The sequence below is a fragment of the Eucalyptus grandis genome, chromosome 8, assembly GCF_016545825.1.
Source record: "Eucalyptus grandis isolate ANBG69807.140 chromosome 8, ASM1654582v1, whole genome shotgun sequence".
Lineage (NCBI taxonomy): Eukaryota > Viridiplantae > Streptophyta > Magnoliopsida > Myrtales > Myrtaceae > Eucalyptus > Eucalyptus grandis.
Window position 1 is genome coordinate 23,935,798 of NC_052619.1, and position 71,848 is coordinate 24,007,645.

At 38.3% G+C, this 71,848-nt stretch overlaps 6 protein-coding genes across 6 annotated transcripts in view; 4 read left to right on the forward strand and 2 right to left on the reverse strand.

Annotated features, from left to right (window-relative positions):
* Positions 1-3,966: 3,966 nt before the first annotated feature.
* LOC104416764 (salicylic acid-binding protein 2) lies at positions 3,967-5,524 on the forward strand. The gene is made up of 3 exons (XM_010028111.3): positions 3,967-4,344; positions 4,846-4,977; positions 5,104-5,524. Exons 1-3 carry the CDS (start codon positions 3,967-3,969, stop codon positions 5,389-5,391), a joined length of 798 nt encoding a protein of 265 aa, XP_010026413.2. The 3' UTR covers positions 5,392-5,524.
* A 1,602-nt stretch (positions 5,525-7,126) lies between these two features.
* LOC104416765 (probable esterase PIR7A) lies at positions 7,127-10,750 on the forward strand. The gene is made up of 4 exons (XM_010028112.3): positions 7,127-7,155; positions 7,336-7,708; positions 9,159-9,290; positions 10,418-10,750. Exons 1-4 carry the CDS (start codon positions 7,127-7,129, stop codon positions 10,712-10,714), a joined length of 831 nt encoding a protein of 276 aa, XP_010026414.2. The 3' UTR covers positions 10,715-10,750.
* Positions 10,751-12,709: 1,959 nt separating this feature from the next.
* LOC104416766 (probable esterase PIR7A) lies at positions 12,710-16,460 on the forward strand. Its single transcript, XM_010028114.2, has 3 exons — positions 12,710-13,116; positions 15,384-15,515; positions 16,170-16,460. The coding sequence occupies exons 1-3, from the start codon at positions 12,739-12,741 to the stop codon at positions 16,458-16,460; spliced, it is 801 nt and encodes a 266-aa protein (XP_010026416.2). The 5' UTR covers positions 12,710-12,738.
* A 7,125-nt stretch (positions 16,461-23,585) lies between these two features.
* On the reverse strand, positions 23,586-25,656 carry LOC104416767 (probable esterase PIR7A). Its single transcript, XM_010028115.3, has 3 exons — positions 25,279-25,656; positions 24,013-24,144; positions 23,586-23,876 (listed from the first exon to the last, which is right to left on the reverse strand). Exons 1-3 carry the CDS (start codon positions 25,654-25,656, stop codon positions 23,586-23,588), a joined length of 801 nt encoding a protein of 266 aa, XP_010026417.1.
* A 3,983-nt stretch (positions 25,657-29,639) lies between these two features.
* On the reverse strand, positions 29,640-33,514 carry LOC120287073 (probable esterase PIR7A). Its single transcript, XM_039299751.1, has 3 exons — positions 33,140-33,514; positions 30,593-30,709; positions 29,640-29,930 (listed from the first exon to the last, which is right to left on the reverse strand). The coding sequence occupies exons 1-3, from the start codon at positions 33,512-33,514 to the stop codon at positions 29,640-29,642; spliced, it is 783 nt and encodes a 260-aa protein (XP_039155685.1).
* A 35,990-nt stretch (positions 33,515-69,504) lies between these two features.
* The window catches only part of LOC104416769 (probable esterase PIR7A), a 5,061-nt gene continuing 2,717 nt past the window's right edge, over positions 69,505-71,848 (forward strand). The window contains exon 1 of the mRNA XM_010028117.2: positions 69,505-69,741. Coding sequence (XP_010026419.2) covers positions 69,505-69,741 — 237 coding nt within the window. The remainder of the gene's footprint in view (positions 69,742-71,848) is intronic.

Sequence of the window (71,848 nt, forward strand, 5' to 3'; positions counted from 1 at the left end):
CTGTATTGGTGACTTTAATGAAATTCTATTTAATTGGGAAAAGCAAGGAGGCAGGCCAGCAGATTGTAATCGGTTAGCTTCGCTCCGATCTATTTTAAATGACTGTTCTTTAATGCCTATTGAAGCAAATGGGTGTGCATTTACGTGGATTAATAATCGTCAAGGGGAGGATTTAATCAAGGAATGTCTTGATCATGCTATTTGCTCCCTGGATTGGAGAATCTTGTTTCCTCAGGCTGAGGTTTAGGCTTTACCTGCTGTTGGTTCAGATCATAGCCCTCTTATTTTGAATACTCTACCAGTCTGTGGATCTAGACAGCATTACTTTATGTATGAATCTTATTGGGACCAGGATGTAGAATGCCGGGAAGTTATTAATTCTTCTTGGAATGCTGTTCGTTCAAGGCCAGTCTCTCTACACACTAAGATTCGAGCTGTCTCGGCTTCTTTACAGTCGTGGAGTCGCTCTAAATTTTCGAATAATCAACTCAGGGTTAATGCTCTGTAGCTACAACTGCAAAACCTTACTAATCAACATCAAGGTTTTTATGATCTTGCCGAGGCAACTAACTTGAAGAAAGAATTGCAGACAGTGTGAAGTCATGAAGAACAATATTGGGCTATTCATTCCAGGCTTAATTGGCTTAAATGGGGTGATAAGAATACCTGGTTTTTTCATGCTACAACAATTCAGCGTCGTCAACGAAATCGCATTACTATGCTAAAGGACGATGACGATATTTGGGTGAGGGATCCTACACGACTAAAGGAGATGGCAACGGGGTACTTTTCACGTCTCTATCGTTCTGTTGGTAGGCGTGACTATGCGCCAATACTCAATCAGTGTACTCCTTTAGTAACTCATGACATGAATACTAGTTTAACTGCACCTCTTACTTTTGAAGAGGTGCAGCAGGCTACTTTTCAACTAGGAGCATCCAAGGCTCCGGGCCCCGATGGCCTCAATGGCTTATTCTATCAGACACACTGGGATATTATTAAATCTGATCTCTTTGTAGCAGTTAGTAACTTTTTTACTACTAGTGTTATGCCCACAGATCTAAACAAGACTCTGATTGCTTTGATTCCAAAAGTTCCTCATCTAGAAAGTCTGGAGCAATATCGCCCAATCGGTTTGTGTAATTATGCTTATAAGGTAATTTCTAAAGTTATTGCCAATCGGTTAAAACCTCTCCTACCGAGCCTTATCTCTGAGGAACAGTCTGCATTTGTGGGGGGCAGGCAGATTCAGGACAACATTCTACTTGTCCAGGAATTTTTACACCAGCTGCGAGTGAAGAAAGGAAGGAGTACCTATAAAGCAGTCTTGAAAGTAGACATGAGAAAAGCGTACGACAGGGTGGAATGGGATTTTCTTCAGGATTATCTTCTTAGATTGGGCTTTCACTCTTTATGGGTTGGGTGGATTATGCAATGTATCTCAACTCAATCATCCTGTGTTAAACTGAATGGACAGCATCTTCGCTATTTCCACCCTACCGAGGGTCTTAGACAGGGGTGATCCTCTCTCCCCTATCTTTTTATTCTATTGGCAAACCTTTTATCTACCCTTATTAAGAAAGCTGTTGAAATGGAACACATTAAGGGACTTAAACTAAACAGGTGGTGCCCTACTTTATCGCACCTGTTTTTTGCAAATGATGCCATTTTCTTTCTTGATGGTACTGTAAATGAATGTCAGAATCTCTCGAATATTTTACAACAGTATTGTTTAGCAACAGGGTAGGAAATAAATCGAAATAAATCTGGCATCTACTTTGGAAAAGACTGCCCGGTTCTTTTGCAACAGAATTTGGCTTATGAGCTGCGTGTTCCTATTCTGACTAAATCTGGGAGATATTTAGGAATACCATCTGATTGGGGACGTTCAAAGAAGGACATATTCTCGTGGTTAATGGGAAGGGTTCATTCAAAGTTGAAAAGTTGGAAATCTAATCTGATTTCAAAGGGTGGGAAGGAGATTCTTCTGAAAACTGTTATCCAGGCTATCCCTCAATACGCAATGTCTATTTTCAAGATTCCTGTGTCTATTTACAGATCTATAGAGAAAAGTATAGCCAGATTTTGGTGGCAGAATAACATCAATAAAACAGGAATTCATTGGCGACAGTGGGATGTTTTAAAGACAAGCAAAGCTGTTGGTGGTTTAGGTTTTAGAGACCTTCAGACTTTTAATAAAGCAATGTTGTCGAAGCAGGTTTGGCGTTTGTTCAGTCAACCTTTATCTCTCTGCAGTAAGGTTTTTAAGGGTCTCTATTTCCATTCTAGAACTATTTTTAATGCAGATAGAGGCTCTCGACCCTCATGGGGCTGGCAGAGTCTTCTGCTAGGTTGGGATGCCATCCTACCCAACTTACGTTGGTCTGTAGGTGACGGGAAATCTATTAGAATTCGTGGTGATAAATGGCTCCCATTTGGTATCCTAGGTGGCCCTTTAGCTCGTGAAGAACCTGTTTGGGTGGCTGATCTTATTGATTCGTCCACCAATTCCTGGAATGTCAATCTCCTACATAGGTTCTTTGACATTCAGGTAATTGAACATATTACTGCTATCCCTTTGCGACCAAATTCCGCCACAAATAAGCTTGTTTGGACCGCTACCAAAGATGGCGCTTTTACAGTTAAATCTGCTTATCACACTTTCAATGCAACTGCACAACATCAGATTATAGGTACGACTTCCTCTTCTTATCAGCACCCAGGTTGGTTATGGAAAAAAATCTGGAAGATGCACTCTCCCCCAAAGATTAGAGTGTTTTTATGGTCGCTTTGTCAGAATGCTTTAGCTACACGGTTCAATCTATATCAGCGACATATAATTGATAACCCCTGCTGTCTTCTCTATGATCGGAATCACCCATAAACTCTATAGCATTTGTTCCTATTATGTCCATGGACTACAAATGTCTGGTCACATCCCAGCTTAAACATCAAGATTTCACCTATGCAGATTTCTAGAATAGATGATTGGATTGTACAGCAAGTTCAGGGTCGAAATTCCTTACCTGCCTTGGCAACTCTGGACTCTGTTTTATGGCAGATCTGGCATGCTCGAAACGGCTACATCTTCCGGCGTGAGAAGCTTCGACCATCTCGGGTAGCAGAGGATGCTTTGGCTGGCGCTCACATGGCTCACCTTACAGCGTCCTCTCTAACCAGTAAAGGCCGCTCGCTCCAGTGCAGGGGATCTCTTTGGTAGCCTCCCGATCCGGGCAAATTGAAAATAAATGTAGATGGATCGCACATATTAGAATCCACAGAAGGAACTATGGCGTGTGTATGTAGGGATCATCAAGGACGACTTACCGATGGTTTTTCGAAGCATTTTCCTGCAACTTTTGCACTACAAGCCGAGATCCAAGCAGTATCCTTAACTCTACAGCATCTGCAACGCCGTGGATTAACAGCAGCCCCGATCCTTCTAGAATCAGATAGCCGCCTTGTGGTCGACATACTCCATCGCCGCTGCAAGCCGCCATGGGAGGATCGGCCTCTTTTCCTCGAAGCCGCCTACTTGCTTTCACTTTTCCCTAATCTGTCGCTAGGGCACTGTCGCAGGGAAGCGAACGTCGCTGCTGATTGGGCCGCCAAGGCCCACGACGGCTCTTCTCTTTTTCAGAATTGGGTTGTGTTTCCCCCGTTTTACTTAGTTGATCTAATTTGCGCGGACGCTTTAGCTGTTGGTTGTACTGGATTTACTTCTTCTATATAGTTTATCGTTTCTGACCAAAAAAAAAAAAAAAAAAATCATCCGATTAGGACTTCCGTCATCGCAAGGAGCAAATTTATTGACTTCCATAAAAGGAAAATAAAATCACACTGAAACGAGTCAAATTAACTAGGGACCCACTATACAACAATCATTAAAACTCCAACTTAACAAACACAAATCCTATATCAACCAAAGCGAATCTGACAAAAGCCCGAACAGACAACTCACCAGGTATGGAGGGAAAAGAAACAGAGAGAGAGAAGCATTTTGTGCTGGTCCACGGGGCTTGCCATGGAGCTTGGTGCTGGTACAAAGTGGCCACCCTCCTCGAGTCCTCAGGCCACAAGGTCACTGCCCTAGATATGGCCGCTTCAGGGGTCCATCCGAAGCAGCCTCGAGAGCTGAACTCCATCGTGGAATATGTTGACCCGCTGTTCGAATTCTTCGAGGGTCTTCCGCAGGGAGAGAAGGTGATCCTGGTGGGGCATAGCTTGGGTGGGATCGTGATTTCAATGGCCATGGAGAAATTTCCTGAGAAAATTGCAGTTGCTGTGTTTGTAGCTGCATTCATGTATGGTCCTAAGCTCAGCGTTACCTCTGTCATTGAGGAGGTAGGTACTTCTTTCTACTTTGGAGAGTGAATTTAGGATAAAAAACATGTTTCGATCGTAGTTTCAATTCTGATCCCGAAGGATTTGTGTATATCAACAAACACACTTCGCATTTAGCCTCCACTAATCGCTCTGTTGACCATATCGGTTTTAATTCAGTGTAAGACGAATGGGTTCGGAATTTCAGTCGACATACATGATCTAGATTTTCCAATTAAGAGCCATGTGATCGATTTGGGAAAAAATCTGTCATGGAGAGGCAATTATCAAGTCATCATCAGGACAAGAGAAACAGGGTAGTCCCGAAAGGTTCTCTCTTCCAAACATAGAAGAAAATCCATTGCACATCCATCATTACGAGAGTAACACTTGTCATAATCATAAGCAGCAATTAATCCTTTTTATGATCTTCATGAGAAACATAATTTTTATTTTTATTTTTGGAATAAGATAATTCTGCAGTTCATTGCAGTGATATGTGTACTGCTTGCATATTCTCAGAATGCTCGCAGATTGGATTCATACATGGACACAGAATATGCTTTTGATGATGGCCCTGAAAAGCCTCCGACCACTTTGCTGTTTGGATACAATTTTGTGGCCTCTAAGCTGTATCAACTCTCTCCACCCGAGGTAAGTACATTCGACGATTTTATCAATTAAGATTCTCGTAATTTTGTTTATCGACATCAAACAAAATTTCCCATATGATAAACGAGCTCAGAATCAAGTTCTTTTATTAGCAATCATTTTATGTAGGATTTGACATTGGCCTCGTACTTGATGAGACCTGTCCGTTTGTTTCCGGATGAATCCCGACTGAAGGCAGAAGAAACGGTCACAGCGGCAAAGTACGGTTCGGTTCGTCGAGTTTACATTGTGTGCAACGAAGACCTTGTGATAAAAGAAGAGCTGCAGAGATGGATGATCGAACACAATCCTGCGGACGAAGTGTGTGCGATCTCTAATTCAGATCACATGGTCATGTTCTCTAAACCGCTGGAGTTTTGTTCTACTCTTAAACAGATTGCAGAGAATCATTCCTGAGGGTTGTAAGTGTATTCTTGTCAATACGACTATAACTCAGTTAGAGGCATGCGCTTCTATAGATTTTTAAGCTGTTTTGACAAGTTAATGTTTACAGATTGGTGTCTAAACTTCTGTCTAGTGTGCCAACCATTTCCGTACTTTCAATTGGTTCTATAAAATCCTTGTACTATTTTGGTACGTTCAATGTGGTCGTTCCTTCAGTTAGTATAAACGGATTTTGCTAGTATCCATTTTAGATAGACGATTTAATCTTTGCCTCATCAATGGAATCGGCATTTCGTTCTCTCTTTTATTAGCAGGTTTAAAAAATAGCGTATATGTGTTGAGGTCTACTAGCCATTATTCATCGGTTCTTGATTTCCATTAAACTCCGATATCTCATACATTTGTTGGGGTGTCCATCAACATAAGATCAGTCCAAGAACCAGTCACTCGACGGCAGAGGATCATCTATCGCCACTGTCTCTTCTTCGAGTTGCCATACCAAAACAAAAGCCACAACCTCTCAAAGTCCATTTCCATGGCAGACCCCCAAACTACGTCTTGCCCATAAGTTGCAGACTCACCCTTGTCCCAACAAGCCGCCATTGGAACTCTCTTTTGTTGCCATTTGATCACCTTTACTCTCACCTATCCCAAACAGGGTGGAAACATTACAGCAGATGTTGGTAGTTTGTTTATAAAACAAATGAAGAGATGCCTTGTCTCACATCGAAAAAGATGTGAGTGCGCACGTGGACGAGATTTGGCACTAACCGATGATCATATTTTCTTTTATTGAAAATTAACTATAAAGTCTTGTTGAAATAATGCGATTGTTCACGAAAAGTTACGATTATTTTTTATTTTTTATTTATTTAATTCTGAATTTTTTTAAAGTCTTTTCAACGTAACTTTTGAGATGTAATTGTTCATTTTGCAACATTTCCCGAAGGATTGCCTTTGTTCTTTTTGCAACATTTCCCGAAGAATTTCTTTAAGTCTTTTCAACGTTTGTTTTGAGATCAAACTTACATCTTCTTTCATTTTCCTCTTCTTTCGAAAGATTATACAACCATTGTTTTCAATTGTTTTTCATGAGACTCATTGGAGAAATATTAGAATTGCTTCATTTGAGACTTTGTAGTATACTGGAGGAAATTTACCGGTTACCATTAGCAACTTCGTGGAGCAAATAAATCCTTAAAGAAAGTAATATCACGGCTCAAAGTCCGACTTGATTACTCTAAAGATTTGACTTCATTGTTCTGTCCAATTCGATGCCATATTTTCCCAACAGTAGAAGTATGAAACTTTCTCTTTACAACTGCATATTTGATAGACATAATCAGTCATGACGCACTGAATTGTTTGGGTTCAAAGTGATTATACCTTGTACATAGCCCCTGCCCCTGCCCCTGCCCTGGCCTGGCAAAACTAGATTGAAGTATGTTAAGAAAATCTGACCGCATCAATTTAAATTGGCAGAATGTGCAAAAATGTTGTACCTTCATCTGAGAGATCATTGAGAGAGCCCAAATCCAAGGTCATAGCAATATTTCCAGTTGAACCTATCTTTACTCTATCGAGCAATTATATAATTGGTCAAACATTTCGGAACTCTTACAAACCAGACCTTACACAAGTATATTCTTATCAATCAAACAGTTGCTTTCACTTCTGAATGAACGGCCTAGATTCAACTGACAAAGTTTTAATCGTTATTCTCATGATTGGAGATTCTTTCAGGCGTATGGACATCCTCTTGTCTTTATTCCTTTTGTCAGTACGCTTTGGCTTGAGCAATAATTGCCATTAATTTTATATCGTCCTCTCTTGAGGCCAAACTGAGATTAAAGATGATGCCCAAAGACCGACTTTCATCGCTTTCCAAGACCTAATAATATATAATCTCCAAAACTGAGAGCAAAATCCAATCTTTCTAACATGGAGGACAAACAGACTCAGAGAGAGAGAGAGAGAGAGACACTTCGTGTTGGTCCACGGGGCTTGCCACGGAGCTTGGTGCTGGTACAGAGTGGCCACCCTCCTCAAGTCCTCAGGCCACAAGGTGACTGCCTTGGACATGGCCGCTTCAGGTGTCAATCCAAAGCAAGCTCGAGATTTGAATTCGATCGTGGAATACGTGGAGCCTCTCTTCGAATTCTTGGAGGGTCTGCATCAGGAAGAGAAGGTGATTTTGGTGGGGCATAGCATGGGAGGGCTTGTCCTGTCGATGGCCATGGAGAGATTTCCCGAGAAAGTAGATGTTGCGATTTTTGCTGCTGCTTTCATGCCTGGTCCTGAGCTGAGTATCCGGTCCATCCGTGAAGAGGTATGGGCGAACCGATAAATGGTCCAACTGTTTTTTGGGTGCATGAAATAATTTCTCAAAAAGTCCTCATCATCAAAGTGATTCTTCATCTGTTCATCCACGCATGCGTGACGATGAGTGATGAATCGCCGCTACTATTTCGACCAAAAAGAGAGAAAGACTTCCTGCTAACAAAGTCAACGTAGGCTTCGACCCCAAAAAAAAAAAGAAAAAAAAGTCAACGTAGGTAATTGTCAATACTAACTTTTAAGGGAAAGTTTCTTCCAGATTAGCCTTTTCAATTTTAGCATTGTATATGATCTGTTGCTAGCGCAAGCTCTATGTTCCCATTGAGACATGCTTTCAGCGGATGCTTTCCAAAACTCATCACTTTCACGGAGAGGTCCCTATCGTTGCGTGAAGATGCATGCCCAGATTAAACAATATGATAGGTTGAATGCAATATAATCAATGTGATGTAATAAACTTGTATTGATTGCTTGAATATCATTCACCCATTTAAATATCCATAAATCCGTCATTACCCATTTATCGGTTTGCAAAGAAGTCTTTCTATGTATGTGCTATGGTTACAAACATGAAGTACAAAAGAAAGGTTTTAGAGACAGCATCATTTTAAAAGACAAATAGAATGAGCATAATCAACAAATTTGCGAAAAGTCACGCAATCTGACCATGATTTGGCCGAGAGGCCGGCCACTTATCGAAGTTTCTAGCAAAATGGGGGAGAGGCCGGTCACTTACTGAAAATTTGGATGTTGTATCTTATTGCACAAAAAATATCCTTTCTCGAAGTTTTTACCAAAATCAGATGCCTAAGACCAGCCTTTGTTTCCACTTTTTGCTGGTGAAAAATTTGCCAGGTAAATTACCAAAAAAAAATCATAAACTTACTTTATGGATATCAATTCAGTTTTAAACTTATCAATGTGACAAATTAAATCTTAAACTTTTAGACAATTTGCCAATACAGTCATTTTGGCCAATTTTGGTCAAAAATCGCTTATATGAACATTGGTTGTCTCACGTGATAGAGTTGATATTGACAGGAACAATAATCATAATATTTTACAAAGATTTCTGAATTTTTTATTTTTATCTTGTTATTTCTTTTTCCTTTTTTTAGATTGTGGCCAGTAAGGCTTGCAGGCTCACAATGAAGAAAAAAAGGAAAAGAAAGAAATATAGAAATAATTACTCAAATTAAATTTAAAATAGGGATCCTCTAAATTTAGAGTAGTGTAGTAATTTATCTCCTCAGAAGATGATAATAGTTTTATTAGGTCTTCAATGGCCGAGATGTATTCTTCTTCTTTTTTTTTTCCTTTTTTCACTTTGTTTATTAGTGAAAAAAAAGAAAAAAAGGACCTATGCAATGGTATCGAAAATGCTTTTGCGCGAGATTATCGGACGACTCTTCTGATTCACATTACCTTGCAAATCCATATAGAATGAGCGCAGATTCGAAAATCGCATGGACATGGCATACGCTTTTGATGATGGCCCTTCACGACCTCCCACTTCCATGTTATTCGGATTTGATGTTCTCTCTTCCAAGCTCTATCAACTCTCCCCACCTGAGGTTGGTGCCGATCTTCTTCTTCTGTCTTTGTACGTTCTTTTTTTCCCCCTGTGTTTCTCTACAAAAGGCCCTTAATTGCATCAGCACTTAGCAAATGTATAGGCGACATGAAAAATGTATATATGAAAATGTTGCCTGGATTATGGTTTGTTATAGTTCGAGGTAAGGAATTGGGCATGGTTAATAGAGTTGGCAAAATGGGTTAATCATGCACTTTTTTAGTTGAATATGATGTGCTGAGATGTATATAGTTAAAAAGAAAAAGAAAAAATGATCGATACCATGAAAGGCTTCAAATTGTTATACCGGTGACAAAATTTTTATCTATTAGTTTTCATTAAATTTAATATCAAATTAATGAGTTGGATATCATGTGACAATTGATGGGTCTAAATGAAATTCTAAAAAAGACATATGTTAACTATGGTGAAATGGGTCTTATAAGAATCTAATTTCACGTGGGTGTTGTTAGGTGGTTTTTGGTCTTTCTTGGACCAAAAGTTAACTTTAAGAGCGAGATTTTTTTCTCATATTTATAAATTTATCATTAATATTTATTATAATTGACGTGGATATCCCCTACAAGTGTAAATGATTTTAGAATAAACCCAATTTCAATCTACTTTTAACAATACAAAAAGGACAGCATGATTTGACGAAACTCCGCCTCAGCAAAGTACATTGGGGATGTACCCGTGCAGCATGGGACCATGGGTGTCCACCACTTTTGATCAACTTAAGGTTGTGGTTAGTTTTGAGGAATTCATGATAATAGAACATTTTGTAATTATACTTCCTTTGAAATTACAAATACCGTGTAATGTGTTCACTATTGGTAATCAAATAGAGTAGGCTCAGTATTCAATAGCTTCAATTAGGCCACAAATCCTAGATTTATTTAGGAATATGTTTATCTTGTTTCAATTTGTATGTGATTGAGTCATTCTGATCGCCAAATATGGCAGTCCAAAACATAAAAAGAATATTATTTAGAATGATAAAATTAGATAGCGGTTCTCAAGAGAGTTGTCGACGGTCATGATAAAAGTAATACACAATATTATTTACATCAAAGCTAAAGTAATGTTTTGACTTTTCTCTTGATGAGTTATTGCAAAATGTCGTAGGACTTGACTTTGGCGTCCTACTTAGTGAGGCCATTTCGTCTGTACCCTGATGAAGCCAGGATGGAGGAGGAAGCAGCAGCAGCAGTGACAAAGGGCAAATACGGCACTGTTCGCCGGGTCTACATCGTGTGCGACCAGGACCTTGCCATAAAGGAAGACGTACATAGATGGATGGTGGAGATGAACCCGCCAGATGAAGTGAAGGTGATCTCTGGCTCAGATCACATGGTCATGTTCTCTAAGCCACATGAGCTTTGTGATGCTCTTGGAGAGATTGCTGAATGTTATTGCTCTTGAGATCCGTGGCCATGCAAGTTCTCTCATCACCATGAAAATAAGGGGGATTCGCTCAAGACATTTAGAGATTTGATCCATTATCGACATCTAAATCTTTTACTATTTTATTTAATTATCCATCGCATGAAAATTAGGGGTCGATTCTGACCCTTAAATTAAAGTTACGTTAGGCATTTAGCATTCCATTGCATTGCATTTGGATAATAATAGCATTTAGAATTACGTTATTTGCATCAAGAATGTTGCATGGGCAAAATGGTTGTGTTTAGGATGATTGAATTACAAGATAAGGTAATCCGCAATTATTAATCTTCGACCAGAATTTAGACTTTACAATGGTGCAGATTCGAATTCAAGATTTATTCAAGATATGATCAATATTCGGTCAATTAAGGTTAAGATGGACGTTCGCGTTCAAAGATCATGACCGATGGAAGAGATCTAAGTGTGGAGATTTTTGTAACAATATCATGGCATATAATGAGATTCATCAGCGGACTCTACCAAGTGTCGATTTCCTAAGAATCCTCCATGATTAGTGGGATTTCTTTGGCTATTAAGAGAAGCACCAATCACAAAGCAAAATCAAAGCCAGCAAAGAGCAAAAAATATTTGACATGACTGTATAAGTTAATTTCTACGTGTAAGTGCTTGGCTAACGGTACCATCAGTCAAGAAAAGAGACGGTCAAACATCAGCCAAGCGTTTTCCATCTTCAAAGTGGGAGACTTGGTTAACAGGTTTTTTGTTTTCATTATATGTGAATGCATTTTCCATATAAAAACTATTTTCTTGTCTTATTTAAAGAAACAAATCAAAGTGATAATATTCAAATAATAAGAAATATATGAAGAACTCAATTCCAACTTTAAAAATTGTGTATGTAATTTTCCAGCCAAAGAAAATCAAATTGAGAATCGTTTGAATTTGCAATAAGGAAATTAAAATAGTGTATGCAATAAGGAAATTTAAAATAGTGTATGTAATTATTTATATTTCGGTATCAAATTTAATTTTTATTTCGTCATATTTAAGAAAAATAATTATGTGTGTCCTCTCATATTTTTTGTCTCTCAATTTGAGTTTGCAATAAGGAAACATAGAAATAATTTGAAAAAGAACATCCTGTCAAAATTGAAACCGGTCGAGTAGGTTTACTGGTTTCCTCCAAAACATTTTGTGGCTGGCCTTTGACCGTCTCATTGTCATTCCGTAGAGGACGGTCAGACTAGCAGCATTCTTCTTTTTATGTGCCGACGACCAAGCATATTGTCCTTTCCCCTTCGGAAGTGCCTTGACTTGAACTTGAAGTTGGAAATAGCAAATTGTCTTGACTAGAGCATACCCTGAATTACTCCCTCGATATGTGCTACTGTTGTCTTATTTTATTTGATAAAGAGTGACGCACTGATAGACTGCTCATGAAAAGTATCCTCTCTTGAAAAACACAAAGCATCTTAAGATGAAATTATTTTGCTAATGAGGTAAAGCAAGCCAAACCCTTTTTTTTCCCTTCAAATAAACTGGTTTGGTGTTTGTAAAACAAGAAAATTTGATCATAATAAGTTGTAAATAACTGGTGACATGGATGTTCGAATGCAAAGATTCTCCTATATTTAGTTTGATTATAATTTAAATTAAATAAATGCTAATCGTGCATCTTTTTATTGTTTCAATCCGTTTCATATATATTGGATTCCAATACGGTTGTTTGTTTGTATAAATTTTGAAAAGTCAGTGATACTTGCCATTATTTTTAGTGTTTGATCTGACATCAGAACAAGCAATGTTGTTTTGTCTGATCATCCAAGACAAGCATTGAATGAGATATTAGTTGAAAGTACAAAAGGGAAATTCAACTGTGCTAAAGAACGAGGGTAATGTTGGGTACCCCTAGACTAAGCTATGATCTTGACCTAGAGAGTAGGAAAAAGGAACAGAAAACCTGTAATATTCTCCAAGCTCATAAAAACTCCAACATTAAGCAAAGCTAATCAGAGGCCTAAGCTGACTCACTACTGCACATGGAGAACAAGGAAACTCGGAGAGAGAAACACTTTGTGCTTGTCCACGGGGCTTGTCATGGAGCTTGGTGCTGGTACAGAGTGGTCACCCTCCTCAAGTCCTCTGACTACAAGGTCACTGCGTTAGACATGGCCACGTCAGGGGTCCATCCAAAGCAAGCTCAAGAATTGAATTCGATTGTGGAATATGTCGAGCCCCTCTTCGAATTCTTGGAGGGTCTTCCTCAAGAAAAGAAGGTGATTCTGGTAGGGCACAGCATGGGAGGGCTTTGCCTGTCGATGGCCATGGAGAGATTTCCTGAGAAAGTAGATGTTGCTGTTTTTGCTGCTGCTATCATGCCGGGTCCTGAGCTCAGTTTTCACTCCATCCGTGAACAGGTATGTGTGACTCTCTCTCAATCTCTCTCTCTCTCTCTGAGCAAGTCTATTTCTTCTGTGTACCATCCTATAAGACATGTAAATACTTTCTAGAGCTAACTGGCGGTTCTGGAAAGGTTCTTGACAATGTCTCATAACTGAAACGAAGGCCCCTGGAGGCAAGAACATATCCAGTTCATGATTCGTGACTAGTACTTGGTTAATAATTTTCAGTGTCGATCAGATAGTTTTTAACGCTGATTTGCTGCAAATTTGTCCGAAAAATTATAATAAGAACCTGGTGTATGTACCTCAAATCCATATGAAACATCGAGTCCACTGGGCTTCATGGGAAATGTTCTTAAGGGCATCCAGGCTACAAGAGACAGGAGTGGATTAAAACAGTGCAAATAGCGATATTCTCGAGCTACTGAATCTCGTTAGCGATTTGCCACTACCTACGGAGTATTATTTTAATGAGGAAGATGGTGCACGATCCCCAAGATGGTGCTGTCAAAATAAATAAAATACAATAAAGGAATCGTCCTACTTGCATCATCAATTAAAAATTAAATATAAAGATTATAATTATTGATTTTAGCTTAATATGATTACCTTTCAAAAAAAAAAAAAACTAGATTCAATTGTGAGCAATTAACCTACTTCCATCTGATCCGAGGTGATCCACTTTCTCCATATCCTAATAATAATTTAATTAATGAGCTTACAATTGGGCAATCATTATTGGTCCCTTCAACGTGGGGTTCCTACGAATCCTAAAGTAATAGTATGATCAGTTATGACATGCATTAAACACGTACTTAGCTGTCATTTCGAAGGGCCCTTAGTCTTATTGATCTTTTGAATATGATTTACCTATTTAAATGTAAATATCCATAATTCTGTCATTTTTATTTGTCGATTTTAAAAGAAGTCTTTGAGTAAATGTACGTGATGTCTAAAGATCAAGACCGAGGGATTACAAACTTAGGAAGGGTTTTTTTAGACAGCATTACTCAGAAAAGACAAATAGAATGAACTATTTCATCAAAGGGCAAGTATATAGTTTCGTGGGAGAGGCCAAGGAAAAAAACTAATTGATGGATTTACCTATGTAGGAAATAAGCAGCCAGTTCAAATTTGGAATTACTAAGCAATCAACGTATGGTTTAGCCATAAATATAGTCCACCAAATTTGGGGAGAGACCAGCAACTAACTAAATATTGGATGTTGTATTTTTTTCTTTGCGGGGGGAATTGATACTATAAGTGTTCATAACTTTCATATGACACTTATTTTGGTGTCATAACTATTGAAAAATGAAACATGTTACTTTTGTACCATAATTTCCAATCGATTACTTGAGTGCAATTATTTTTAAAAATGTTCACCACAAGTGCCATAAATTTAAATGCCACTTCGATGTTACTAAAAAGTTATGGTACCAAAGTGAAAGTTTTTTTTATTTGTTTTATAAGTTAGGACATTATATGATCGGTTGAAAATTATAGCACCAATATGGGTAATATGTGAAAAATTATGGTACTTGTGATGACCTTTCTCCCATCTTATTGCATTGAAAACATCCTCTATAGAAGGTTCTACCAAAATCAGAGGCCTAAGACCTCCTCAGCCTTTATTTCTACCTTCCACCGGGAGAAAAATTGCACGTAGTGCTAAGAAAAAAGTACGTACGTACGTTTGATGCACTGAGTTCAGCCGAACGTCCATTCGATTTCAAGAATTATGCAACTTTTCAAATTAATTTCAGAATAGAAATCCTCTAAAGTTTTTTTTTTGACGGAAAACACACTAATATATTGATTATAAAGGAAGATTACATCCTGCAGCCAAAGCGTCCGCGTACAGTAAATCCAACAGTTCAAGTGGAAGAAAAGAGGGTAAAATTTTGGCCCGGGTGAGCTAACTGGGCTTTGGCAGCCCAGTCAGCCAATAGGTTAGCTGATCGACGACAGTGCTGCATTTTGAGGAATGATGATTAGAGTGTTGGGTATTCTTTCTTTAACTTTCCTCATAAGATGACAATAAGCTTATGGATTCTTCAATGGCTGCAATGGATTCTCCTTATCTTATTCTATTTTCCTCCCTTTCCCATTTTCGTTATCAGTAAAAAAAAAGGCCTATGCAATGTAGGCGTTACTCGACGTGCCTCTAGAATACATAGACAGTTCTTTTCTATTTTCGACATTGATTGATTGCGAACGCTTTTGCAAGAGATTAAAGGACGACTCTTTTGATGAGCATTACCCTTTGCAAATCCATGTAGCGTGCTCGCGCATTGAAATTTAGCATGGGCTCGGCATACGCATTTGATGATGGCCCCGCGCGACCTCCCACCGCCCTGTTTTTGGGACATGATCTACTCTCTTCCAAGTTGTATCAACTATCCCCACCTGAGGTTGGTGCCCAGACCTCCTTTTTCTTTCTGAGTTTCTCTACAGTCTACAGAAGTCACTGAATTGCACCGTCACTTAGCAAATTTATAGGCGACATAAAATATGTCTGTACGAAGATCATGCCTAGATTGTGGTTCGCTGTGGGTCGAGGTCAGGAGTCGGACATGAATAGAAGTGGCAAAATGGGTTGTTTGTGTACTTTCTAACTCGAATGCGTTGGGCCGATTTGTATGCTGATAGAAGAATTTATATTAAATAGGGTAAAATGGGCCTAGAATGGACCCGGTTTTGAACCACTTTTAACAATGCAAAAAGAACGGCGTGATTATACAAAAGTCCACCCCAAACAGAGTGCAATGTGTCGAATATAAGTAATCAAATAGGGCAGGCACTGATTACTGTACGCAGTTTTTAACAAATTCAATTTAAGAGGCTACAAATGCTAGATTTACTTAAGCATATGCTGGTCTTAATTTAATTAGTATATAATGGGATTGCTTGGATCGCCACATTTGATTGTCTTGAACATAAATGTGCACTTTTTAAATGAGCTATATCAGTGACCGCGGCAAAAGTGATGAATGATACCATTTCTGATCACAATCAAATTCTATATTTTGATTCGCTCACGATAAGTAAAATTGCGAGTGTCGTAGGATTTGACTTTGGCGTCCTACCTAATGAGCCAATCTCGTCTATACCCCGATCAAGCCAAGATGAAGGAGGAAGTAGCCGTAACAGGGGGCAAATATGGCGCCGTCCGCCGGGTTTACATCATGTGCGACCAAGACCTCATCGTAACGGAAGACATGCAGAGATGGATGGTGGAGATGAACCGGCCAGATGAAGTGAAGGTGATCTCCGGCTCGGATCACATGGTCATGTTCTCTAAGCCACACGAGCTTTGTCGTGCTCTTGGAGAGATTGCTGAACGTTATTGCTCTTGAGGTTAAGATAGCTTGTTATAAGATGGTCTGAGGTCGAATGAATATGCATGCCTTCGAATTGGTCATGACATTAGTTCTCAATATTGCAAGAATCTACGATCAACAGATGGTTCTAAGAGACCGTAAATAGCTTGTCAGGATTTCCTCGACGTTATTGCAATTGAGCACATAACCATTTGTCATTTAAGCAAGACTACGGAAAGGGATTCCTATCTTGACGTAATCGAGAATGTATCAGCGCTTCAAGCCCCCGGATGTAATTTCTACTTGAGGGTAAGTTTCGTTACACAACATCCTATATAGCTAAGGATCCAAATGAGACCTAAACCTAAGAAAGCCTTATGTCGAAACTTGAGATATCTAATATTGATCGTAGAAAAAGAGGTCTCTGACGATTTTCAATGACTTCATCACGGCAATTGTTTTGAATTCAATGCTCCATATTGTTTCGTGAAAAATATTTTCCTCATTTTTTGGAATTTTGTTGGTCTAGAAAAATGAGTTAATGGAAAATGTTTTCTTATAAAAGTTTAAATTTAAGAAAGTGATTTTCTCTTTAAAAAATTGAAAATTATTTTCTAAAATATGACTAAGGACATGTCCAAAATGAGACCTAAATATGAGAAAGTGGGGCACGGACACTTGAGATATCTGATATTCATTATAGGAAAAGAGGTCTCCGACGATTTCCAATGACTTCATGGTGCAATTTTTTTTTTTTTTTGAATTTAAGGTTTCATCTGTTCGCTCATTTTTTAGAGTTTGGTTTGCTTAGAAAATGACTGGACGAAAAATATTTTCTTAGTTAATGGAAAAAAAAAGGTTTTATTACTAAAGCTTAAATTCAAAAAAATGATTTCCTCATTAAAAAATTGGAAATCATTTTCCAAAATATGACTAGGTAGCGCTTAGACTAGAAACTTTGCGGTTGAGCATGCGAACCTCAACTCTCATTCTCGCGTCCTTGGCAATAAAGCCGGGTCCCTAGCGCTCAAGCCCGATTCCATAGAGGATGGGCCCAGGTCCATCTGAGCAGCGCTTAAGATGCGAGCATCTGCACTTAAGTCTATTGAGGGTGGGCCTAAGACATCGGTGCCTGGGACGCTAGGTCTAGAAATTGTTGACATGGACGTCAATCGGCCTTCCTATGTGGCATGACTAGCTCTAACATGGACAACTTTAAAAAAAAATCAAATTTTTAATAACCTCTTTATTTTGTTTTATAATTTTTATTTTGTTTTATTCTTTTTCTTTCTTCCTCCGCCGGTTGCCAGGCCTTGGGCGACCGTTCGTAAGAGTCGGCCAGCGAGGCTCGAGCTTACTCGAGGGATTTTTGTTATCCTAAACGAGCACTTTCTCTAAGTAGATTGATTCAGTTTTTAATCTCTTTCGACAAAATTTAATCATTGGGCTGCGAATATTTATCTTTGAACATGAAAACCCTCACTCCAATTGTCACTTGGCCTTCTACCGTCATCTTGCTGTCGTTGAGCAATGAGCACGGCAATTAATCTTCTTTCAGCCACCTCCAACCTAGTACCTTTACATCATCTCCCTTCCCCCAGCCATTGAGTCGAGTGGGTTCATTGTAGCTCGAAAAAAATTGACTACGGGTCATTCGCACAAAAATTTCTAAAAACTACTTGGTAGCCTAGATCACATTAAAAATGCATCGAATGGAAATTAACCGCGAATTCAAGTTCAATTTCAGAAATCAAAGATCGTGTCATGTAACAATATATTCTAGGAACGTTGACTTAGTCTCAGAAGATTTTTCTGCAACCTGAGACTTTTTGGGAAAAAGTTGGTGTAGGACCGTTTTTGTTCAGAAAAAGCCCGAGATTGTCTTTGATCGCAAATTTGGGAAGCACGATGGATATATAAGTGAGGAAAATTATCAATTCGATAATTGAGGTGCCAATTGATTTTTGTGAAGGCCATATGAGGTTGGTTTGTGAAGGAATTAAGTTCAATTGAAGTCAAAACCTTAAAATTCGTAACTCCCCCCATGGCCTAGCAAAATGGACCATTTCACATGTCCAAAGGTGAGCCTTAGTGGCCTTTGGATAGCCAAGGAGGGGTGCATGGCCAAGAATGGTCAAGGAAGGCAATGGTGTAGAAATTTTGACTTTGTGGAGCCCTTGGTCCCCTCATCTCTATCCTATCTCCCTCTCTCTCCTTCATCCACCGTCCAAGGCCTCCTCTCTGTCCCTCCTTGTTGTACGACACCACCAGAAGTAGCTAAAGACAGCCAGCAAGCTACCATCCACGCTGCATGTTGTCGCCCTTCGCCGAAGCTCAAGTCGCATGCCGCTGCCCGCACTTGAGCCTCGCCTTGCCGCCTCCCTCATGCTGTCTAACCACCACTGTTCCATCTCCTGTTTGTGTGGTTGAGGGACTGTCCAGCCATCGTGAGAGGTTGAGGAAGCTTGCTGTGACTTCTGTTCAACTCATCAACCGCCGCTTGCCCATCCTCGAGCCTTGCCGCCATTTGAACCTTGTTTTCCTTTTGTTTTGTAGCACTTTCCAGCAAGCAGAAAAGTGGGTTTCACAGCTACTTCCAAGGCTGTTTTGAGGTGTTTTCGGGCCTCAGATTCTAGGCCTGCCTTTAGAAAAGTTGGTCCCCGTCGCATTCTCGACGTTTCGATCTGAACGGATTGTTAAACGAGTGAGTTTTGTTCACTAATCCCTCATTAGTATGCTAATGATGCTTAGGGTGATTAGATTTAATTAAGTGCAATTATGTGGATAAATTAGATTAGAATAATTAAATTAGGGATTTACCTATGCATGTTAGGCGAATAGTTAGTGTAATTAGCAACTAGACAAGCTCTATTATTTATTGAATGAGTTTTGGTAATTTTCTGAGCTCATCTCGGCTTTCAATTAGGCATTACGGACCTAAATTGGATTTATTGTATTTATTTAATGAATTTTGAAATTAATTAATTAATTATTTATTTTCTAGAAATTAGGCAGGGATAGCTAACAATCGAAATTTTATGTTGATTATCGTAGTGCAGTCCGTTTAATTATTTGAGCGTTGATTTGTATTGAATTGAATTAAATATGATTTTGGGATTTTATTCCTAAGTTGTTCAATTTTAGCAATTGATTGGAAATGACCAAACGTGGATTTACAGCGCCATTAATATTTTAATAGGTTGTATAAAGTGGTGATAAAGAAAGTTGTATTATGTGGCTTGGAGACCAAGAAGGTCGTCTTGGAGAATGCACGTGACCTATGGATTTAATATAAAGTAATGAGAAAGAGAGTCGTAATACGTGGCTCAGAGACCTAGAGTGTCATTTTGGAGAATGCACGTGACTCGTAGATTAAATAAATCACCTATGGATAGCACATGACTCGGTGATTAGTACGTCACCTTATACGTCACCTTAGAGAATGCACGTGGCTCGGCGATTTGGTATATCACCTTTGAGAATGCACATGGCTCGGTGATTAAGTACGTCGCCTTAGAGAATGCACGGGGCTTGGTGACTACACATGTCGCCTTAGAAACTGCACATGACTTGATGACTAATAATGTTGTCTTAGAGAATACATGTGGCTCGGTGACTAGATATATACCGTATGGGAAAATGAATAGTATGGATTGAAATGACCAGAAAATGGTCTGCTTGACATGTAATCGACTAGGTCAATTGATCAATGATTCGATCTGATTTAGTGATATGATGTGATAGTGTATATTTGATATATATACTGACTTGTAGGAATGGAACCGAGGTTAATGTAATTCCTCTGACTCGTGTTGTGCTTAGGCAGCCTCTATAGTGTATTAGCGTTCTAATCGGGTTTTGGGGGTAGAACTCGCTGAAACGTAGTTTCATCCTGGTTGTAGGATCACATTTCAGGTCCCTAGATGGCAACACCTCCACATCCTCGTTCTCCCATGCACTTTGGTATACCCGAATAAGTCATTGAGATAGAAACTCACTTCCCGATATGCCTTAATCCAGAAGGACTAGAGTATCTCATGGTTAAGTTGACAATCTGGGTTGACTTGGGTAAAGATGACCTAAGGCCTCACAAATATTGGTTGTGGTACCGTGAGTATCATGATGGGCGAATGGAATGTCCCATACCAGAAGGTGATGTATCTCTATTCGTTTTAGAGGAAGTGTTCGGAGAAGGAACGGTAGATCCCTAGGATGGAGCAGTGATTGATGCTAGAGATCCCAAGCTCGAGGGTGACACCAACTCTCCCAAATAATTAGCAGTAGACTCCAACTAGAGTATGCCAGAAGAAGGGATTGATCAAGAAGAGATATACCTAGAGGAGAATTGGGAGGAGGAACCCGAGGAGGAAGAATCAGAAGAGGAGGACCCTGGTGAGGAACCAAAGGAGGAGTTCAAAGAGAATCCCGAGGATGACCCAGAGTATGACCCGGATGAAGACTGAGACCTCACCCCGTTTTGCAAACCTTAAGTCGGGATCTGATGTGTGATAGATTAGACTTCGTGAATAGTATTGTAATATATACTATGTGGTTTTTTTTTTTTTTTGGGTAATGGAATATATACTATGTGGTTTGTATTGTATAAAAGTATGGTTATGGTTTTTCATGTTCGAAAAATATAGTCCTACTTTTCTATCCCATTGTTTTATTGTTTGGGGATTAATTATATGCTTCCGTATGCGTATTAAAAAGAATGGGTTGGCGATGCGTCCTGGGACGTCGCTATTATATTGACCAAGTCAAGGATAGGTGCGTGCCCGAGAATCAGGGCGTGACATAATATCAACCATTGATGTATTTAGCTAGTACTTAAATAAAATAATCATTCACACGATCAACAATAGAGAGAATAAATAGTGTACAAGAGCACTTGTGGATGAATGGAAAATCTCCCGTTGCTTATAACAAAACCCTTGACTTTGTTCTTCGAGAATAAAAGTCTTTGTACTGACTGTCGCGACCTACCCTCGGGGGGAAGGAACAACTTTCAGGGTATTGCCTAAAGGACGGGCCTAAGGCCCATGATTAGGCATGGGCTCTCCCAAGCCCATATCCCGCGTGATATTGGTATATTTTTAGGAATTTTGCACAAAAGGAGTCGCCACTAGCCTATTGGGGTCGGCTAGAAACCAAGTGAGGCATGTGAGCGTGCCTCACTTCCTACGCAACCAGAGAATCTAGGGTTGGGGACTTGATTACACTAATCAGTTAATTAGTGTGCTTTCAGTACCTAATCTTGTTCATTTTAACAAAATGATTTTTGTCAGACAGTTTGGATTGATTTTATGCTTATCCACTAACATGTGAGGTGATCATGCGGGTACGCAATCATTAAAATAATAATCATATCTATCAAGATCCTAATTACAATAGAATTAAATACATGTAATTAAACATAATTAGATATGCAAATTAAACATGCGAAATAATTAATATACGAGCAAATAAAGGTCTAATTACACTAAAAATGTAAAACGTAGCAATTCCTAACCAAACCCCATCATTTTGAATTTTCGAAAATTTTGATTTTTAAAATATTTTTAATTTTTAAAAATATTTAATTTTTAAATTTTTTATTTTCGAAATTGTTTTTAAAAAATAATAAAATATTTTTTTGGACCCGATCGGGTCCGGTCCTCGTCCAACCCGACCCGGTTCGGTCCCATTGGGGGGGGACGGATCGGCCCGAAGAAGGCAAGGCCCGACCTGTGGGGCCTTGAATTGAACGCGGATTGGGCCCGATCGATGGGCCTAACCCTTTGAAAAAGGCTCCCGCAGCCCACGACCCAAACCAGTTTTGGGTTGTTGGCTTGCGGGATGAGAGAGGCCGAATGGGCCAGATCTCTACCCCCCTTCTGGCCTACGACTACCCAGTCGCTACCAGAGGAGGCGACGCCTTGCGACATGGGCGGTTCTCTAGCCAGGGCACGACGGCACTGCCTCAGTTGGGGGGAGGACGATGTTCTTCCTCCGACCATGCGACGGCGTCCCCTCCGGCAGCCTAACAACCCTGCTGGAGCTGTAGACAGAGGAACGAAGATTGAGGTTTCGGTTGGGATTTTCGGCAAGCAGGTGGCATACACACACGAACTAAGAAGCTTCGGGTCTAATCGAGACTCAAGGTGAACCTTAGACTCTTAGAAAGCGACCAACAATAAATAGGGACCTAGCTGAGGACCTAGGGAGGTTGGAGCTTGCCTGAAACGGACGGAACGAGCTCTGGCCAGCTCGACTTCAAAAGCTACATGCCAAGTGTTCGGTAAAAGGTTTACTTAGGTCCCGGCGGGGTTGGAGGCAGTCGGCGGCTCAACGGTGGCGGCGGGACATTCCGGGAGGTCTTTGGCTCCTTGGCTCACTTCCACGAGTACTCTTCTCCTACTTTTCTCTCCAGTTTCACTCTCTCCCCCGGCTCGCGCCTCTCTTTTTTTGTCTTCCTGTAGCACTATGTTTTTGGTTTTGGTCTCCCCCCCTCCTCCCTCTCTGAGATAGGGTTTCGGAGTCTTGACGGCTAAAGGAAAAGAAGAGACAAGCACAAGCCGGGCCAAAAGAGAAATGGGCTAGGCGCGCACAAGAGAGAGGAAAAATGGAGGGCCGGGTTGGGCCTAGGCCAAATTCGGCCCAACCCGGCCCCTCTCATGTCCTCTTTTGTGTTTTTCTTTTTGTTGTCTTTTTTTTTTTTTTTTTTTTTTGTTTTCTTTTGTTTTCTTTTTTTTTTTTTTTTTTAGCGACTAATTCCTAATTTGTATGTTATTAAGTTTTAAGTAAAATGGTAAAATTTAAGTGTCAATACTGACCAATTAAAAAGCATAAAGGTTTACCACCCGAGATGGGAATTCGTCATCAAAGATTAAAATGGGTAAGTGGGTCGATCTCCTACAACAAAGCGCTTGTTTAGGATAACGAAGATCCCGTTAATAGCATTTAACGAGCCGAGCAATCAGTTCTGACCTGCAAATGCTCGACTGCTAGAATAGGTGTTATTATGTTTATATTGAAGGTAAAAGCCAATCCCTCGACATTATTAAATCATCCCCCCCAAAAAAACACAATTTTATATTTTCCTGAAGAAACAAACCTACTTTTCCCTCATCAACCTTATTCTCCATGTGATGATAAAAGGCATATGGGCTATAGCAAATCTCAAGAACAGTAATGTCGCCCAATCTCTTCAAGGGAAGCACAGAGCTCTAGTGGCTTAGAGAACATGACCATGTGATCCGAGCCCGAGATCACCTTTACTTCATCTGGCGGGTTCCTCTCCGCCATCCATCTCTGCAAGCCTTCCATTAGTAGAAGGTCCTGGTCGCACACGATGTAAACTCGACGAACCAAGCCATATTTGCCTCTGGTGACTGCTATTTCTTCCTTCATCTTGTCTTGATCAGGACAGAGACGAAATGGCCTCCCTAAGTAGGACGCTAATGTCAAGTCCTTCGAACAGGAAAAGAAAAGCATTGAGATAAGCTCTAATTTATATAGCCATTTCATTTCTTGTGTACTAATTACTTTTAACAAATTTTCAGTGTTGATAATTTTATGAAAATTAAAAAAAAATAGGTGAACTGACCTCAGGTGGGGAGAGTTGATAGACCTTAGAAGCCAGGAAGTTGTAACCAAAAGATATATAGGTTGGAGCCTGTTCAGGGCCATCATCAAACCGGTACATTGGATCCATATTATATTCCACTCTGCGAGAATGCTATGATCATACGAAAAGATAATGTAACATCAATGAGCATGATGCAAATAAATATATACATATACATATATTTACGTGTTACAATATGACAAAAAGGTAAATGCAATGAATGATGGAGATGCGTGAACAAGTAATATATCTCGATCACATGGTTACGTACATATAATGATTGAGCTTCAATATCAACGACTGAACTATTTGGTGTTATAGTACGACCAAAAAAAAAAAAAGAAAGCTATTTGCTATTATAGACAATCCTCAGGAAACGAAGTCATTGCATTTGTTTGGGTCCTCTTTCTGGCGTTGCACAGCACCTCAACATCATGAAGTGAAAAAGTACATCCGAACTTCCAGTTCTTTTACATGGCTCTTGATTTAGTATCACAACCTTTTGATAATTTCTTTAAGCTCCTTAAATTTCAATTTAACGTTCGTTTGAGTTACACCAATCACTTTATCGCTGGAAAAATAAATGACATAGAAAAAAAAAACAAATAGCAGCAATCTTATTAGTAACAAAAGGTCACATCACCATTTCTGACGATCTAAGTTGTCTAAGTCATTAAAACAACTTGAATGAATGAAATTTGAAAGCTAAGAAGTTAAATGAGCGACTGAAAAGTTATGACATCAAACTGAGTGCCACATAAAAGATTTGTGAGATGGTAGTATTTTAGTTCTTATCAGTTAGCGGCTGGCCTCTCCTCTCCAATTTGGGCGTAATCTTTTGTAGCCATCACATATTTAGATTACTTAATAATCTCAACTGCGATATGGCAAGAAGCACGTCGAGATAACAGCTTCATAATACTTTATATCGCATTAAGTCCCGCACTGAACCAACCAATTATACTTGTTTGCTTAATTTGAAAGCTCCTTTAACTAAATTATTATCAAGAGAAACATAGTTACTTGGAATGGAAAATTTTATGCTAATCTTAATGATACTGCTCATCAGTCGATCTTTCCTTTCTAACTGATGATGCAACCGCAAGAAGGACGACTTCTTTTTTGTACTTCTAAGTATTTTAACATCTTCATCTCAGAGTATATTGCACTTTTTTCCTTAGTTCACATAGCACTCGGTAGACATTATGTGGAGAGAGAGAGAGAGAGAGAGAGAGAGAGAGATACCTCTTCAAGGATGGAGTGATAGGTAAGGTCAGGGCCAGGCATGACAGCAGCAGCAAACACAGCAACAGCTATATTCTCCGGAAATCTCTCCATGGCCATTGATAGGACAAGCCCACCCATGCTATGCCCTACCAGAACTACCCTCTCTCCTTCACCAAGCCCCCCCAAGAACTCCAAAAGTGGCTCCACATACTCCGCAATGGACTCCAAATCTTGGGGTTGCTTTGGATGGACCCCTGAAGCAGCCAAGTCCAAGGCAGTGACCTTGTGGCCTGAGGACTCGAGGAGGGTGGCCACTCTGAACCAGCACCAAGCTCCGTGGCAAGCCCCATGGACTAGCACGAAGTGCTTCTTTCTCTCACTTCCCCTGATATCCATGTGTAGTACCGGGTCAGATTAGGCCTCTGATAGGCTTTGCCTTCACTTTGGGAGTTTTACTAGGAGCTTCAAGAATATTGAAGGTTTTATTTTCCTTTTTTTTTTTTTTTTTTTTAATTCTCTAGCTCTGAAGGGTCGTGCATGAAATTTTAACGACCGGCCATTATTCATAGTTCTTTGGCGCATTTGCGTTTCCCTTTTTACTTCCAATAGATATCGCTTTCGATGCTACTTTTGGATCACTGCCAAATTGTTCTTTTCAAAGTTGGACCATATGCACAGAAGATTATAACAACGATCACTGACTTTTCCAAAATTATATGAATGAAACTACTCGCGTTGAAAATTAATGTGTAAAACAAATTTGGTAACACTACAACGACGAATGATTCACAACCAAGTGTTTTTATTGGAATAATATGGGAGAATCTTTGCATTAGGAATATCCATTTCACCAATTATTTACAACTTACAATCTAGCATCCTTGTCTTCCAAACAACCCACCCAATCAGTTTACTCGAAAAAGTGTTTAGCTTGCTTCACCTCATTAGCGATATAATTTCTTCATTAGCTGCTTTTTTCCTGTTAATTTTCAAGAGAGGATACTTAAACCGAACAAGCATAGTCTATAATTGCGTCACTTGGTATTAAATAGAATGAGAAATATCACTTCTCCAAGGAGTATCATGCTCGGTTTGCTCAAGTCGAGACGTTTTCCTACTTCTAGCTAAGCTCCAACTTTATGTCAAGGCACTTCCCTCCCAAAGGGAGGAAAAGGTCAAAAAGACCTTTCTTTGTACCTGCTAAACTAAAAGAATCCGAGGCAACATCTCCACGTTGAGCTAACATAATGTTCGGTAGATGTTACAAAAAGAACACATCATTGTAGAAATTAACGAATACAATCATGTGTCAAGTACTGAATATGGATAATTTACTTAGATGCAATCAATTGAAGGCAGGCAATTACCTTAATTTTAAAATAATCCTATAAACTGATCTAATTATATTTTAGTATGGGAATAATCAGCACAATGAAGTCATTGAAAATTGTCATCTCGAACGGTCTTCCTTTCGGCAATGGAAGTAGAGCATAATACTGTCATTAGTCTAAATAAATGTTTATCCTTACATATTTCTTATTTTTACCTTATTTATCTCATTTTAGGAATTTGTGTTGTAAATAATTGGGAAAAGCATAAAAAAGTCCTAAATCTATTGTTGTTCGGATATAATACGCGGAAACGACAGGATCTTGCAATTTATGTCGACGCAAAATCGTTAGAGAAATAAACGAGAAATAATAAGGACACAAGAAATTTACCTGGTTCGGTCCGAGTATTAGTACCTACATCCATGGGGAGAGCCAGCAACAAATAATCTACTATAATCGGAGAATCAGAGTTTACAATCGTTCAAACGCTCAAGTGTTTCCCATACCTAGATTTAACTCTATACTCAAAGTATTTATAAATAAATAACTTACTTGGTATAAACTTATGACATAAAATTATCGCGTGTTCAAGCTCAAAATACAACACTCTACGTATGCCTAGTTCACATACGTAAGAATTTGCGTTCTTCTTTTTGATCGCGCTTCAGCTTGACAACGTGCGGCTCCTTTTTCTCGTAGGGTTTCAGCCACAACTTCTCTTACGAAAAGAAGGAAAGAAAGACCTGCAAAAAAAAACTTTCTGTTTTATACGTGTGCCCAGGTCAAACTTTGACCTAGGCCCACCATCACTTTAGCCTTCACGTGGGAGGCGTACTTTCCGTTTCTTTAGCGGGTAAGAAAAGAAACTCACGCATGAAGTACTTGTGTGTGCGCGCGCGCGTGCGTGTTCTCAGAGTCAAAGTGTTGACTCTGGCCCCATGAACATATTCTCTTATTTGGCCTCCTCGTGCAGACGCGTGAAGAAAACTTTGCTGCCCCCTTTTTTCGAATCACGTTTGTCTTGAATTGACTATATTCCGTGGAACTTTCTCCATCGTACTTAAACCGGAGGTCCAGAGCTTATTGTAGCCGAACGCCTTCCTTGACCACTTCATTATTGTTCGATTTTGTCGTTGCTGAGCGTCACCTATTGAGATTGCAAGGCTGGAGATATAAAATTGGGAAAATTATCAAGAAAGTTCTAAACTTATTGCAATTGTGCTAGTCCTTTTTTTTTTTTTTGGTAAATTCAATCCTAAACCTTTTGTAATTGCGTCAATTTAGTCTATCCGATCAATTTTGGCAGACTGGCTCTGACATAGATGACAGCTAGTGCCCGCCATCCGACTGTCTTGACATAAATAATATTTAATAAAATTATTATTATTATTATTATTATTTGATTTTGATTTTGATTTTGATTTTTTTTCTCTTCTCCCTGATTTTGCTTCTTTGCCTATAATGGTTAGCAAGGTGGCTTTGCCTAGATCTTGGCAAGGCCAACCTTGCCATGGCCTCACTAGCCATAGGCGAGGTCGCCTTCACCTAAAGTTGGCAAGGCTATGGCGAGGCTGGCCTTGCCCAAATCTTAGCAAAGCCATCTCGTACGTGGCCCTCGGGCCTCGCCTTGATCCGGGCAAGGCAGAGTGAGGGTGGCAACCCTTGCCGATCATTGCGGGCAAAGAAGAAAAAAAAAAGAAAAAGAAGAGGAAATAAAAATTCAAAACAAAGTAAAATATTATTAAAACTAGTCCACATCATAGTGTCAATCGGTCAAAATTGACCGAATAGACTTAATTGATAAAAATAAAAGTTTAGGATTGAATTGAATATACTTAATTGATAAAAAAAAAAAGTTTAGGATTGAATTGGTACAATTGTAATAAATTTATTACTTTTTTTGATAATTTTCCATGTGAAATTGGAGTCCACACGGTGGACGATGGACTGAAGCTTTCAAGGATTAATGAGGATCGGGCGAAAGTGATTTGCTTGAGCAGCAACAAAGGAAGAAGAAATCTGAGGAAGAACCAGAAAAACGTGCAGAAATTGAAAAGGAAGGATCTAATCAATTTAATTTGGTGGTTTTCTTTGTTTTTCATTCAATTATAAATTTTGGATAAAATTGCGCATCTTCTAGTTCCTGGAAAATGTCCGCCGATGAAAATTTGGTTGCCTGACGAACTTAGACCATATTTCAAACAAAGTCTATCTCGAACCCCTTTTTTGAGATGATGATCCATTCTCGAGTCTGTATTTGGAATTTTCCACATATTTTACTTCAAGAAAAGGTAACTTATGTATCTGTGCATGTAAATGTCAATAATTTCCACAATAAAATCAAATGAAGGGAAATTTGATGAGTCGGTTTGCTAAACGGTATGTTTTTGTATTCAATTTAATTTATTTCGTGACCATGTACCGTTAAGAAAAGGTTTATTATGACACTAATTGATTATCTACTTAAAGAATTCAGTATCTCATAAAAGTCTTTTTCTTTAATCAGTATTAGATTAGACAACTCAAGTGTCCACGTGACGTTATCCTATATTTAGGTCCCCTCTTGGACCTGCCCTTAGCAGTATAGGTGTCACGTGATGAAGCTAATTCGAGTTGAATCTTCAATAAAGAATACTACAAATGCGATGGTGATCGATGTTGGCTCAACACCCCTATTTCGCGCAGCGCAAGGGCCATGCACTTCATATAGAAACGAAATCCGGTGCATGAAGAGATAACAGATTCTCGATTATGTCATGACTGAAGCTTTTTTCCACGCCTTGCTCAAATGACAAGTGATTTCATGCTCACTCGCAATAACATTGAGTAACTTCCAACAAATTATTACCGTATCTTTGAACTTACTTTGATCATCGATTCTTGCAATTTTGAAAACTTATGTGATCACCAATTCAAAAGCATATGTATAAGTTCAAACTCAAATAATCTTATAATATGTTGCATGGAAATACGATGATTCAAACCATGCCTTAAACCAATCCAACTTTATTTTCATGGTGATAGAGAGAACTCGCATGGCCGCAGATCTCAAAGGCAATAACGTTCAGCAATCTCTTTAAGAGCATCATGAAGCTCCAGTGGCTTAGAGAACATGACCATGTGATCGGCCCCAGAGATCACTTTCACTTCATCTGGCGGGTTCATCTCCGCCATCCATCTCTGCAAGCCTTCCGTTATGATGAGGTCCTGGTCGCACACGATGTACACCCGGCGGACGATGCCGTATTTGCCCTTCGTCACAGCTACTTCCTCCATCATCTTCGCTTGATTAGGGAACAGACGAGATGGCCTCACCAAGTAGGATGCCAAAGTCAAATCCTGTGACATTTGCACATTATTCATCAGGAGCGAATCAAAGTACATGCGTTAAATTTCAAACTAAATGATGTCGTATATTACTTTTACCTTAACCACTGATAACTCCTATGAGAATCACAATCCGATTTTATCATTCCGATCACATAATAATTAAATTGAGACAAACATACACCTAGATAAATCTAGGATTTGTAGCGTAGTTCTCTAGTCTAATATATAATTATTGTACTCATAAAAATCATGTAGAGTGTGATTCGTGACTCCTCTATTTGATTACTTTGTAGTTGACACATTGCCCTGAAGTTGTAATCTCGAAGGAAATAAAACTACAAAACGTACTATTATCTTCCTATGATAAAGGGGGTTATTCTGATCGATTCCTCAAAACAAATCGCAACCTTAGTTTATGAACCAACCGCATACGACTTGGCCCAACAAATTCGAGTTAAAAAGTGCATTATTGGCCCATTTTGTCACTACTATGCCCAGTTCCTTACCTCGACCCATAGCAAACCACAATCTAGGCAACATTGTCATATAAATACATTTTTCACGTCATCTATCCATTTGCTAAGTGCTGATGCAAATGATTGTCTTTCATAGAGAAACCCAGAAAGGAAAAAGAAGAAGAAGAAGAAGAAGAAGAAGATTCAGGCACTAACCTCAGGTGGGGAGAGTTGATAGAGCTTGGAAGAGAGTAAATCATATCCAAATGACATGAAAGTGGGAGGTTGTGCATGGCCATCATTGGAAGCGCGTGCCGAGTCTCTGCGATCATGCTATATAGACTCGCAGGGGTAATACAGTTAAAAGAGTCGTTCAATAATGTCGTGCAAAAGCACTTTCGATACAATCGGCGTTGCATAGGTCTTTTCCACTAGAAAGGAAAATGAAAAAGGAAAAAAATAGAATAATGAAAGGAGAATGCGTATCAGCCACTGAAGACTCAATAAGTTTATTGTCATCTTCTAAGGAGATAATCAACGACAACGTTCTAAATTTAGAGGATCTCGATTCTAGATTTAATTTGTGCGATTATATAACTTGACATCAAATGGACATTAAGCCGAAATCAGAAACACATTGAACTGACTACTTGTTTCATACATAGATAATCTATTAAGTAGTCTTTGTCCTAGGTCTCTCCTAAGAAACTATATACCTACCATTTGATGATAGTGCTCATTCTATTTGTCTTTCTAAGTCTCTAAAACCCATTTCTTTTCTATTTAAGTTTATAATCCCTTGATCTTGATCTTGAGACATTCAGTAGATATATGCGAAGACTCCTTTACAAATCGATAAGTGGATAATGATGGATTCGTGAATAATTAAATTTAAATAGGTGGTCCTATTCAAGCAGTCAATAAGAACCTATCTACATCATTTTAATAATATTGCATTCAACCTATCATTTTGTTTAAACTAACGTTGTTCTTGGCATGACAATAGTGACCTCTTAATGAAAGGCATAAGTATTGAACAGCTAGCAACACTAAGAGCAATTTTCTATGGTTGCGTTTACCAGTCAAGATAAAATTTTTAAAAATTTGGTTTATGTATATTGACACATTGTTTATACCAAATAATATAGATGATATGATGCAAATATATTTAACTTTATTACCACAATCACCAGATATTGAATATGATATAGTAAAATTTTTGGATTTCATATCCTATCTTATCCAATTCTATTCTACTTACAAATCTAAACAACCAAATGTAGTCAATGGGTATAAAGAGCTTGTGCTCGCAACAGATCATCTACAATGCAAATATCCCAAAGGCTAATGTGGACAATACCCCTAGAGATTGTATTCAGGATCACCATGTTTACATTTATTAGTAGCTATTCTTTTTCTCTATTTTGATGAAAATACAAGTAGCGATTTTGTTGGGGAGTGGTTCCTACTCCGAGAAAAGTGTCGAAAAAGTCTTAAACCGATTACGTTGTATCAATTTAATTCTAAATCTTTTATTGATTCCAATTTTGTGCTAAACCTTTTGACCTAGTGCCAATTCAATCATTTTGACTAATTTTGGTTAAATATTGCTGACATGGACACTCGCCGACCTATGTAGTACAATCAATGCTAATATGGACAACTTTTAATAACATTTTAATATTTTTATTTATTTATTTATATATCTTTTTTCTCCTTTCCTTCCTTCTTCCAATTGATTACTAGACCTTGGTGACTGGTCAAACGCAAGAGTCGGCAAGGTTGACCTCACCGGGCTTTGGCGAGCCTCGGCAGCCATTGGCGAGGTTCCCCGACCTTGCTAGCCTTCACCTCTGGTCGCCTGATGAGGTCTAGTGATTGGCTGGAGGAAGAAGAAAGGAACAAAAAAACAACTGGAAAAAAAGAAAGAAAAATTAAATAAATATTAAAATATTATTAAAGGTTGTTTATGTTAGCGTCAACCATACTACATAGGCCAAATCGATGTCCACATAAACGTTGTCTGGGCAAAATTAGCCAAAATGGTTGAATTGGCAGTTTAGGACCAAGTTGACGCCATAAAAAAGGTTTGGGACTAATTTGGTACAAAAGTAATATTCTTAGAACTTTTTTGACACTTTTCCCTTCATACTCTTCATTGATAGAATGGCAAGAGGGTCTCGCAATGGTGATTCTATTGGGGTATATATAATTTTTTTTTCTCTTGTAATCGAAGGATGTGACAAAGAGGTGTGAGGTGCTTATTATAGTGAAATTCTCTTTTGGACATAGTCCTAATTTAATGGTGAATCAAGATAAAATCTTGTATATCGAATTATCTTTTTTGCTTCTCTCTATTTCCTTGTGATTGCACGTCGAATCCTAACATATTTATCCTCATGCATCCATGATGACGACGGCGATGTCTATTTAAAAAATTATTTCATGCCCCCAAAAAGAATTTGGACCATTTATCCGTTAGTCCACATCAAAGTTTCGCATGAATCTAGTAGACTCAATGTTTCACATTATTTTTTGGTACATACATCCGGTCCATTTAATAATCTTGCCCTTGTGTTCATTTTCCACGGCCTCGTCTATTGTTGGACATTTTCAAGAACCTTTCCCTAACCGCCAGCTAGCTCTAGAGCGAGTCTGTATTGCCGTATGTCTCATTGTATAGCACACGAGAAATAGACTTGCTGAGAGAGAGAGAGAGAGAGAGAGAGAGAGAGAGAGAGAGAGAGAGAGACAACAACATACCTCTTGAATGGAGTGAAAAGTGAGCTCAGGACCAGGCATGAAAGCAGCTGCAAAAACAGCAACATCTACTTTCTCAGGGAATCTCTCCATGGCCATTGAAAGGACAAGCCCTCCCATGCTATGCCCTACCAAAATCACCTTCTCTTCTTCAGGAAGACCCTCCAAGAATTCGAAGAGAGGCTCGACATATTCCACCATCGAATTCAATTCTTGAGCTTGCTTTGGATGGATCCCCGAAGCGGCCATATCCAAGGCAGTGACCTTGTGGCCTGAGGACTTGAGGTGAGTGGCCACTCTGTACCAGCACCAAGCTCCATGACAAGCCCCATGGACCAGCACAAAGTGTTTCTCTCTCTGAGTTTCCTTGTTGTCCATGTCTAGAAATGAGTCTTGCTTTCACTGCTGGAGTTTCCAAATATAGGTTCATGTTTTGTCCAGGTAATGCTGATCTTATCTCAAATTTTTTTTTTTTTTTTTTAAATGAGGGATTTTGGATCTATCTCATAGATGTTTTCCTTGTGTTGCGACCTTCCTGGAGGCGAATCACCAAGAGGAAGACTAATAGATTACTAAACCAAAAAACTTAGCACAGAGTCAATCAAGCCCCACACCTACTGCGACTTTCAGGTTTTAATTTAATCAACTTAAAACATGCAACTAATTTATTTAAGGGTTGGCACTAATCTATTATAAGTCGATTAGAAACCTTTTGGGTACCTTTTCTCTTATTTTAACAACGTTAATTTTAATCCTAAACCACTAACAAGTGATGGGCATTCATGTGGGTGTGTACTAAAAACTGTAACCCTCAATAATCACGAATACATAAATAAATTGCTAGAAATATGGTTTAACCTCAATGCATTGCAAAGCAAAGCATAACCTTACCATGAGTAACTTAACAAATATCTGTAAAGTGATAATAAAAATATCATGCCTAGCGTGAACATCATTTCTAATGCAATGATAATGAATTCTTTTTGGATTTTCCATAAATAATTAGGCTATGTGCAATCCATGAAATACGATCTATTTCTAAAGTATGAGTGTAAGATCTAATTTTGATGACGAGTAAAATTAATATGAATTATCATAACAAGATAAGTGTTTAACTTATGTACACCTAAAAATGCAATTACTAAATGACATGGACATGATGACATTGCAATGACGATGCGACAAATGATGACATGACAATAATGGTGACATGGCAAGTGTATAATAGATGCAACGAATTCTATATGTTATATGCATGTTATTTTTGTGATTTTCTTTTAAAGTTAAAATAGGGAACTGCCTAAAGTATGAGCTTAGGAAATAATTTAAATTAAATACTATTTTAAATTAGGAAATTTCCTAAATTTCTACATTGCTCCTAGAGATGCAATTCTAAAATAGGAAATAACTAATGAATGCGATTTATTCTAATATGAATGCAGTTTTTTTTTAGAATTCTCAAAATAAGAAAGTTCACTAAATTACTAACATGCAATATTTAAACCTACATACTCAAATATTCCATTCAACTTAAAATAGGAAACAAATTTAATCGATAGCCCGATCTTAATTCTTAAATATCGAATTTTCATGCACAACTCAAAACGGAAATTTCCTAACTTGAATTACGCATAAATTCTCAAGCAAATCGAGAGAGATTTCAGTGATTGCAAATTAGGCAATGAATTATTGTAATTGGATTGGGTTCAGAAAGTTACGTAATTCGGAAGATGTGTTTCCAAAACGGGACCGGTGGGGAGGAGAATCACGGTGACCGGTGAGACACGAACTGGAACCAGTAAAAGGCCAGCTGCAAGCTAAACCGGCAATGGAGCGGTAACGGCGAGGGCAGAAAGAGGCTCACCGCCACGACGAAGGAGGTGAGCTCTGTGAGGAGACGGCAATGGCGCTTGGCTATGCTGAGCTGGGACGCACGATAGTAGGCTTTCAGGATGCCGGGATTGCTGAAAAAATGTTAATAGGGGACTTAAGTGCTGTTCGAGGATGTTGATCCCAAAATTTAGTCGCCGGAAAACCTACAGAAAAAGTCAAGGACGCTGAAAGTTACCTAGGAAGTTCGCCGGTGGTGATGATATTTGAGTGAAACAGCGGGGCGTGGTTGGATGGCGTCGGAATTGGACAGGAGTCTTGGTGCACAGCGATGGGACTGGTCGCGACAAAGCAGCGGTGCCGCAACGTTAGGATGTTGCCGGACAGCAGCTGCCAGCAGTGCAGCGAAATTATTTATGTGGCATCGGACTGAGGAGTTGATCAAACATTCGTCGGAAAGACGAGCAACACGTGGAGTTTGTTGCATGCAGGTGGCTGCGGAGAGGAAAGAGTTATTTTCCCTCTTTAAACGTGTATGGATCGTGTATATTGTGTTGTGCAGTCCTTTGGTGTTTTTTGTACGGTGTCTTCTTTCTTTAGCCTTCACAAAAGGATAATGACAAATGGTCCCTTGGGTTAACGTGTAACATGATTCATGAATTTTAAAATTTGTTCAAGTTGGTCCTTAAACTTTAGCCATATGTATAATGTCATTCTTAAACTTTTAATTTTTTCAATGTGGTCCTTAGATTTTTGATAACTTTATTTAGTCCTTGGATTGTATAAAAATGTTCAATATTATTTCTGAACTTAAATTAATAGAATGATTATACTGAACATTTTTATGCAATTTAAGGACTAAATTCAAATTTACCAGAAGTCAAAAGATCACATGAACAAATTAAAAGTTGTGAGATGACATTGGGTTAAAGTTGAGAATTCACATTGGATGAATTTAAAGTTCAACATATTGCACTTTGTGCCAAAGTTAAGGGACTATTTGTGCCCTTATAAGCCAATTCTTGAATAAGCAAATAATTTAAACTTTTCCAAGTGTGCATATTCCTTTTGCCGTTTAGGGAATTAATACACATGTATGGGAAAAAATATGGTTACTTTTCTTTCCATCTTGCCGTGAACATGGCCATAGACTGAACCCATAATATTTCTTATTGTCTTTTGGTGGCCGAAAATTTTACAATATATAACCTTTTGATTCCCAAGCTTGATCAAAGAATTAAATCGTCGCAAATTTTAGTAATCCACACGCTAATCTCTACCAACATAGGTTTTTAATAGGCTTGGCCAAATTTTGTGGTCTCGCCAGCTTAATTCAAAAATTAAATTAAGCTTAGAACTCCCTTGCTTAAGTCCTTTAACTCCAATGCGATATTATATTGCACCTAAAATTTTTATGTGATTTAACTAGTATTTTTGTCTATGGACTAAGGTTGATATCTAATTTTTAAGCAAAAGTCAACTAAATAGATAGTCAAAATTTATGTGTCAACACCTTGGTAATTCGATAAATCTCAATTGTTGATTAGTGAAAATGGGGTTTCGATGAATAATTGGTCGAGGTAAAGAACATTGTATGGGGTAGAGGATCTTTTATTAAAAATTAATAAATGATTGTTTTGATTTTTTTTTTCTATATTTGGAGGGATGTTGCAAACCCTAGTATATTTAAAGACCTCAAAGGCTCTCTTGAGGGTTGAATGAGTGTCATATCAATTTCATATCTTTGCTGGATTCCATGTGAACTCACTTACGATAGTGAGAATTGTTCTCGTTGCAGTCGTGTTGAGTCCACAAAAATCTCCGGTCCCTCTAGCATCAAGACGTGCTTATTCTTCTCCACGTATAATGACATTTTCGAACTGATCATGCTCGAATATTATAAATATAATGCATTATCAATTGTATCGAACACATATTTAGCTGCCATTTCTACATGTTTCTTATCGTTCTATGCATAATTACGAAAGATAGGGTCGGGTACATTGAGGGACAAGCAAAAAACCACTACTTAAGTACCACACCTAAAAGCTCTAGTAGCTTTATTATCCCGACTTGGATACTATATATGTACCATGTCATCTGCCTCCCACCCACAATATGTTCAAAATCTTGGTCCAGTCTTCCTAAAATACTACTGATATGAGAAATAATGACCAATCACAAGTGAGCACAAAACTTAGCAAGTAAACTACTAACCAGTCTATATCCCATGTGTCAATAATAGTACACGTGAGGAAGTTTAAATATAGAATATAGAAGACTGCTTTGAAGTCAACTTGCCTGAGAACCTTTCTCAAAATCGGGATAATAAATGGAAAACGTTTCCTTTGAAAATAGTAACCCAACTAAAGTTGAATAAAATTTGAAATCGCAATTAATCATCTTTACTGTGAATTGACTATCACCATCTTCTGGGGACCCATTACCCTTTAGGCATCCTGCACCCATTCGGCATCACAAGGACATCTGGGGGAACTGTGTTATACCCCGGCATTCGGAGGAACCCGATTACCCCTCCAAGCATCCCTTCTAACATTTGAGGCATTGTCGTCCCAAGGACTAATGGCATTCCCAAATCACATACTCATCCCATGGTGTAGCAATTCCATAATGCAATTGAAACATGTCGTCCAATGAGTTAAAACACAAAGACCCATTCAATTTCCCAATCATCAATCCGTTGTTCATTTGAAAACCAGAAAAAATGATGTAGGATGGTCGATTATTTAGTATCCGCCAAAAGACAAGTGCAAAAGGGAAATTCCAAAGTCCTAAATTCAGTCAAAGGGCAGTTCACCCATCCTTTGAAATCAGTGGCATTTACCTAGCAAATTTGTTTGAAAAATCATGAAACTTTAACTCAACGTGTATGAGATTCCGAGAAACGTTTTTCATGAAGGATTCCGGGTCCGGTTTAGCTTGTACAGGTTCCAATTATTTTCTGAAGTTTGGATCAGAATAGAGCACAAATCCAGATTGCAGTTGGGTAAGGAAATTGCATTTTGGACATCTAAATGAACTCCAAAAATCATGGAAAAATTTCACATTATAGTTTTAAGATGTGGTATAAATCTTTTATGAGGACACTAGTCCAAATTGTTTGTCAAAAATTCGGTAGAAAATGGAAACTAAACACAGGTCTGGAAAAGGCTTATAAAAACAATTTCAGACTCACATAGTTTTTGAAATATATTTTCCACATACAAAGTCTGATAAATCTAAATTTTAAGTATGTCATAGAACAAGTCAAAATGCACAACTTTCGTTAGAAAGTCCCATCAAGTTTGTATCACAAAAATCGATATAAAATTGGCAAAATCATCGTGCACAGTAAATTGAACCTTAAAGTAATCACATCCTGGATTCCATCCACAATTTGCGATATTCAAACTCAAATGCACTTAAATCTCCACGATCAGCATTTCAACAACATATTAACATACTCAAGGTACTAAATTATGAAAACTACTTACAACACAAATATCTTGAAAACTTGGATGAACATAATCAAGCACTAATTCAATCGAGGCAACTAAAACTCGATGAAATCAACCTCGATGTACGGAAATAACCTATGTAGTATAAATGGTAGTAATTCACTTGCTTCGGTCCTAAGTGGTGTCATGCCTTGGATAGTGGTTGGAGAGTCCCGAACTGAAATCTGTGCTTCGGTGGTCTATGTCACGTTGAAGTGACGGCACGAGACAGCGAGGATTGAGCTAAGGCATTCTTGCTGGTTGAGTTGGGCCTCTGAAACTAGGACGGTAATGGCGAAAACAAAGAAAGTGAAAGAGAAGCTTCGGTCGTGAAGGAGGAGATGCTGAGGTGGAGTTTTAAAGGGAGAATGAATGGAGGGAAGGGCTGATTTTAATTTTAAAATTTGGTCTCCTCCTTCTGCCGCTTGTGATGGTTGTTACCTACGAGGGGAGATGCACCAAATGGTGCGGTGCTGGTTGACTCAGCATCCAAGGCACTTGACATGTGGGCGGACGTGGCCATTAGCGACGCAAAGAAGACGGTGGAATGTGAGGTATTGTCGCATGAAGAGCGTAGGTGGCCGTGCGGTGGTTTGCTCAGAGGTGGCGGAAGCATTCGATGGCAATGTTGTGGCTAACGTGGCATTGAGTTGGCGTCGCGGAGATGTGGTCGCGTTGCGAGTGAGGCAAAAATGGCTCGTTAGTGACAGGTATGAGTTAAGGTAGCATGTCCTTGTTGTGATGCGATGAAGGCACAAATGGCGTGATCCGGTGACAAGTTCAATGATGTAGCGTGGATCGTCAAACATTCGAGGCTCGCTATTCTGTTAATGAGAATCTAGATGTCACAAATCTCCCCATTTTAGTTCCTTACTTTCCATTGAAAATGTGGGGATATCGTTGCCTTATTTTGTCCTCGCTTTACCATGTTGCTTCTTCCATGTCATGGTATCGCCACAAGATTTTGATGAATGGAATGAGTGGGATTACTTTTGTTCAAAGGACTTGCTCTTTCTAGTCCAATATTGCATTGGCTCTTCAACGCACTTTACTTTCTCATCCACTTCAATGGCCTCATGGTCCAGTATATGAGTAGGGTTGAGCTAATATTTCCTCAACATTGATACATGGAAGACATTGTGTAGATTTGATAGCTTGGGAGGCAACGCCAATCAATAGGTCAAATCCCTTATTCTTTCGAGGATTTCAAAAGGTCCAATGAACCTCGGGTTTAACTTGTCTTTCTTTCCAAATCTTGATATGCCTTTCATTGGTGATACTTTTAAGAATATGTGACCTCCCAAGTTAAATTCCAAGGGTCTTCTATGCTTATTTGCATAGTTTTATTTATTTATTTATTTCTCGACTTTGGGCCATCTTAAGCCGACTCCTAATGATCCCTGTTGCATCCGAGGTAACTTGTACTAATTTTGGCTGCATTAGTTTTCGCTCACTGACCTTACTCCAACATACAGGGTCCTATAAGTCCTTTCATACAGAGCATTAAAATGGCCCATACAGAGCCTCAAATGGGGCCATTTTAATGATCTGATGGAAACTATTATTGTATGTGAATTCTATCAAATGCAACTTCTCATCTCGATTACCTTTAAAATTAATCACGCAAGCCTTCAAGATGTTTTCCAGTACTTGGATCACTCTTTTGTCTGTCCATTTGTCTGTAGATGAGAGGCGGTGTTAAACTGAAGTTTGATCCCTAGTGCAGTTTGAAGACTTTGCCAAAAATTGGATGTAAACCTTGAGTCTTGATCCGAAGTTATAATCACAAGGGCTCCATGTAAGCGCACAATTTGCCTTATATACATATATTTCTGCATATTTATCCAATGAGTAATCCATTTGTACAGCTAGGAAATGTGCAAATTTGGTCAGCCGATCTACTATTACCCAAATAGAATCGTGACCATTAGATGTCCTTGGTAATCTTTGCACAAAACCCATCGTTATGTACTCCTATTTCCATTCAAGAATGTCATTATGTACTCCTATTTCCATTCACGGATGTCCAATCTTCACCCGTTCCACCTGATAATGTTGGTGAAGGTTTCTATATATCTTTGTACCTCTCAAATGAATACTATAATTACTTCTATGTGTCTCTGACAAAATTTCCTCCTTTAATTCCTCATTGTTAGGCATACATAAGTGTCCATGAAATCTTACTATTTCATCATCGGTAACTTGAAAATCTAACTTCTTTCCTTATAATACCTTTTCGTGAATTTCTTTCACGATCTCAAGATTGAATTGTGATAATAACTTAATCTTTTGTGTAGTTTCAAGTTTTATCCTAAATGAAGTCATAACAAATACGAGCCTAACGATTCTACTTCTCGGCTCAACCGAACACACCATCTAGCCAAATCATCCCTACACTTTTGTTGCCACAAATTCAAGCTTGGAACCATTAAAATCAACACCATTAACAATTCATATGGTTCAGTTCAACCAAGACATTCACTATGCCTTTACTGCAACAAAGATTCAAGCCTAAAATACAACACCATTCAATTGATAATCCACCAAGACAAGAACTTGTCTAGTTTCCACTGAGTATTTCTCAAGTTCCCAACCTAAATGATCATCACTTAGAGTATCACTCATCAAATCCACAACTTAAGCTTTCACCATTTCACCTTGGAAAGAGTAGCCACAATTGATAATATCCACTAATTCCATAAAACCTTTTTAAACTAAAAGTATCACCTAAAATTAGAAGTTGCCACCATCGATTGAACCTATTATTCTGACATATAAACCACAAGTAATTTCATGTCTCATATGACCACTCAAACTCATGACTTCCAAGATCGATCTTTACATATTAAATACTTCCATGTAATGTATCAAGGCTTCCAATAAGATCCTCTGATAGAAAATCACGACCTAACTCAAACAGTCACAACTTAATCCTCAAATTCATAACCCACTCTTCACAATTCACATCTTAAGCTTTGTAATCTAATCCATCTACGCCATCACAAATCAAAGTTTATCCATTAAGACTTGTTATGATGATAACCATTGCTTATAACCTTGCGACTAATTATTTAAGCATCCCAAAATATCATAATTGATCATCAGAGCCTCGAGCTAAGATCTAACGGTTCTAAAATCATTTCTGTCATGTAGGAATTCAACTAATACTAACATCCTCCTGGGTCACTGCGTATATCCTTCCTTGAGTTGGTGGCCTTTATGGGTTCCTCTATGAGGTTGTTTCCTTTGGACATAGTGGCACTAGTCGTGTCAGGCCAACATTCGTCTGTGTCATTTCTTGTGGATAGTTCCTCCTCATGTGGCCTTACTATCCACATCCAAAACATCTCCTTGGATCTTGACATGGTTCTGATCCATATTGTTCGTTACACTTTTGACATGGATCATTTCGATATGGCACCCAACTCACAACTTGGCCTTTTTTGACTCCTCCGTAGTTTTCAAATTTTGGTTCTTATGAGAGGGGCCAACCGATTCTCGAGATGAGTGGGACCTATTGTCAGGTCAAGTGTAACTCAGTGCCATCTGATGTTCGAATCTCGTTCATCATTCATGCCCCATTTGTTCCCTCATCAATTTTTTATTCCACGAGCTGGGCTTGCTCATAAATTTCATTATAGTTCATGAGATTGAGGGGTACTAGTTGTTTCTTGATGTCTGTCCTTAGGTCTTTCAAAAATGGGAAAATTTTAAATAATGACCTGAAGTTGACTAAATTTCTCAAATAAGGACCCGAAATGAACTTTGTGTCAAATAAAGACCTAAGTTGGACCCATTATCTCAAATAAGGACCCGAAGTGATTGAATCAATTCTAAATAAGAACCTAAGCTTGCTGGTCAGCCAAATATTCACCAACTATCAAGCATGTGACATTTCCGACAACCGAAGTTTGGGCAATTTTGTCCAAAAAAAAAATATATGAAAAATTAACAAATCCTAAAATAGAAACAAAAAAACCCTAGGTTTTCTACTGTCTCCCCGTTCCTTGTACCCATCCTCTGCAAAGTCAAAGACCGAAGTTCTCCCATTCCTTGTACCCATCCTCCACAAAGTTGAAGATCCAAATTCTTCACTGGTTGGGACACGAATTCAAAATCAAGAAGAAAACCATATGCTTCTTTCTTTGTTTGCAGAGACCTAAATTCTCCACCGGTCGAGCAAGGCAAGGAGCGACGAGAATCGAGTCGAGATGATGACCGGGCAGCGATTTGGTTGAGGAGCAGCGGGGAGAAGAAAGAAGAAAACGTAAACATCTAAATGAATAACCTAAACTTAATTAATTTAGAATTTTCCATTTTTTTCCAATCACAAATTTCTGACAAAATTGCCCCTCGTCGAAAAAAGTCTGTCGGCGAACTAAGATCCTCAATAGAGATTAACTTGATCACTTTGGATCTTTACTTGACACAAAATTCACTTCGGGTCCTTATTTGAAACAATGGGTCCACTCCGGGTCCTTATATGACATAAAGTTCACTTTTGGTCTTTATTTAAGAAAATAGATTCACTTCAGGTCCTTATTTGGAATTTTCCCTTCAAAAATTTCTTAGCCTTCTCCTCTTGATCTACAACTAGTCTAGGAGCATTTGGCTTCTTATTGATCCACAATCAGCTCATTTTGACTCAATTAGACAAATTTCATTATTTTCGTATCTTTGGTGCAATAAGAGAAATGCTTTCTTTAGAAAGCCCTAACAAATTCATCCTACATTACTGCTATTCCAGCTGGGAAGATCGTGTCCCTAGAGGTCCTTAACCAATACTTGGCATCTCCCTCCAATTGGTACTCTACTAGAGTTATCTTTTCTATGTCATTACAGTTCAATAACTAGAAGATTCTCTCCATTCCGTCAATCCATTGTTCTACCTCTTCTGGGCTCATCATGCTAATAAAGGAGGGTGGCTTTAGTTTTAAAAACTATTCCACTAGACCTTGGGTATGACATTTAACTCCAAGTTATTGTTGGGCTTGCCTCTCCATCAAATTCGCTATATTGGTAAGCACCTATAGGATATCCCCCATTCAGGGTTCTACCCTTGAAGTAGTGACCTCCATCCTCGATGGGGAAGAACTTCTTGATCTTACCATGTTTCCCTGCAATTTATTGAGCGTTACCCATATAAACAATTAGTGACTCAGTAATCGTAGCAGTAACATGTACATGTTGGAATGCAAAGGTAACTTACAATCGTTATTTGCACTTTACGAGTGACAATCCATCAATCGTTGTCCAAGACAATTCAAACTCATGCATTTAGTGTCTTATCGTTAACATCCATCATTATTCCTTCCACCTCTCACACACCTTATCACTCCAATCAAACTTATGTTCTTATACCACCAGGGCTGTGGCACCCCTAGTATGCCATGACTAACATAGTTACTAAAGTATTTTCACTTTTTAAGCATGTAGAAGTGTGTACGGTTAAAGAACACCCATGAGATATAAAATATCAAAGGAACACACTTGGAAATGCAAACCATGCAATCTCATTTCATTTCTTATATTTATATATGTTAAGTGACAAGATCAGGGTACACTAGGGGACAAGCAAAAGGTACCACTACTCCATACCACACTCAAAAGCTCTAGCAACTATGTTATCCCGACCTAGATATTGCATATGTACTATCTCATCTACCTCCTGCCTACAATACGTTCAAAATCTTGGCTTGGTCTTTCCAAAATACTATTGATATGAGAAATAATGATCAACCACGAGTGAGCACAAAGCTTAGCAAGCAAACTACTAACCACTCTATACTATATATGTCAATAATAGCATATGTGAGGAAGTTTAAATATAGAATATAGAAGATTATTTCAAAATCAACTAGCTTGAGAACTTTTCTCAAAATCAGGATAACAAATGGAAAAATGTTTCCTTTGAAAACAACAACTTAATAAAGTTTGAATATAATTTGAAATTGCAATTAATCATCTTTACTATGAATTGATTGCCATAATCTTTCAAGGAACACCATTACCCCTCTACATCTCGCATCCATTAGGCACCATGACGACATCTAGGGGAACCGTGTTATATCCTCTAAACATCTAGAGGAACTCAATTATCCATCCAAGCATCCCTTCTAACACTCGGGGCATCATTGTCCCAAGGACCAACGACATTTCTAAGTCATACACTCATTTGATGGTGTAGTAATACCATAATTCAATTGAAACATGTCGTCCAATGAGTTAAAACACAAAGTGTAAGAATTATTGTGACCCACATGATATGATTTATTATATAATTTAATAATAGTTGAAATGCTATAAAATAAATAATGTATTGGTTATGAGAAGTTACGATTCTAATAAAACGAAGAGGTACGACTTTTATGAAAGTTGAAAAGTCGCTTTGATGGAAGGCACATCTTCAATGAACGTATAAATAGAGTCCGGTCCTCCCTCCACCCATATGAACAACAATAATTGAAAGGAATTTGGTATTATCTCCTCCATTGATAGAATACATTAAGAATAGTGGGTTAAGGGAGAAAAATCGGATTTCTTCATTTGGTTCAAGTTCTTTGGGTTTTCTACAACAATCATCATCAAGTGTAGCGCTATAGATAAAGGTATGTTTTCATCTATTTGTGAAAATCATAAAGATCAAAGATCGTTGTTTTTACTTTGAATTTCCGCATCAAAGTATTATATGTATAATTTAATAGTTGGTATCAGAGCATAGTTTATGATCTCATGATTTTTCCATTTATAGAATTATTATGATTTATGTATGATGATTCGTTGAACGATCCTATTCGTACTATATGTTATTGTTGAAATGTTTTCGGAGGGTTTTGTCGAAAAAAATTTGAATGATAGAATGTTTTCATGGAGAAAATGGCGAAAAATGACAAAGGAATCGCCTTTGTCGCGTGGGGAAGAAGGCGCGTGGGTCCACACGCGTGCTGCGGTGTCAAGCGCATGAAATCGCTATGCACGTGGGATACACGTGCGTGCTAACCGATGGCGCGTGGAGCCCACGCGTGGGGAACTGCGCGACGGTTGGTAGGCGCGTGCAACGCACGGGTGCGTGTGGGGCACACGCCCGCGACAATTGCCTGGCATGCGCCTGCGCGCCAAATGCGCGCGTGCGGGGCACGTGCCCGCCGAGGACGAAGGCACGTGTTCAACACATGCCTGACGTCCCCGTGCGGCACTTTTACGCTTTTGCCCCTCCCACAACTTCTAATTACCGTTTTGTCCTTCTTTTGATGGTTATTTATAGTTATGCCCATGTTTAATTTATAATTACGATTCTGTCATTACTGATTATTTACCATTTTTCCCCTGGATTATAAATTTATGATTCTGCCATTATGGAATTATGATTTTACGATTTTACCCTTATGTTTTGATTACGGTTTTGTCCTTGTGTGCAATTTGGTAAATATTTGTATTTTACAATATTAAAAATTCATATTATGAATGGTTTGTTAGTCACCAAAGTGGCCAAACTTTGAAGTCTTTTGAATTTTTGATAATATAAATTGTTTTATTCAATTACCCATGATTAATAGATGCTATTTATGAAATTGATATGTTTCATATCATTATTGGTGTTATGGGTATATTGAATTTCATTTATTATAAGAACTTAGGGATTAACCCAAAGGTTAATTATTATCTTATGATTCATGAACATGATAGTTGGTAATTAATATGACTTGTTAAATTTGTTTGTATATCCAAAGATAACAAATAAATTTTAATAAGATATATTTATAATTACCAAATAAAAGTTATTAGTATCATTATGGTTTATATATATTTGTATATCATAGGATCGCCCAAATGAGAACTATGATGTACATGTGAAGTTTAGTTTGAATCTAATTAGCTGATATTCTCAAAGTATTAATGTATGAGTATTTTCTTGTATATTTGCAGTATCTATACCAGTTTCACTCCATTTGCATGCTTCGTCCGTTCCCTTATTCAATGGGATAAATTTTCCTGATTGAAGTTAATAGGTCCAGTTTCACTTAGGTGTCCTGGATCTTGATTTAGCGCTTCAAGCTAAGAAACCAATTGCTATTACAGATGAAAGTAGCGATGATGAAATGTCTTTCCATAAAGCTTGGGAAAGATCGAATAGACTGAGCTTAATGTTCATGCAAATGACAGTTGCAAACAACTTAAAGACTTCTCTTCCAAATACTAACAATTCTAAGGAATTTATGAAATTTGTTGTTGACACCTCAATTTTAATTAGGTTAATTTTATTTTATTAAGTTTTTATTTTATTTCGGATAAATAAGATAATTAATAAACAAACAAAAAATAAAAAATAAAAAGCCCAGCCCTTTTTCTTTTCCCTTTCTCTTCCCCCTCCGCGTGGCCCATATGGCCCATTTTCCTTCACCCTTGGCCCGGCCCCTTTTCTCTCTTCTTCTTCCTCCTATCCTCTTCTTCCTCGCCGCTTGCATCTCACGCGCGGTGGCCGGCGACGCGCGCGGGACGGCCTACGGCCGAGGAGTGTAGGGCGACATCGGCTGGAGGATAAGATCGCGAGCGCCATTAATGCTGAGTGAGCTTCGCTGAAAGCTCGATGGGACACCGGTTCAGCCGAGCGGAACCGGTGGGCAAGCCGGAGGCCGGCGACCGAGCCCCTCCGTCGACCGGAGTTCCTTCGCCTATAAATAGGTGGCCGCAAGCATCGTCGGAGGGTGTGGCGAGCTCGGAAATCCTTCACTGAGAGACATCGGGAAGGGTTGAAGGGCGAGCGCAGGAGAGAGCTCGAGTCGCGAGCTCAGCCCACCTTCCACCGAGACTTTGGGGAAGGCAGGCGGCGACCGAGAAGGTCGAGATCCGGCCGGTGGAGGCTCGGATCCGCCCGAGTGAGAAGAAATCAAGGCCGAGGAAGGTCCAGCCGAGATCTGCACCTCGGATCTAATTCTCTTTTTCCGCTTGTTGTTGCCGCCGGACGCCGTGCCGCAGCCGTTCGCCTCGACCAAGTCCCGACGCCGTTGCTTCGAAGGCTTGTTGTCGTGCCCCACCTGCGGCCGTTGCCGTGATCGATCCGCCGACGCCGCTGGATCGAGAAGCCGAGGTTGCCCTCACACGCCACCGTTTGCCACCCCGTCACGGACAGGTAACAGTAACTGTCACCGCCGTCGATCGTGTTATCGCCGTCGCATTCCTCCTCTCGGACCATGTCGCCACCAACCACACCAGCGCAACCGTGTTGTTGCTCATCCTCGTCGTCCCCGTAGGCGGTTTGTCACCGTCGCCACCGCCGTCGCCGCCGTAATGCTTCGGTTTCCTCCCTCGGCGCCGCGGATTTGCAAACCCTAGGGTTTGCGATTTTCCGGGTGGCCGAATCGGAGCCGGGTCGGCGAATCGGGTAGGGTTTCGCCGAACCGAGTCAATGGGTCGACCCGGTTCTTTTCAAAAACGGGCTTTTGGGCCACGGCGTCGTTTTAATAAAAAAATAAATAATAATAATAATAATAAATAAAATGAAAAAAATCCGAGTCGGGCCCACGTTGCGGCCCATCCTCGTCCGGGTCGGTTTTTATTTTAAAATAATATTTTAATGATAAATAAATAATTTATTTTCCAAAAAAAACAAAATATATATTTTTCTTTTCGAAATATATTTAAAAAAACATTTTAATTTCCAAAAAAAAAAAAAAACAAAAACAAAAACAAAAATATCCAAAAAATATTTTATTTTCCAAAAATATTAAAAAAATTTTATTTTCCAGAAAATCGAAAAATAGTAAAAAATGATAAAAATATTTTATTTTCCAAAAAAATCAAAAAAATCAAAAATATTCCATATTTTCCAAAAATGCCAAAAATCCAAAAAAGGACAAAAATTCATGAAAAAGCCAAAAAAATTAGAAAAAGCCAAAAAGACTTGTATTTTTCCAAAAAAAATACCAAAAAATCCCTTTTATGTCCAAAAATGAGAAAAATACTCAAAAAAATGTTTTCCTCCCAAAATGCATGGAAAATCTCTCAAAAAAAAATCCAAAAAGCCTCGGGGTTTAAACAAGATTAGGTACCGAAAGGGCATTAGTGATTAACTAGTGTAATCAAGTCCCCGATCCTAATTTCTCAGTTACGCAGGAGTGAGTATTTCTCCCGATACTTCACTTGAGTTTCTAATCAACCCACCCCAAATCGATTAGTGGCGACTCCAATTTAAAAATTGATTTACAGGTTTAAAACTCAGACTATTAAAGTCGTGAATTTGTGGACTTGGGAGAGTCCAGGCATAATTAATTTCAGCCGAGCCATTAGCCTCCTTAGGCGCCCGTACCCGAGGGCGCCGAGAAAAAGAGGTCGCGACATTTGTGAAAGAACGTTCTCAAACTGCCGATAAGTCACTTGCTGGTACATTAATGAGCACACTGACCATCATGAAATATGATGGTTCGCGTACCATGCATAAGCATATACTTGAAATGACAAATTTAGCAGCAAAGTCAAGGACTTTGGGAATGAATGTGGATGAGTACTTTTTAGTACAATTTATACTTAATTCCTTGCCTCATGAGCAATATGGGCAATTTCAAATGAATTACAACACTATAAAGAATAAGTAGAATGTAAATGAATTGGTCAGTATGCTAGTTCAAGAGGAAATAAGAATAAAGAATCAAAAGGCTCATTATGTTCATTTCTCAAGTCATCAAGAAGTTCGAAAGAATTTCAAGAGGAAATGTGGAAAAAGCAAGAAGAAATGACTACACATCCCGAATGACTCTTCAAAGGCTTCCCAAATCCACAAGAAGGAACACAATCTTATTAAGTGTCATTTTTGCAACAAAATTGGAAATTTGAAGAAAGATTGTTTTAAATGTAAGGGTTGGTTCGAAAAGAAAAGTAAGCCTTGTGCTTTAATATGTTTTGAATCAAATTTTACTGAAGTTCATCATAATACTTGATGGATTGATTCTGGTGCCACCACTCATGTGTCAAATACGATATAGGGATTTTTTACGATCCAAACCATAAAGCCAAATGAAAGTTATGTGATTACAAGGAATAGAGACAAAGCTCCAGTTGAAGGCATTAACACTTACTGTTTGATCTTAGATACTGGGCATTATTTGGATTTGTTTTGAACCCTTTATGTACCTACATTTTCTCGCAATTTAATTTCTTTGCCAAGATTTGATGTGGCGGGATTTTATTGTAAGTTTGGATCTGAATCTTTCAATTTATTTAAGAGTGATACTCTTATTGGAACTAGAACTTTATGTAATGATCTCTACAAATTTAGACTTGATTATACTTTTGTTGAGACATTAATGACCTTGTATCATAATGTTGGCACTAAACGAAATTTGGTGAATGAAAATTCTGCTTACTTGTGGCATAAATGTTTGTGTCATATATCCAAGGAAAGAATGCAAAAATTAGTGAAGAATGAAATTTTTCCAAATTTGGATTTTAATGACCTTGGAGTGTGTATTGATTGTATTAAAGGTAAATAAACAAAGCACACTAAAAAAAATGCCACAAGAAGCATAGAGCTTCTTGAGATTATATATACTGACATATGTGGTCCTTTCGATGTTCCATCTTTTGGTAATGAAAGCTATTTCATCACTTTTATTGATGATTTTTCACGTTATGGTTACATTTATCTATTGCATGATAGGTCTCAATCAGTGAATGCACTTGAAGTGTATATTAAAGAGGTTGAGAGGCAATTAGATAGAAATGTGAAAATAGTATGATCGGATAGAGGCTGTGAATATTATGGAAAGTATGATGAATCAAGACAATGTCCAGATCCATTTGCTAAATTTCTTGAAAGAAATGTCATTTGTGCTCAATACACAATGCCAGGTACACCACAACAAAATAGTGTAGCAGAAAGGCGTAATCGTATTTTAATGGAAATTGTTAGGGGTATGATCAATCATTCATCTTTACCCTTGTCTTTGTGGATGTATGCTTTAAAGACTTTTATGTACTTATTAAACAGGGTTCCTAATAAGGTAGTTCCAAAGACTCCCTTTGAACTGTGGACGGGAAGGAACCTAGTTTACGACACCTGCATATTTGGGGTTGTCAAGCAAAAGTAAGAATTTATAATCTACATGAAAGGAAATTGGATTCAAGAACAACTAGTGGTTATTTCATTGGTTATGCAAAAAAATCCAAAGATTATAAATTTCATTGTCCTAATCATAGTATAAGAATTGTTGAATCTGGAAATGTTAGGTTCATTGAGAATGGTGACATCAGTGGGAGTGAAAGAGTACGTGATGCTTGCATTCAAAAAGTAAGGATGGAAGTTCCTATACCCAAAGCTTCTAAAGTTGTTGTTCATGATATTATAGTACAACCTAACAATAATCAAGAATAACAAATTCATGAACAAACACTCCACAATATTGAACCTCCAATAGCTGAGTCACAAGAAATAGCATTGAGAAGATCTTAAAGATAAAATAGGTAATTTATTTTTTATGACTATATGATTTATCTACAAGAGTCAGAAATTGACTTATGAATTGGAAATGATCCAAATTCATTTTCCCAAGTCATGGAATGTGAGAATTCTAATGAATGGTTTAATGTCATGGAATAAGAGTTAAAATCCATACATCAAAATCGAGTTTGGGATATAGTTGAATTGCCTAAAAGATGTAAAAAGGTCGGGTGTAAATGGGTCTTTAAGACCAAGCGCGACTCAAAAGGCAATATTGAACGACATAAAGCTAGACTTGTTGCAAATGGTTTTATGCAAAAAGAAGGCATTGACCATAAAGAGACATTTTCACCGGTCTCTAAGAAGCACTCACTTAGAATTATTATGGCTTTAGTGGCTCATTATGACTTAGAGTTACACCAAATAGATGTAAAAACCGCATTTCTTAATGGAAATTTAGAAGAAGAGGTTTATATGGATCAACCCGAAGGCTTTTCAGTTAAAGGAAATGAACACGTAGTATGTAAATTAAAGAAATCAATATATAGACTTAAACAATCTTCCCAACAATGGTATTTTAAGTTTAACGATACCATAAGTTCATTTGGTTTTAAGGAAAACACCGTTGATTGGTGTATATATATATATATATATGAAGATTAGTGGGAGTAAGTTTATTTTTCTAGTTCTGTATATTGATGATTTTTTTTTTTTTGCTGCTAATGATCTTGGTTTGTTACATAAGACCAAGAAGTTTCTCTCTAAAATTTTTGAAATGAAGGATATGGGAGAGGCAACGTATGTGAAAGGAATAGAAATATTCCGTGATAGATCACAAGGATTATTAGGATTGTCTCAAAAAGCCTACATTGAGAAAATTTTAGAGAGATTTAATATGAGTAAATATTCAGCAGGAATAGTTCCAATTTAGAAAAGTGACAAATTTAGCCTTATGCTATGTCCGGAAAGTGAATTGGAACGAGAACAAATGAAAAATATTCCTTATGTATCTATTGTGGGGAGCTTGATGTATACATAAACTTGCACTAGACCAGACATCAGTTTTGTTGTCGGAATGCTGGGCAGGTATCAAAGTAATCCTAGAATGGATCATTGGAAAGCTGCAAAGAAAGTTCTTAGATATTTGCAAAGAACGAAGAATTATATGCTTACTTATAAAAGATCCAATCATCTCGAGGTGATTGAATATTCAGATTCAGACTTAGCTGGATGTGTCAATACAAGAAAATCAACGTTTGGTTACTTGTTTCTTTTGGCTGGAGGGGCAATTTCATGGAAGAGTGCGAAGTAGTCAATTATTACTGCATCCACTATGGAAGCTAAATTTGTGGCATGCTTTGAGGCTACTATTCATGCATTATGGCTGCAGAATTTTATTTTAGAGCTTGTGATTGTCGATAGTATTGTCAAGCCACTAAAAATTTATTGTGATAACTCTACAGCAGTTTTCTTATCTAAAGATGACAAGTATTCTAAAGGTGCTAAGCATATGGAGATCAAATACTTGTCTGTTAAAGAAAAAGTTTAGAAACGAAGAGTGTCAATTGAGCACATTAGCAACAATCTTATGATAGCACATCCCTTAACAAAAGGACTGCCGCCCAAAACATTTAATGAGCATGTTGAAAAGATGGGCGTTATTGGACATCATTAATGTTTGTATTATGATTGTATTAAGTTTATGTATTTGACACTTTGAGCTCATTTATATGTTTTTGATATTTCATGTTTTCTGTTTAATATACATTATGGAAATAGATGAATGTTAAACAGGATAGTTTCTAAAAAAACATTATGGTTGGACTATTACCGTACTTCTCATTTATGAATCATGTTAAGTAAAGTGCTATAGTTGTAGTACATAGAAGGAACTATGTCAATTAATGACATACAACTGCTATGAATCGCATTAGTTTTCTTTACTTAATTGTGATTATTATGTGTTTGCCAATTTAATGAAAATTTTATAGCATAATATTATTGTGCACATTACAGTATTTATTAAACCATGAAAGGAACATCATATGAGCCAAGTGGGAGAATGTAAGAATTATGGTGACTCATATGATATGATTTATTATATGGTTTAATAATAGTTGAAATGCTATAAAATAAATAATGTATTGGTTATGAGGAGTTACGACTCTAATAAAATGAAGAGGTACAACTTTTATGAAAGTTGAAAAGTCGCTTTGATGGAAGTCACCTTTTCAAAAAACGTATAAATAGAGTCCGGTCTTTTCTCCACCCATATGAACAACAATAACTAAAATGAATTTGGTATTCTCTCCTCCATTGATAGAATACATTAAGAATAGTGGGTTAAGGGAGAAAAATCGGATTTCTTCATTTGGTTCGAGTTCTTTAGGTTTTCTACAACAATCATCATCAAGTGTAGTGCTATGGATAAAGGTATGTCTTCATCTATTTGTGAAAATCATGAAGATGAAAGATCGTTGTTTTTATTTTGAATTTCCGCATCAAAGTATTATATGTATAATCTAACACAAAGACCATTCAATTTCACAATCATCAATCTGTTGTCCATTCGAAAACCAGAAAAATGATGTAGGATGGTTGATTATTTAGTAACTACCAAGAGACAAGTGCAAAAGGGAAATTCCAAAGTTCCAAATTTAGTCAAAAGGGTATCAGTGGCATTTACCAAGCAAATCAATTAGAAAAAATCATGAAACTTTAACACAATGTGGACGAGGCTCTGAGAAATGTTTTTCATAGAGGATCTAGGGTCCGGTTTAGCTTATATGGGTCCTAATAATTTTCTGAAGTTTGGATTAGAGTAGAGCACAAATCCAGATTGTAGTTGGGTCAAGAAATCGCATTTTGGATAAGTAAATGAACTCCAAAAATTATGGAGAAATTCCACGTTATAGTTTAATATGTAGAATACAAATTTTATGGAGGACACTAGTCCAAATTAATTGTACAAAATTTGGTACAAAACGAAAACCAAACAAAGGTTTGGAAATGGCTTATAAAAACAATTATGGATCTGCACAATTTTTGAAATATATTTTGCATATACAAAGTTTGAAAAATCTGGAATTTAAGTATGTCGTAGACCAAGCCACACACAACTTTTGTGAAGAAAGTCCCATCAAATTTGAACCACAAAAGTCAGTATAAAGGTGGCAAAATCACCATGCATAGTAAACCAATCCTTAAAATAATTGCGTTCTTAAATTTTGTCCACATTTCGTGATATTCAAACTCAAATGTACTTAAATCTCGGCAACCAGCATTTCAACAACATATTAACATACTCAAGGTATTAAGTTATTAAAACTACTTGCAACATGTATATCCCAAAACCGTTGATAAACATAATCAAGCACTAATTCGATCGAGGTGACTAAAACTTGAGGAAATCGATCTCGACGTATGGAAATTAACCTATATAGTATAAATGGTAGTAATTATGTGACATCCTGAATTTTTTAGTCCTATTTTCAATTAAATTAATTGGGTGTTTTATCAACGCGCTTATAGGGCTGTTCTCAGAGCTAATCACTTTTGAGATAACTAGACTATCTGGGGAAGCTATTAAGGAATTTTAATGCAATAGACTTGAGAATTCGACTAGAAATCGGCTATTCGACCGTACTCATCTTTAGAGACAATTACGGCACAGTTAAAAATCGATCAGGGATAGGAGATAGGTCAGTTCGACTAAGATGTATGGCTAAACGTGGGTGACTCCACTAAATTGGAAAATTTTGTCGACCGGCACTAAACTGATTTTTCTATCGTTTTGGTACCATGCGTCCGTATTTGAATCATCAAGATTTTCACGACAATCGAGAGTTGTCAATGTGTCGGATAGGTTCATTGTGACTTGAAGAAAATTGACCACGAGTCATTTCCACTAAAAATTTCTAAAAGCTACTCGGTAGTCTAAGTCACGCTAAAAACATGCCAAAGTGAAATTAATAGCAAATTTGAATCCGATTTTAGAAATTGAAAAATTTTTCATGTCACAAATCATTTTAGGAACGTTGACTCAGTCTTCGAAGATTTTTTTGCAAATCGAGACTTTTTGGGAAAAAGTCATCGTAGGGCCATTTTTGTTCAGAAAATGTCATGGACCGTTTTTTATCGCAAAATTGGGATGCATATAGGATCAATTAGTGATGAAAAATAACAATTGGATCAATGGGGTGTTGATTAAAATTATAGAGGCCAAATTGGGTTGATTTAAGAAGGATTGAGTGTCCAATTGAGGGGAAATTATTTTAGTGCTGCCTGCCGCCGTCCAAGCCACTGCCCTCCTCGCCGCTTAACTCGACACCATTCGAGCTGAGCTGCTGCCCTCCTGCCCAACGCCGACTATGCCAGCCTATGACTCACCTGCCATTCGCCCGACACCGTCTGAGCCACAACTCCGCCCGTCCCCGCAGCGACGCCGCCGCCACCGCCATCGTCTCTCCTCGACTCCAACAACCCGCACTGGCCACCGTGCCTCAGCCACCTTGCCATGCCGCCGTGACCAACCTCTAGCACAGCGTCACCATGCCTCACCGTGCCACTGCCACCAACAAGCCCAGGAAAAGAAGGTGAGTGTTCGGGTAGGGTTCACTAGAAATCGGGTCGTGGCCACCGACCCGGGCTGGACTCGGCTCGTTGGCTGGGTAGGGTCCGTTCGGTTGGGCCTGCGTGGATGGTTTGATTCATCCTTGGGTCGGGCCTTTTTTTTTTTAGGAGATAGGGCTAATTCGTTTTGGGCTAGGTTTGTTTTTTTTTTTTTTTTTTAAAAAGAGGGAAAATAGGAAAAAAAAAGGACCTAGGCCGGGCCTGTATTGCGAGCTCGTGCCACAGGCTCGGCCGGGTCAAACTTGGGTCCGGTCTGACTGGACCCAACCCGGTTTAGCCCCCAAAAAAATATTTTTAAAAAATTATTTAAAAAATAATTAAAAAAATTTCGAAAATCCAAAAGATGTAGGTTTTGATTAGAAATGACCATGTATTGCCTTTATAGTGTAATTAGGCCTTTATTTGCTTGTATATTTGTTGACACCTATTTTAAAATTTAATTTATTTTTTAGAAAATAATAATATAGCATTTGGTTGTAGAGGGAAATTTTGAAAAAAAAATTGAATTCAAAATAATTCAACGGCCGGATTTTGGAGCCATTTCTTTGTTGAAGAGGTTGAGTGAATATCGCCGGATCTTCAACAATTTCAAGTTTTTCTTCTATAAAGAGAAGCCGAGGCTTCGGTTTAGGGTGGAAGAAAAAGGAAAAACTGAAGAAGAAGAGAAAAAGTCAAAAAAGTGAAAAGAGATGAGAGAAAGGGTTCGTTTCTTTGGAAATGGGAAGTCGAAAAGGGGAGTTTTCTTGTTCCCTTTTGCTGATTTGTGGAAGAAGGAAAAGAGGTCCGAGGGAAAAGAGAGCAGGAGGAGAAGACGTGAGAGTGACAGGAGAGAGAGAAAAGGTGAAAAAAAAAAAGAAGAGAAAAAACAAAAAATTACTGTTCATCTTCTCTCGGAGCCCCCCGTTCGCATCCGCTCAACCGGTCATCCGAACCTCCGCCGCACGTCTCGGCGTCCCGCGACCGCCGCGCCGCCCGACTTCCCCGTCGACTCCGCGCTTCGCTTGTCGCCCGACTCCTCGCCGACTCGCGTCGCTCGCCGCCACGGCTAGCCGCGACCGCCGCTACAACCCGACGTCCCGCCGACCAGCATCACTCGCACCGCCGGCCCCGCCCTCTCGCACCGGTAGCGACTCGCTGTTCGCCGGTCATCGACGCCGCACCGACACCGTTCGGAGCCGAAGACCAGCGACCCGACGCCGCAATCCAAACCGCCCGCCCGAACCCGAACCCTCTCCCGTGACTTGCGATCTGCAGCTCGCCTGCGCCTCTGCCCGACGATCGCACCAGTAGCCCGTGCTGCCCTCCACCCAGCATCGGACTGACACCACAAACACCAGGCGCCGCGCCTCAGCCCATCTGTCTACCACTACAACGCTTCGCAGCCCGTGCCACGCCTCACCGCCGCCGCTACCACAGCTCGCGTCCCCGCCGTCGCCGAGTTCAGCTGTCGCTCACCACCGCGTTGGAACCTCTTCCTCGCCTGAAGCCGCATCCTCACCTCGCGCAACAACCAACGCCGGCTCCACGCCCAAACAAAACCATCTGCTGCCTTTTCTGTTTTGCTTTGTAGGTCCGGTGACTTCCGAACCTCGCCGGAGCTCCGACGGACAGCCCTTGTTCCGAACGGCGAGCCACCATCGCAGTTCAGCCATTACGCTTCCTCGCCATTTCTTCAAGTCCCACCGTGAGTTAGACTAGGTAAATTTTTAGGTATTTGGTTTCATAGTTTTTTTTATTATTATTTACTTATTATTTTTATTCTAACTTGATTTGTTTTGATTTATTATCCAATTGGAAAATTTGTCATATTAAGTTATGATAATCAAAAATATTAAGCCGCGAGACGTCGGGTTAGATTTTTTATTATTTCAATCTTTTATGACAAATTTATGGTTTGCTTTGCATTATTGACTTGCGTTAAGATATATGTCATTGATATACATTGATGAATTATATTTTGATGCATCATCATTATTTGCTCCTCACATATTATGCATATCTAGAATTTAAGTACTTAGGTCCATATGCATTTCATATTTAAAGCTTTTGCATTTTGTAAGATTCATTTAGAATTAGGATGATTTTCCTTTAAATAAACAAAAAAAAGAAATAAAAATGTTATTTAGGTCATATAAATCACACCATATGTTGCACTCTAGTTAGTAGGTCATAGATTAATGTTTTAATATTCCCATCATGTAGTTTTTTTGAAAATAATAAAAAAAAAAAAAACCAAAGATTAGTATTCCATCGTTATGTTATTTTTTAAATAAGAATTATTAAGTCATATTAAAAAGAAGAAGAAAACACAAAAGTCATTTCCTTGGTTAGTTAATAGGTTAATTCATAATTAATCTCATATCATCATTATTTAGCATAGGTTGCATATATGCATTAAAAAATGAATCATCATAAAAAAGAAAAAATCATAAAAGAGCATGCATGTAGAAATACCATGTCATTCATCCCATATCCTGTAGCATACGCATATTTAGGATTATAAAAATTAGATTGCATACATATAGTAATAAGTTTAAGTCATACCATATGAATTGCATCTCACATATCATTAAAGTAAAATCCATGCATATTAAATTTAGATTAAGATTGCATATAATTAATTTTTTTTAAAAAGAAAAAAGAAAAATTAGGTGTCATGTCATTTAGAAATCATGTTTAGGACATGCATTTTTATTAGCATTTTTATTTGAATGTTATTTTATTGATTGCGCACCCGCATGACCACCATTTGCATGTTAGTAATTTAGGTTTAAATTAATCAACATTGCCTGCAAAAAATTTTTTTTTAAATTAAAATAAAAGGTACCGAAAGGGCGTTAGACTAATCTAGCGTAATCATGTCCCCGGACCTATTGAATCTCTAGTTCGCAAAAGTAAAGTATTCTCCCATACTTTACTTGGGTTTCTAACCAACCCTAATTGGTTAGTGGCGGCTCCAAATTGAATATAATTGCATGTTTAAATGAGTAGATTTCTATTAAGTCGCGATTGGTAGGACTTGGGAGGGTCCGCGCCAAGTCTTCGGACTTAGTAATCCATTAACCTAAACTTCTAGAATTGCCCCTGAAAATTTAGGTCGCGACAGCTTGGCGACTCATTCGGGGACAGAGTTAAAACTCATAGTGGACATAGGCCTGTTTCATTTTTTTAAAATATTTTGTTTGGCAACATAGAAACAAGGTACGCTCCTAACATAAAGTGTTAAATGTTTTTGCAGATGGGAGGTATAAGGGGAGTAGTCTTTGCTAACCCTCGTTTTGCAGGTTGGAGTTAACAATGAATGGTTGAACTATAGAAGTGTTGTTTGCAATTAAACTGTTGTGTATGTTTTATTGTTTTTAGCACTACACTATAGCACACACAACCTGCTGCCGGACTTGGGCTGTGATAGATTCTTAGGATGGTGTTGAGAAGGATACTTCATCTAAAGCGAGACTGCTATATAGAGGTTGACCTTCTCTTCCCCGAAAGTTCTTCATGGTGTCGAATGTGTTTGTCCATATCCGCGAGACTGCGTGATATTAGACATTCCATTCGACTGAGCCGGGGTTAGGAGGACTTGACACGTTAATGCGAGACTGCAACGGTCAGATCATCCTCTTAGCTCCATTTTGTTAAGCCATCTAGATAGAAATCGAGCCCCACATTTCATGCGTGTGTCTATGTGATTGTCATCTCTTTCCAATAAAAGTAAGTTGTTTAAATTCTTACTACTGCAATTTACTTACTTGCAATTTCGTTGGTCCATGACACTAGGTTTCGTCATCGGTCTTATTTTATATGCAATGGGAGATCCGATGTTCAATTCGTTCCAACTCCCAAGATTGAGCTCAAAGGGTGGTCGAACAATTTAAGTAAAGAAGGTCAAGATTATGTGGAGTCGATACTGGGACGGCTCATCCCCCTTTTGGATATCGGAGTCCATAGTGGTGTTTTGCAAGCTATATCACACTTTTGGTGTCCCGAGACAGCTACATTTATTTTCGGTAAGAATGAGCTAACTCCAACATTGGAAGAGTATAGCGTCATCATAGGAATGCCCCTTGAGACTGAACTTGTTAGGCCACCTCTTGGTATGGAACCCACATCAATTTTATCTCAATTTTTAAGAATTAAAACTGATGAGGTTAAGAAAGTTTTGAAAGCTAATTGTAATGCATGCCCTTTCTCCTTTTTGGCTAATCATTTTTAAATCAGTCTTCAATGCGCCAAAAGGGTAGGATATTCATCTTAGCATTCTTTGGACTTATAATATTTCCTCATCGAAGAAATGCTATTAATCCTTCGATTGCATGGGTGGTCAGACAAGCATGTGCTGGCATGAATTTTATAAACATGATCTTAGCTGAGACATTTTTATCCCTCAACTGTTTTAAACAAAATGGAGAAAAAATCATGAATGCCTTTCCTGAGCTTTTACAAATTTGGTTTCTTTCTCACATGAAGGAGTTTGGTCATTTTATGCATCAAGGTGAAATTGATCACCCAATAAAAAGATTTTCAATCTTAGAAAAAAAATATACCGGAAAATCATTTTCCGATTGGGTGACTTTTCTTAAAGATCCAGATCTCAAGGGCTTTCTATGGTATGCTAAATGGTTCCATGTTAGCATAGCTCATTTCTCTCACAAGACTGATAATCCAATTCCGCTGATGGGAATTACTGGCGCAACATCTTACTATCCTTATAAAGTGGCCCGCCAGTATCGAGTGCTCCAAGATATCCCACCTCCTCTCCGAATGGATCTATTTCAAGCCCGCTTCGTGCGCAAAGATCACAAATACCTCGATAAGATCGAGCATCTTGAAAATGCATGGAAGGAATGCCATCCGGAAAAATAGTGGTGCCTAGAAGATTGAAAGGAAATGAGAAGATTTTTCATGCCTCGGATTATTATATCCATCATCACGAGATCCCTCAAGCTCTACTTCCCGTGATACCTGAAGTGACCATGAAGCCCACTCGTAAAGCACAAATTGAAAATCTTGAAGAAACGGTGGAAAGGAAAGAAGCTCGTATTTCTGAGTTGGTTCGACAGAACAAGAAGCTTTGAAAGACTGTGATCTCCCAATTGTATATAGAAAAGAGTCGCTAGATTTAAGAGTTTAATTCAAGCTTTATGATGTTATTTCAATTTCTTAGATTGATGTTTTAGGAATTTAATTTCCTAGGGAGTTATGTTAGCATTTTAAGTTGATGTCTTTGGAATTTGATTTCACTTAATAAAATAAGCGATTGACCGTTGTCATGGACCGATCTCATTTGTTATGATACTTACTGTATTATTTTTACATTGACAGGTGACAACACGGCTAATCCAAGATCACCAATCCGTACTCGTTCTAGGACAACAATGGCTGGCAACACTGAACAAACACGTGTTGCTGAACAAGCTCGTGTTGCTCTTGAATCAGAGATGAAGCAAGTCCCGAATGTTCTTGAGTAGCTCTCTAAGAAAATCGACTCTCTCTAAGCAAACATTGCCCCCACAAGCTCCGCAAGTTGAAGTGGTGTTACCACAACATGCTCCTGTGGTCGATTTGAGAGATAAAGAAGTGATGGACACCCTGGGACAACCAAGTGGCAAATTCGATTATTATGTAAAGTATTCAGCTCCTCCCAGCTCCTACTTCGACCCACGGGATATCATCCTAGATGGATGGGGTGGCATAGATGATCCCGCACCTCCAAAGATTGAGAGCTCTGATGACGCATTCGAAGGAATGACTGAATTGTTTGCCATCGACAAAGCTCGAGAGTAGGAAAATTTTAATTATTTGCACACTCCTCTGCGCAGGAGTCTTTATTGCTTTCCATATTTGCATATTTGCATTTTCAATTCTAGGATTTCCCTTATTTCAATAATGTAATTTGCTTTTCATCCAATAAAATGCATGGAGATTTTTCATGTTTTAAGGGCATGTTGAAGTATACCAAACTAGCCCTGTGATGAAATCCTACCAAAAAGAAAACGGCAATGAGCTAATTCTGAAGGCTAGGCTTCTTCATGTTCCCTTGAAAAAAAAATTCAAAATAAAATCATCTTCCAGCATACATCTAATTTACCATGTTTGTTTCATTTAATTATTTGCTTTATGTTTCAGGTGCAGCTCTGCGCACATTTAAGGAATCTCTATGAGCTCCTTTGCAAAGAGGGGCAAGACATAGACACTTAACAGCTTTGACTTTATGATTTGATAGAGCGTGGCCTTTTTGTCATTATAGAATGCTTCCACATGATATTGTGCAATTTGTCAATTCCACTTGAAATTTATCAAAATGGATAATTCAATGAAAGATGTCGAGTTACTTGAGCATGCTAAATGAGGTGTGAAAGGCAAGCCTAATCCCATACACAGTCCCCTGTTTATACATCGTGAGGTGAGTATGAAAACATTTTGCGTTTCAAGATGAAGAGTTTTCTTGCATGAAGTACAACAACTAAAATGACGAGGGGCAGTTCATTTCTCTACAATGAACCCTTCTTTAACCCTTCTTTGAGCCTAAATACTTGAAGAATTTCTTTCATACTACCCTGCCAAGAACCACCTCACATCGGGGCAAATGGAGGTAAGTTGACATTAAAGGAGAGTGAAATGGATTGAAATTTTCTTGCTCTCACTTGCATCAATCTTCAAGTCATGCTATTACATTGAATTCATGTGGTAATTTAAGTGCCTTAGGATGACGAAAAGCGTTTCTTTCACTATCCTACACACTTATATCCTTTGCATAGCCCACTTGAGCCTGCAATTTCATTTCTTTAAACCCAGTTGGTGATCATCCCCCACACTGGGGCAAGGCAAGAGGCAGATGAAGACCCTTGAAGGTTCGAGTGTCATTTAAAGTATACTTGACACACACATTGTGCGCAAGAACTGAAATCAAAATAGAACTAAGGGGCATGCCTGGTAAAAGCAAGGCCAATGCCCATGAAAAGAAGAGAGAAATGACTGATGAATTGGGGGGCATAAAAAAAAAAAAAAAAGCAGTGTGCCTGATCGATGCCCATCATTAAAGAAAATGACTTTTAAAAAAAAATGTTGAGAAAAGATCTCCAGTTGAACAATCATTGGCATCAATGATAAACTCTTGAGCCAATAAAGAAATTTGTCAAGAAGACAATCCGTGGCGAAGAAAGCTAGTGGTAATGTCAAGATGATCACCAACTCTTACCCATTACACACATCTTTGAGCCTAACGATCCTTTCGTTTCTCAAACCCAAGAACCAAGCCTATGTTACGTCCCTTACAAAGTCTCTTCAGATTAAGGCACTTGAATTAACATAGGAATCCATATGTTTTAAGCATTGCTCGAAGAAGTGCGAGCAAGATTATTTCTTTCTCATTTTGCAGGGTTCTTGACTTGTAAACCCGGAGATGATTACAAAATTGTTCTTTCAATAGCCGTGACTCAAAGAGTCTCTTTTGCTAAGCCATTGACCAAACCCACATTACAATCCTTGTCAAAGACCTCTCAGATTGGTAAGGTCATACTGATTGCAAGAAAATTCGAACTCTTGTCGACAAGATGATAATAAGATTGAGTGATATATTCCCGCATCAATGGCCGGGACAAATAACCCCTCCTAAATGAGAGTGAGTGAAAAAGCCTTATTCACACCAAAAGTGTCTCATTTAGCATGTTCAAGAGATTCACACTATAACTGAAAATTGTCCTTGTGATAATTTTTTCAGTAGAAGCTTGATAAAGCCATCATTGAATTTTTCCTCAAAGACCAAAAAAAATTGTCTTTGAAACCCTGAGTTTGTTCAGTCATCTTGGTGCTTGATGAGAATTCCAAGTACCAATTTGTAAAATATTTTCAAATGTCTAGTGTGAACTCTAGATATTTGAACCCTTGAACGCTTGATGTGATACCAAGTGTTTGTTTTTCCAAACGTCTGATGTGACTTCCAGATGTTTAGTAAAATATTTTCAAATTTCTAGTGTGAACCCCAGATATTTGAACCCTTAAATGCTTGATGTGATACCAAGTGTTTGTCTTTCCAAACGTCTGATGTGACTTCCAGATGTTTAGTAAAAACCCCAGATATTTGAACCCTTAAACGCTTGATGTGATACCAAGTGTTTGTCTTTCCAAACGTCTGATGTGACTTCTAGATGTTTAGTAAAAACCCTAGATATTTGAACCCTTAAATGCTTGATGTGATACCAAGTGTTTGTCTTTCCAAACGTCCGATGTGACTTCCAGATGTTTAGTAAAAACCCCCAGATATTTGATCCCTTAAACGCTTGATGTGATACCAAGTGTTTGTCCTTCTAAAACGTCGATGTGATTTCCAGATGTTTAGTAAATGTTTTCAAATATCCAGCATGAATTCCAGAATTTGAATATTTAAATGCTTGATGTGACTTCCAAGTATTTGTATTTTCAAACATCTGAATGTGATTTCCAAGTGCTTAGGATCTTATGAGAGTTCCAGATCTCTAAAGACTTTGAGCCTTTCAATTATCTGAAGAGATTTCCAGATGTTGGTTAGGTCTTATAGGAATCATTTCACACCTAATAATACTTTTCTGAATCTCCAGATAAGCATGACAGGTACGTGTTCTTCTTTGCATTTTGCATTTCATTAAGCATGGACACGTAGAAATATATGCTCTCGATAAAATCATTGCATTTACATTGCATTATTGCATGACCTTGCATTTCAAAAAGAATTAAATTTATTTGAAAAAGAGGTCACTAACATTTGCATATGCATTTCACATTCATTTTGCATTTGCATTTCATTGAGCATAGACACATTGAGATCTACGTTCTTGACCAAATCATTGCATTTACATTGCATTATTGCATGACCTTGCATTTCAAAAGAATTAAATTTATTTGGAAAAGAGGTCACTAACATTTGCATATGCATTTCATATTCATTTTGCATTCATTTTGCATTTGCATTTCATTGAGCATAGACACATTGAGATCTACGTTCTTGACCAAATCATTGCATTATTGCATAACCTTGCATTTCAAAAGAATTAAATTTATTTGAAAAAGAGGTCATTAACATTTGCATATGCATTTCATATTCATTTGGCATTCATTCTGCATGGTCTAAATTTAGGTGTCATTTATCTTTGAAGGAAACCTCTACGAGCTTTCCTTCAAAGAGGGGCAGCTGTTGACACCTATTTTAAAATTTAATTTATTTTTAGAAAATAATAATATAGCATTTGGTTGTAGAGGGAAATTTTGAAAAAAAAAAAAATTGAATTCAAAATAATTCAACGGCCGGATTTTGGAGCCATTTCTTTGTTGAAGAGGTTGAGTGAATATCGCCGGATCTTCAACAATTTCAAGTTTTTTCTATAAAAGAGAAGCCGAGGCTTCGATTTAGGGGTGGAAGAAAAAAGGAAAAACTGAAGAAGAAGAGAAAAAGTCAAAAAAGTGAAAAGAGAGGAGAGAAAGGGTTCGTTTCTTTGGAAATGGGAAGTCAGAAAAAGGGGAGTTTTCTTGTTCCCTTTTGCTGATTTGTGGCAGAAGGAAAAGAGGTCTGAGGGAAAAGAGAGCAGGAGGAGAAGACGTTGAGAGTGACAGGAGAGAGAGAAAAGGTGAAAAAAAAGAGAAAAAAAAAATTACTGTTCATCTTCTCTGGAGCCCCCTGTTCGCATCCGCTCAACCGGTCATTCGAACCTCCGCCGCTGCACGTCTCAGCGTCCCGCGACCGCCGCGCCGCCCGACTTCCTGTCGACCTGCGTCGCTTGTCGCCCGACTCCCTGCCGACTCGCGTCGCTCGCCGCCCCGAAGCTAGCCGCGACCGCCGCTACAACCCGACGTCCCGCTGACCAGCGTCACTCTGCACCGCCGGCCCTGCCCTCTGCACCGGCAGCGACTCTGCTGTTCGCCGGTCATCGACGCCGCGCTGACACTGTTCGGAGCCGAAGACCAGCGGCCTGACGCTGCAATCCAAACTGCTCCGCCCGAACCTGAACCCTCTCCCGTGACTTGCGATCTGCAGCTTGCTCGCGCCTCGCCCGACGATCGCACCCGGTAGCCTGTGTTGCCCGCCACCCAGCATCGGACTGACGCCACAAACACCCGGCGCCGCGCCTCGGCCCATCTCGTCTACCACTACAACGCTTCAGCAGCCCGTGCCACGCCTCACCGCGCCGCTACCACAGCTCGCGTCCCCGCCGTCGCCGAGTTCAGCCTGTCGCTCACCACCGCATTGGAACCTCTTCCTCGCCTGAAGCCGCATCCTCACCTCTCGCAACAACCAACGCCGGCTCCACGCCCAAACGGAACCATCTGCTGCCTTTTCTGTTTTGCTGCAGTCCGGTGACTTCCGAACCTCGCCGGAGCTCCGACGGACAGCCCTTGTTCCGGCGAGCCACCATCGCAGTTCAGCCATTACGCTTCCTCGCCATTTCTTCAAGTCCCACCGTGAGTTAGACTAGGTAAATTTTTAGGTATTTGGTTTCATAGTTTTTTTTATTATTATTTACTTATTATTTTTATTCTAACTTGATTTGTTTTGATTTATTCTCCAATTGGAAAATTTGTCATATTAAGTTATGATAATCAAAAATATTAAGCCGCGAGACGTCGGGTTAGATTTTTTATTATTTCAATCTTTTATGACAAATTTATGGTTTGCTTTGCATTATTGACTTGCATTAAGATATATGTCATTGATATACATTGATGAATTATATTTTTATGCATCATCATTATTTGCTCCTCACATATTATGCATATCTAGAATTTAAGTACTTAGGTCCATATGCATTTCATATTTAAAGCTTTTGCATTTTGTAAGATTCATTTAGAATTAGGATGATTTTCCTTTAAATAAACAAAAATAAAAGAAATAAAAATGTTATTTAGGTCATATAAATCACACCACATGTTGCACTCTAGTTAGTAGGTCATAGATTAATGTTTTAATATTCCCATCATGTAGTTTTTTTTTAAATAATAAAAAAAAAACAAAGATTAGTATTCCATCGTTATGTTATTTTTTAAATAAGAATTATTAAGTCATATTAAAAAAGAAGAAGAAAACACAAAAGTCATTTCCTTGGTTAGTTAATAGGTTAATTCATAATTAATCTCATATCATCATTATTTAGCATAGGTTGCATATATGCATTAAAAAATGAATCATCATAAAAAAGAAAAAATCATAAAAGAGCATGCATGTAGAAATACCATGTCATTCATCACATATCCTGTAGCATACGCATATTTAGGATTATAAAATTAGATTGCATACATATAGTAATAAGTTTAAGTCATACCATATGAATTGCATCTCACATATCATTAAAGTAAAATCCATGCATATTAAATTTAGATTAAGATTGCATATAATTAATTTTTTTTTTAAAAAGAAAAAAGAAAAATTAGGTGTCATGTCATTTAGAAATCATGTTTAGGACATGCATTTTTATTAGCATTTTTATTTGAATGTTATTTTATTGATTGCGCACCCGCATGACCACCATTTGCATGTTAGTAATTTAGGTTTAAATTAATCAACATTGCCTGCAAAATATTTTTTTTAAATTAAAATAAAAGGTACCGAAAGGGCGTTAGACTAATCTAGCGTAATCATGTCCCCGGACCTATTGAATCTCTGGTTCGCAAAAGTAAAGTATTCTCCCATACTTTACTTGGGTTTCTAACCAACCCTAATTGGTTAGTGGCGGCTCCAAATTGAATATAATTGCATGTTTAAATGAGTAGATTTCTATTAAGTCGTGATTGGTAGGACTTGGGAGGGTCCGCGCCAAGTCTTCGGACTTAGAAATCCATTAACCTAAACTTCTAGAATTGCCCCTGAAAATTTAGGTCGCGACAATATTTATTATATATCATGTTTAATTTGCATATTTAATAATGTTTGTGGGTGTTTAATTGCACATGCTCAATTTTATTGCATTTAAGATCTTGGTAATTATGATTGTTATTTAATGATTGCGTACCTGCATGATCACCTCACATGTTAGTGGATAGGTAAAAATCGATCCAAATTGCCTGACAAAAATATTTCTCTTAAAATGAACAAAATTAGGTACCGAAAGGTCACTAATTGGTCAATTAGTGTAATCAAGTCCCCGACCCTAGATTCTCTAGTTGTGTAGGAAGTGTGGTAAGCTCACGTGCCTCACTTGGTTTTTAGCTGATCCCAATAGGCTAGTGGCGACTCATTTTGTGCAAAATTTTAAAAATATCCTGATGTCACACAGGGTATGAGCTTGGGAGAGTCCGCGCCTAATCATGGGCCTTAGGCCCGTCCTTTGGGCAATACCCTAAACCTACTCCCTCCCCGAGGGTAGGTCGTGACAAGTGAGTATTATTATTAAGGTTGTTATATAATTTTCCCTCCCAACTAGCTACGTTCATACTAATGATAATTTAATAAATGAGCTTACGACTGTGCAAGCACTAGTGGTCCCCTCAGCGTGGGATCCTTGCGAAACCTAAAGTAATAACATCATCGGTTATTATCAAACACATACTTAGCTGTCATTTCGACGGGTTGTTCTTGTTGATTGCTTAAATATGTTTTAACGATTTAAATTTAAATATCCATAATTCTGTCATTATTTATTTGTCGATTTTTAAAGAAGTCTTTGTGTAATTGTACGCGATGTCTAAAGATCAAGACCGGGGGATTACAAACTTTGGAAGGGTTTTGTAGACAGCATTACTCAGAAAGACAAATAGAATGAGCTATATCATTAAAGGGAAAGTATATAGCTTCGTGGGTGAGGCAAAGGAAAAAGACTAATTGATGGATTTACTCATGTATGAAATAAGCAGTCAGTTCAAATTTGGAATTAATAAGCAATCAACGTACGGTTTGGCCATGAATATAGTACACCAAATATGGGGAGAGGCCGTCAACTAACTAAATATTGGATATTGCATTTTATGGGGAACAATTGATATCACAAGTGTTAATAACTTTCGTACAATACATATTTTGGTGCCATAACTTTTGAAAGACGAAACATGTTGCTTTGGTATCATCATTTCCAACAGATTACTTGAGTGCAATTACTTTAAACCATATTTGCTGTACCATATAAAGTGATTGATAGGCTATGCTCATGAAATTTAAGTATCCTCTCTTAAAAAAAAATAGCATCTTATGATGAAATTATTTAGCTAATATGGTAAAGCAAGATAAACACTTTTTTTCCCTCAAATAAACTGGTTTGGTGTTTAGAAAACAAGAAAATTTGATCATAAAAAGTTGTAAATAACTGGTAACATGGATATTCCAATGCAAAGATTCTCCTATATTTTGTTTGATTATAATTTAAAACAAATGATCGCTAATCATGCATCTTCTTATTGTGATTCAATATGTTTCATATACATTGGATTCCAATACAGGTGATTGTTCATATAAATTTTGTAAAGTCATTGATACTCGCCATTATTTTTAGTGTTTGATCCAACATTGAACCAAACAATTTGTTTTGTCTGATCATCCAAGACAAGCGTTGAATGAGATATCAGTTGAAAGTAAAAAAGGAAAATTCAACTATGCTAAAGAACAAGAATAACGTTAGGTAACTTTATGAAAGAACAAAGTGTATACAAGAAAAGGCAATAATGTATTCTACAAATCAGATCCGATATTAAATTGATCTCGATTGATTCAATGTATCGATCTCAATCTAAATGATATCAGAAGATTCACGTGTATCTTCCAACACCCTAGACTAATCTATGATCTTGAAAAAGTAGTTGGAAAAAAGAAAAGAAAACCAGTAATATTGTCCGATAAAAACTCCAACGTTAAGCAAAGCTAATCAGAGGCCTAGGCTGACTCACTACTGCACATGGAGAACGAGGAAACTCAGAGAGAGAAACACTTTGTGCTAGTCCATGGGGCTTGTCATGGAGCTTGGTGCTGGTACAAAGTGGTCACCCTCCTCAAGTCCTCCGGCCACAAGGTCACTGCGTTGGACATGGCCGCTTCTAGGGTCCATCCAAAGCAAGCTCAAGAATTGAATTCGATTGTGAAATATGTCAAGCCCCTCTTTGAATTCTTGGAGGGTCTTCCTCAAGAAGAGAAGGTAATTCTGGTAGGAGGGCTTTGCCTGTCAATGGCCATGGAGAGATTTCCTGAGAAAGTAGATGTTGCTATTTTTGCTGCTGCTCTCATGCCGGGTCCTGAGCTCAGTTTTCACTCCATCCGTGAAGAGGTATCTCTCTCTCTCTCTCTCTCTCTCTCTCTCTCTCTCTCTCTCTCTCTCTCTCTCTCTCTCTCTCAGAGCAAGTCTATTTCTTCTGTGTACCATCCTATAAGACGTGTGAATACACACCTGCTCTAGAGCTTGTTAGGGAAATCCCTTATGATGTTTTGAAGATGACAAAATAAATCAAAGGCTACTAACATGTTTAATGGTTAAGGAAAAGACCATGCAGATGATAGAACATGCAAATGATATTGTCAAAGTCAGAAGATTGCCAGAAGATTGAACGGAACACGTCCAAAGTATATTCTGAAGATTTCCAAACTTCTGTGTCAAAGTCTGAAGACTGCCAGACTTTAGTGTCAAATTCTGTTCTATATCAAAAGTCTGCTCATTCTGACAAATTCCAGACTGAACGTGAATGATGAACCAGAAGACAGACTCTATGCTGAAGCTGAACCAGAAGACAGACTCTATGTTGGAGCTGAACTTATTCAGACGGTGTTCAGACCTTAAAGCTAAATCTATTCGAAGCAGAATATGTTCGACTCGATTGCAAAGTCTATCGCACTCGACTCAAATTGTAAAGTCTATTGCTATCGACTTTATATCCAGATTCGACAGAACGTAACTCAAGCCCAATCATATAACGGCTAGTGATCTGATTTGGATTCCACATCAAGATTGATTTGATTGACTCAATCTAATTGATTGACAATTGGATGTTGAAGACAAGATCTTTCTATACGAAGAAGCTTTACTTATGGAAACCAAGATTTCGTTTGTATGGGCGATCGAAATCAATTTGGGATTCTACCTTTGTCACTCAACGGCTACAAAATCTTCTAGATACAGAGCTGTCCAATGGGTATATTGGAAGACGATTCTCCGGGATACTATCCAACGGGTAGTTTGGAAGTGGAGGAGTATTTAAGGAGATCATGGACCGATGAGCAAGTAAGAGACAAAGCGTAGAATTTATAATTTCAAAGTCTGAGCAACCTTCAATTATATACTTGTCTTTGGAGAGCTTAAACGTTTGTGATCGTGAGAGAAATACCAAAAGAGTGACTTAGTGAGATAGTGTGATCTACTACTAAGTATTTGCACTCAAAGTTGTAATCTTTTGTTGATTGCATAGTGGAATCCAACCAAGAAGGCTGTTAGCGTGGGAGAGTGGACGTAGGCTTGGATTAAGCCGAACCACTATAATTTATGTGTTCTTATTCTCTTCCCTAACTCCTTTGTTTGAAGTTTATTTTATTCCGCATATATTTGCCAAGATTTATTTTAAACACCTATTCACCCTCCTCTAGGTGTTCATACTAGCACTCTCAGAGCTAACTGGCGGTTCTGGAAAGGTTCTTGACATGTCCAGTAACTGAAACGAAGGCCCCTGGAAATACCAGCACAAGGGCAAGAACATGTCCACTTCATGACTCGTGACTAGTATTTGGTTTTTTTTTTGTTTTTTTTTTTTTTTAGTGTGATTGGATTTTTAGTGTCGATCAGATTGCTTTTAACGTTAATTTGCTCTAATACAAATTAGTCCGAAAAATTATTACAAGAACCTGGTGTATGTACCTCAAATCCATGTGAAGCATCGAGTCCACTGGATTTCATGCGAAAAGCTCTTAAGAGTGTCCAGGCTATGAAAGAAAGGAGGGGATTAAAACAGTGCAAATAGTGATACTCTCAAACTAATCTCGTCAGCAATTTGCTACCACTAGCCGAGTGTTGTCTTAATGAGGAAGATCGTGCACGATACCCCAAGATGGTGCTATCAAAATAATTAAAATAGAAGAAAGGAATAGTCTTACTTGCATCATCACTTGAATAAAGCAAACACTGAATGATGAATGAGTACTATTATTAAGGTTATTATATAATTTTCCCTCCCAACTAGCTACTTTCATCCTAATGATAATTTAATAAATGAGCTTACGACTGTGCAAGCACTAGTGGTCCCCTCAGCGTGGGATCCATGCGAAACCTAAAGTAATAACGCAATCGGTTATTAAATGTATCAAACACATACTTAGCTGTCATTTCGACGGGTTGTTCTTGTTGATTGCTTGAATATGTTTTAACGATTTAAATTTAAATATCCATAATT

Excerpts from the sequence above, each read along its gene's own strand:
- LOC104416764 (XM_010028111.3), top strand. The coding sequence starts at position 3,967 with ATGGAGGGAAAAGAAACAGAGAGAGAGAAGCATTTTGTGCTGGTCCAC. Across the intron at positions 4,345-4,845 it reads TTACCTCTGTCATTGAGGAG|AATGCTCGCAGATTGGATTC; the intron begins GTAGGTACTTCT and ends GCATATTCTCAG. Across the intron at positions 4,978-5,103 it reads ATCAACTCTCTCCACCCGAG|GATTTGACATTGGCCTCGTA; the intron begins GTAAGTACATTC and ends CATTTTATGTAG.
- LOC104416765 (XM_010028112.3), top strand. The coding sequence starts at position 7,127 with ATGGACATCCTCTTGTCTTTATTCCTTTT. Across the intron at positions 7,156-7,335 it reads CTCTTGTCTTTATTCCTTTT|ACTCAGAGAGAGAGAGAGAG; the intron begins GTCAGTACGCTT and ends GAGGACAAACAG. Across the intron at positions 9,291-10,417 it reads ATCAACTCTCCCCACCTGAG|GACTTGACTTTGGCGTCCTA; the intron begins GTTGGTGCCGAT and ends AAAATGTCGTAG.
- LOC104416766 (XM_010028114.2), top strand. The coding sequence starts at position 12,739 with ATGGAGAACAAGGAAACTCGGAGAGAGAAACACTTTGTGCTTGTCCAC. Across the intron at positions 13,117-15,383 it reads TTCACTCCATCCGTGAACAG|CGTGCTCGCGCATTGAAATT; the intron begins GTATGTGTGACT and ends AAATCCATGTAG. Across the intron at positions 15,516-16,169 it reads ATCAACTATCCCCACCTGAG|GATTTGACTTTGGCGTCCTA; the intron begins GTTGGTGCCCAG and ends CGAGTGTCGTAG.
- LOC104416767 (XM_010028115.3), bottom strand. The coding sequence starts at position 25,656 with ATGGATATCAGGGGAAGTGAGAGAAAGAAGCACTTCGTGCTAGTCCAT. Across the intron at positions 24,145-25,278 it reads ATCACTCCATCCTTGAAGAG|CATTCTCGCAGAGTGGAATA; the intron begins GTATCTCTCTCT and ends GTATGATCATAG. Across the intron at positions 23,877-24,012 it reads ATCAACTCTCCCCACCTGAG|GACTTGACATTAGCGTCCTA; the intron begins GTCAGTTCACCT and ends TCCTGTTCGAAG.
- LOC120287073 (XM_039299751.1), bottom strand. The coding sequence starts at position 33,514 with ATGGACAACAAGGAAACTCAGAGAGAGAAACACTTTGTGCTGGTCCAT. Across the intron at positions 30,710-33,139 it reads CTTTTCACTCCATTCAAGAG|CATGATCGCAGAGACTCGGC; the intron begins GTATGTTGTTGT and ends GAGTCTATATAG. Across the intron at positions 29,931-30,592 it reads ATCAACTCTCCCCACCTGAG|GATTTGACTTTGGCATCCTA; the intron begins GTTAGTGCCTGA and ends CAAATGTCACAG.